The sequence below is a fragment of the Melospiza melodia genome, chromosome 1 (genome assembly GCF_035770615.1).
Source record: "Melospiza melodia melodia isolate bMelMel2 chromosome 1, bMelMel2.pri, whole genome shotgun sequence".
Taxonomy (NCBI): Eukaryota; Metazoa; Chordata; class Aves; order Passeriformes; family Passerellidae; genus Melospiza; species Melospiza melodia.
The window spans coordinates 113,456,842-113,528,345 of record NC_086194.1 but is presented as its reverse complement, the minus strand read 5'-3'; the positions used below and the strand labels follow the sequence as shown (position 1 = coordinate 113,528,345).

General features: G+C 41.1%; 3 protein-coding genes across 3 annotated transcripts; 1 reads left to right on the top strand and 2 right to left on the bottom strand.

Annotated features, from left to right (window-relative positions):
• Positions 1–16,066: 16,066 nt before the first annotated feature.
• On the bottom strand, positions 16,067–20,238 carry LOC134422566 (interferon alpha-inducible protein 27-like protein 2B). Its single transcript, XM_063164781.1, has 3 exons — positions 19,996–20,238; positions 17,125–17,271; positions 16,067–16,234 (listed from the first exon to the last, which is right to left on the bottom strand). Exons 1-3 carry the CDS (start codon positions 20,141–20,143, stop codon positions 16,206–16,208), a joined length of 324 nt encoding a protein of 107 aa, XP_063020851.1. The 5' UTR covers positions 20,144–20,238; the 3' UTR covers positions 16,067–16,205.
• An 18,262-nt stretch (positions 20,239–38,500) lies between these two features.
• On the bottom strand, positions 38,501–41,619 carry ALG2 (ALG2 alpha-1,3/1,6-mannosyltransferase). Its single transcript, XM_063164769.1, has 2 exons — positions 41,280–41,619; positions 38,501–39,431 (listed from the first exon to the last, which is right to left on the bottom strand). Exons 1-2 carry the CDS (start codon positions 41,610–41,612, stop codon positions 38,529–38,531), a joined length of 1,236 nt encoding a protein of 411 aa, XP_063020839.1. The 5' UTR covers positions 41,613–41,619; the 3' UTR covers positions 38,501–38,528.
• A 283-nt stretch (positions 41,620–41,902) lies between these two features.
• Positions 41,903–47,268, top strand: SEC61B (SEC61 translocon subunit beta). The gene is made up of 4 exons (XM_063164759.1): positions 41,903–42,005; positions 42,106–42,203; positions 42,845–42,946; positions 46,935–47,268. The coding sequence occupies exons 1-4, from the start codon at positions 42,003–42,005 to the stop codon at positions 47,020–47,022; spliced, it is 291 nt and encodes a 96-aa protein (XP_063020829.1). The 5' UTR covers positions 41,903–42,002; the 3' UTR covers positions 47,023–47,268.
• Positions 47,269–71,504: the final 24,236 nt, after the last annotated feature.

Sequence of the window (71,504 nt, the reverse complement as noted above, 5' to 3'; positions counted from 1 at the left end):
CAAGTAAAAACAGGGTCTGCTTGCTGGCACTGTACCTTTCACACAGCATCTCTGTCCCTCTCCTCCTTCAAATAATTTTTTTGATTTAATGGATTTAATGAGCAGAACTGAGTATTTGTGTTTATGTATAAAACCTCCCATGCATTTATCAAGGAGGTGTCCAAAAGCTTTGGAAAAACAAGAAAAAAAATCTTTTCTTTCTCTGTCTTGTAAACTTCTATAAAATTGAATTAAAGAACAACTCAGTGATTGTCTCTCCCTTGCTATAACTGGTTTCAGTGTGCTGCTGTACTCAGAAAAATGCATTATATATGTTAGCAATTGTTTCTCTATGCCCATCGCAATAGCTGAGGAGTTAAAATTGCTAATGATCTTTCCAGCAGCCCAGCTATTTTTCAGTTGCTCACTGAGGCCATTAATCAACATACCCAGGGCTGCTTGAGCAACATTTGCTAGCAATTAACCTATGGGTATGGAATGTTTTTTTTTGCTATTACATTTCTATTCTAGTCTGCATATCAAATAAAAGATGTATCCTAACACTGCTTTTGCTAATTGAAGAGTCTAGAAAAGAAAAGTTCTGAGGCCTACATGGACCAGCTTGGTAAAAGAAAAGAGGGCATCCAATATGCTGGGAAAGTGTTACATTAAATACTTTCTGAGGTTGCTGAACATTACCTCATCTCTTGCTTTCTATTTGTTCTCCCTATTATTATATAGATGATAGAATTGACATCTGAGATGTGTTGCTTTTAGTTACTATGGATTTAAAAATAGTACTGACTGGAATACTCCCTTGGGGAGAAAAGGAGACATGTGTGTGTTCCCCTGACCTTTACACCGCCTTTACACTCAGTGATGCCACTGAGTAGTGGTATTCCCTCCTTTTTCACTAGAGAGATGCAGCACCAAAATATTTCTAATATTACTTCCATGGTGCCAGCAAAGTTACATCTGCGGAAATCTCCCCCTGTAATATATTATACTCTGCAAAATGTATTTGACTGGAAGGTGTTACTGTGTGACTTTGAAGAGTTTCTTTATGTCACAGAAGAAAAGAAACAGGAAAGTTAGTGAGAAATTGAAGAAAGAGTTTGCCTCTGAAATTATTGCAGGGGACTTGTTCTGGTTTGCAGGACTTTGTGAGATGGCAAATTAGAGATGTCCAAAGGAACAAACACACCATAAGCAGAGCTGGTGCAGTATCCTACCTGTACTGACATGACTGCAGAGGACCAGTAGCTCCCATCCTAGCCTCCACTGGCAGTTCTGTATGGAGATGGTCTAGAGCCCTCAACGTTGCCTAAAGCTGGAGTAACATCAAGACCTGTAGCTGGGATCCAAAGCAGCTCAGCTAAAGCAGCACATGCACCAATCTGGTTGCACCAGCAGACCCACTTCTGTTAGCCTTGGTGAGCACTGAAGGGAGGCTTTTCTGCCTGGAAAGGAGCATTTTTCATGTGCACATCCTTCTGCTGGTGGCATTTCAGAAGTGCAAGAGGAAATAGTGCAGTCCTATAGCACAGCCAGCAGTAGCTCTGGATCCTGGCAGCAGAGGAAGGGCTAGTAAAAGAACTGATTTTCCTGCCATGCTTCAGAGCCTATTTGCATCACTAAGATATACTTTTTGGTTAATAATAAAGACAACAAGGTAGTAATAAGCTTATTACAAAAGAATCCACATCAGAATTGCTTAATTTTCTCATCAATGCAAAGTTTCATGTTTGCTGTTCATTTTCCTTCACTGCAAGGAATGTGTTCGTGCTCCATCTTAAGTTAGACTGAAATCCAGCATCACCAATTTTGGTAGCATTTGTCATCCAGCCATGCAATTCTAATACGCAGGACTGTAAGAGAAGCCTAAATACAGTGATTCTCTTGGCCCTTATTTATGTCACAGACAATGCCAGTTCTAGCCCACATCATTGTGGGGGAAGGAGGCATCAACATGTGACACAAAAGCAAACAAAAAAATGTCTCCCAACACATTTAACATAACGTTCTTGCTTTCTTTTGGAATATGACTCATGGGTTTTAAATGATTAGTAGAGCCCCAGCTTCAATCCCAACTCAAAATAGAGCCCTGTTACCTCTGATAAGAGAGAAGGATGTCACTTCTGAGTGTGGCAGCCCTTCTTATCTGCACTGGAATAAAAAAGCAGGAAAAAAGCAGGAAGGCCACATGCCTGAAAAAGAGAGTTTAGTTCCCCTGAGCTCATTTAATATCTTCAGCTCTAGCAAGTGTGAGATTTTGGGCTGAGGGACAGACCTTTCCAAGAGAGCAGTACAGGCTGAGTTAAAGAAACAGGACCTGACACCAGGTCTGAGTGTAATGCAACCTAATTAAAATTAAGAGTGGTTGGAAATGTGTTTGGTTATACTCTGCAGGCAATGTAAGGCCATTTTCCTAAAAATGCTATCTTAACGATTTGCCCAATTTATATTCTTGTCTTTTCATTTATTAGTTACCTAAACCTTATAAAGCAGAGCTTTCTCCATCCTCACCAGGCAGGTGTGTATACAAATGGCAGGTACTGATGAAATGTTTACTGAAAAGATTAGCTCGTCAATGAGGCAAAGGATGGATATTGATCCCCCTTCTATGTTTGTCAACCTGTAACCTGTTTAAGAAATGGCCTACAGCAATGAAATCCAATCAAGCACTCTCTGCAGCTCCAGTTTTCTTGTAATATAGGGAGGGGATTCAATCACAATAAAGGAAATGAACCACTTATCATATAAATGAGGGGAAGGCAATTAGCAGGTTACAGGTTCCAAGTGAGGAGAGTTCTGACTGCAAGAAAGGATTGAACAATGGCTGGTCTGCACACCTGAGCTTTCCCTTAGTCTTTCCACGGGGAAGGGTTGTTGTGTGGCAAAATATGTTGCAATGTTGAGTTTACAGGTTTAACAGAAGGGAGAACACTGTGTGCCCCCCCTACCTAAACCACTGCTTGATAACTTTGTAATGGGAATGTTCTTGGAGATGGCCAAAGCAGTAATTATTACCACTAAGTAATTCCACTTGTCAATCCATAAGGCCACCGTGAGCGTTTGCAGAACTTTTATTTCATTCAACATCAGCAGAAAATTTCCTGATATGATCCTCCTACCCTCACCTCCCCCCAGTAATATGTCCCAGGATCAAGTTGTGTTTAAGAGGAGTGTTGGAATCACCAGGCTGCAGGTACAGCCTTCGATAGCTTGTCTTTATTTATTTGCATGAATGAGTAAGAGTGCAGCATGATTTACAGATAGGGTGATGTGGACCCTCCCTTCCCTCCAGCAGAGTGGACACCCATGTTCAACACCTAATTTGTAGGTTCAGATGCCTGCCCTGAAACAGAAAACAGAAGCTGATGTTGAAGCAGTGCCATTTGAGACAAGCAATCAATCCTTTTGGGCTCTTAAGAGTTTCCTTCTCCAGAAACACAATCCCAGACCTTGTTGGGAAAAGGTGAGGTCAAGTAATTTTTCCATTAAAAGTTAAGATCTTGGTACTTGCACTGGATTGAGTTTGGGTGGGTATCAGGTGCCCACCAAGCTGCTCTCTCTCTCCCCCTCCTCAGCAAGACAAGGGGAGTGAGGGTAATATAGGACAAAAAGAGGGGAAAAAAGGACAAAAAGCTTATAGGTCAAGGTAAGGACAGGAAGAGATTATTCTATCCACAGCCTTGACATGTAAATCTGATACAGTGCTCCAGCCTTTTCCAGCCAAAAAATGTGTGTCACTGGAAGCATCTGATCAGTGCTCAACCTAGAGAAAGTTTTCTTTCTAATTTTCTATCTCCAGTGCGCTTCTTTTCTAAATATCTTTCCCAATGGGTACCTTTATTGCTTCAAATGTGCACTGAAACAGACTTCATTAGATAAGCAGCCTTCAGAGAGGAGATCAGTGAAAGATTATGCATAGCAGTCAGTGAAATGTGAGAATTGAGTGGACTCCTGGACATGGGAAAGGTGAGGAGGTACACAGTCCTCAGTCCTCGCTCCCTGTGTCAGACAGTCCAGTCTGACCCAACAGCCTCTATGTTCAACCAGCTCAGCTGAAAGTGCAGAGAAACCACAGCAGATCTAAAAGCCTTCCTGAAAAACTAGCTTGCATTGGCCTCCTGGTGTTACCCCCAGCCAGGAAGAAGAACAAGCTCTTGTCGCAGTCTGCCAGCAGGGGCAGCTTAGCTTAAATTTTCCAGCAATTCACCTTGTTGAAATAAATTGTGCTTTTATTAGGAGTTGTTGTAGGTGAACAGTTACTGCCTTAGACATATCCACCCTCCCAGTGATGACTACTGCCATGTTTAACCCCTTCCAGTTCCATCCTCAAAAATGCCTTTCAGTGGTGTAGAGGGTCCTTGAAAATTGTCTCTTCTTTTGTAGAATCATGGAATCACAGAATGGCTTGGGTTGGAAGGGACCTTAGGGATATCTTGTTCCAATCCCCCTGCTTTGGGCAGGGTCGTATTCAACTAGACCAGGTTGCTTGAAGCCCCATCCAGCCTGGACCTGAACATTTCCAGGGATGGGGCATCAACAACTTCTCTGAGCAACCTGGTTCCAGTATTTCACCACCCTAATATCTAATCTAAATCCACCCTCTTTTCATTTAAAGCCATTCCCCCATGTCTTATCACTAGATGTCCTTTTAAAAAGTCACTATTAAAAGCAAAATAATAATTTCCTATTAGAATTAGTAAAATCAATGACTCGAGCTTTTTCTTGTGAGCTTGAAACCTTAATTTTGTGACTTGCACTGACTCAGAAAGCAGGAAAAGGATCTCAATTAAAAGTAAATTTTAAAAGTTTGAAATAAAGGGCTAAATCTTTCATATGCAATGATACTAAATTTTTCGTAAGTAAGCAGTCTCATGTGAAATAAAATGCTGAAATGAAGCTGTGGCATTGTGGTTCATCTTCTTAAGTGCAATAACTATGCCCAAAAATTAGTGTAGATATTGGGATAATCAGGGTAGAGTCAAACCCTTTAAGGTTCTCATGGCATTATCTTGCCATGCAGACACCTTGCTGGTACCAGCACCATCTGGTGTGGCATTCCCAGGTGGAGGTGTCTGCCACTCATCTGCAGGAGAGCGGAGAATCCTACATCTGGTTCCCTCTCTTCTCCCGATACCGCGTCCCCCAGAGATTCACTGTCTGCTTTGTTAATGATTAAGAGCTAACTACAGAAGGGCACGTATCAAGTATGGACATATTATATTGTGCCAGGATTGAGGAGGAAGCCTCAGGCTTGTGCCCCATGTGCCTCTCTCCAGTATTAATCTTCTCGGTGCATGAAATATTTTTCACCAATACATAACCTCACTTATTACTTCCTGCCATTAAGTGCAGCAAATACTCAGACACTCTTCTGGAACATCTCCAAATGAAATCTCAGAGTCATTACATTAACCTTTTCCATTATAGAGCAGAAGGAAATTAGCTATTGGCACACACAGAAATACTTGGAAAGTGGTATGATATTTTGCATAATTGTATTTTTATGCTTTCCAACAATGCAAAGAGTTAAACAAAAGCGTTAACAATCCTGTATGCTTCATTAAAAACTCTCAATATCTCTATTTTCAGCAAAATAAGCCATCAGAGTTAGATTCTATAATTGACACCATTGCTTAGGGAACAAACCTATGAATCTTATTAGAGACAAATTCATTACTTTAAGTCCACCCTTAGGATGCAGAGCTCATAAAAGAAACCTCTGGAGGGTTCAGCTTAGGGGATGAGATGATTTCAGGCTGCAAATCTACAGATTTGCTGTAATTAACCTGAACTAATTATTGTCAGGCGATGGGTCAGACATCCTGGATAAAAGCCCCTGACTGGTTTTGTGGTCTACTGGGTTTTCAGCAAGAGAGCTGCTTGTTAAACAAAGAAAAAGTACTGAAAGCACAGCCCTATATATTCTTAAAGTAAAATAAATCTTTCCACTAGGAGAGAACACCAGAGTCTATTTAAAATGCACAGTCAATTGGCACACTGAAATGTATCAATGTTTAATACTTTCGTTAGCTATCTCACTGCAGGCAGCCACCACTAGCAGTGGTCAAAAACAACTCCTGGGTGGGCTGTGCTGCTCTCCCTCCGCATGAAGAGAATGCCTGCCTGCCTGCTTTTGCAAATATCATGAGAAGGGATCCATTAAACAATTCTTTGTACACTGCAGGTACATGTTCTAGTCCTGTAATGGATGCTGCCCTGTCACTACTCTGCTGCTGCTTTCAAGGGGTAAGAAAGATGCATGAGTGCACCTGCAGAAGATTGTATGCCTGGCATAGGGCAGAAGGAGCTGGGTGGCCTCTACAAGATACCTGTAATACAGATTTACCCTTATTTACTTATCACAGCTTCAAAAAACAGTGACTATTTTTACCAGTGGTGGAAAAACAGTTTAGTCTTATTGTTTCAAACACAGATTTTGTATGCATCTAAATTTCTAAATTCTGTCATAATCAGTGGCCATGACATGAAAATATTTCGAGGTCTCTATGTCCCTTGAAGTTTTCAAGACTTGGCTGGGCAAAGCTGACATGTTCAACTTCCACCTTGAGTGGGACATGGTCTTTGGAAGTCCCTTCTGGCCAGCATCTCTTATGACCCATTGTGTTTAAGACATGGTGACAAGGAGAACTCTGTGCTCAGGTGCTGTATTTTCTCAGAAGGAGATGCTTATTGACTGCCCCTTGGTGAGGAGTTCTTTTCCCTTCAGTCCAAAGGTCCAGTGCCATTGCTTTTTCACTCATAAGTACACATCCTACCTTCCTTCTCACCTCTGCTGGTGTTTCTTGGCAGATGGTCACACATTTTCACTGAATGTTTCACTCATATTGGGCAATTTGTTTTCCATTTCCTCTGGGTGTCTCTGATGCTGTGGGACTGAGTTTCTAACAAAGGACTCTGAACAAGGGAAGCCTGTGTATGAGTGCAGCACAGACAGAGCTGATTTTGGCAGTGATCACCTACAGACCCTGGGATACACCAGGGAGCACAGGGTCGAGTAGTGGGGATGGTCGGTGGCTCTTGACATGTGAACAGCTTAAAATATCTTGGTGACATGTTAACTCACTTGAATGTGACTTAAATGACTTTAAATTTTGAGCCTCTGTGAAAAAACTTCTGTGTCAGTGCCACCAGATAAATCCCAGGTCCCTCCTCTGCTGAAGGTCTGTGGAGTTTCTTCAGGTTCCTCATGCACTCAGGTACTCCAAAATAAAACTTTGTGCCTCACAGGACTATTGTGATGCAAAGGAGGCTCATATCTGCTAACCTAATGGGATCCATCAAGCTTCAGAGGTCTTGAAATTGAAAGAAATTGTGACTAGAGCTTTTTTTGTTTCTCTTCTCTGTATGACATTGATGGGTTTGTTATTGGTTTTCAGTATTTGTATTTCATTATCTTTTTTCCATTGTTAGCACTTTTTCTACAGGTATAAAGACATTTCCTAGCAAACAGAGGATTAAAAATTACTGGTAAAAATAACTGGAAATCTAAACAGTCGAACTGAAGGAAAGTATGGGAGGGATTGATACTGAGCATAACACTACTTTTATGTGGAGGCAGCAGCACATGACCTCCTCTGTAGAGCTGAATGTTCTAGGAGAATGGATCCTTGTTATCAAAGTCAGAAGTTATTCATTACCTGAAACAGATTCCAAAATGCACGAGTAGCAGCATTTAAACCCTACTAACATTCTGCAGGAGGCAGCTCTTGAGGCGCATAAAATTCTCAAGTTTTATGTTTTGTGAGGACATCCTGCAAATTGAGATCAGTAAAATATCCCCCCATCAAATGATTATGGGTTTGAGTTTTTGGGTTTTTTTTGCTAGCCTGTTTTACTAACTGAAATGTTTTCATTTTGCTGCCAAGTATACCAAGCTCTCCTAGATGTGGCTCACTGCACACAAGCAGGGAGATGCACACGTCCTCCAAGTGTGGGCAGAGGTGCCTCTGTGTGACCTGGAGGGTGAGCTCACGGCACTTCAGGGCTTGGCAGGGCCTGGCTGTCTTGAAGGGCTTTGTTGAATGGAGCTCCTAAGGATTAGTACTTAGTATAAGATAACCTTTTGCTTCTGAGCATTTCTTGTTTAACCCTCTGACCGTGTAAATATCAAACATTAGTTTACTATGCATTCTTTCTGTTTTCTGACTTGGGCATCCCTGTAATAACAATGCATCTTCCTGTTGGGAGAGCAGGGGCAGCAATACCAGGTAAAAAGTGTCTTTTTGCCATCTTTCCATTCAGGTCCTCAGCTGACCTAGCTGTAACTTCAGCCTTACTCCAGCATCAGACTTCTGATCTTGATGTGAACAACACCTTCCTCAGCATTAAGCAGCTTGCCCAGCGTTGACTGCTTTGTTTACATATAAAACCTGCTCCTCCAGCAACAGGAGGAAAGCCTCCAAACCCCTCACTTCACTGCCCTGGTCAGCCATCACTGGTGCTTCAGGTGTCATTTTTTGAGAACTGGTCTCTCCCTAATCAGTGACATCTTAGGGCAAAAGCATTTGCAAGCTTGCTCTGTGCCTGTTTATGAAGATATTGCAAATAAAAACTATTTGCCAGTGAATGGAAAATCCTAACTGTGGCAGGAAAAGCTGCAGTTATCAAGCATCACCACTGTATGCCACTACAGACTAATTACTCTAGTGGATCCCAGAGATGAGACACTGCTACAGCAGACCCTCAAGAAACACTTAGTTAATATTAAATTGTAATCCTATTACCTTTAGATGTTCTCAGTGCTATTAATCTCACAGTTTCCAAGTCAGTAGTTTAAAAATGTATTATCTGAAAATCACATGCAATTATCCTCTTTGTGTATATACTATTTTTAAGCACAGCAGCCAAGAGGAGTAAAAATAACAATACATTCATATTTTCAATATCTTTCTGCTTAAGAATATTCCACATATAATTTAAAATTCACCAAAAAAAGCACCAGCCATGGAAAACATTATTTTCATAATCTATTTATGCTAAAGATAAAATAAACATGAATAATCAGAACTGAATTATCTCATCCACTGTCTTTCATGAGTGCTCTATTGGACTGGTGCAAAATTATCCTCAGATTTATATCCTAGAACTAAAAAATGTAAATAAAATGCACTACAGAAGAATTATTCGTTAGATATCTTGAAACAGGTTTCTAGAGTTAATTTATTGACTAATAAAATTTTTGCTGAAAATTCACTAATGCTTTTGCAAAAAAGTCTTTGCAACACAGACTACTGTGGCAAAGTACAAATGAACTTCTTGCTGACAGAACATGAAGAACTTCTTAAGCATTTGTGTATAAATGCTTAAGTGAGATTGTAAGCGCATGAGTTAGCACTTACATGCTTTTTGAATCATATACTAAGTTTGATCTCTGTTTCTATTTCTTTATCCTACATGGTTGAAATCTTAAAAAATATTTTCCTTTTCGGTCTCTTCTGTTTTTTGATCATTATCATTCATCGTTACTATATCTGGTTATTAACAGACTTAAGCAACTGCTTGTTTCTGTCTCTATAAAATTCTATTCTTAAGCCTTCCTCAGTTTTTATTCTGTCTGCAGTTTAAGCTATTCTTTGCTGTAGAAAAATCCCTGTAAAATGAGTAGGAGGGGGAGAACCAGGGCAAGAAAATTTGAAATTATAGAAATTGTCACTTTGGCAAAATAAACTATTCCTAGAATTTTTAGTATTTCTTACGAAAAATGTGGGGAATGTCTCCTTCATCTTGAGCACAGAAGCCAAATAATGTGGAATAGTGGTATCACCTGGGATGTTTAAATTCTAAACTTCACAACAGATTCATCTGGTACAGGCTGTATGATCACTTATCCCAGGGAAATCACAGACCCTCTTGGACTGCATCCTTTCCATTCCCTGGTCGGTGAGGAAGGTGGGTGGTGCAAAGCTTGGAGGGCATTTCCTTTTATGGCTGGGATATTTGCTCACCTTTTTGCTGCTCAGAGATGTCTTTCTTTTGCCTGTGCAAAGGAGCTGTGCCACCTATTTACAAAACTGATTAATATGAAAAACTGCATTAAAGAGATTACATGGCAGGGAAAGAAATAAGGCAAGAAAATGAAATCTTCTCCTTTGTTAGTGTACTCTTAGAAAGCTGAGAGGTGCTCTTTGTCACTAAAGTAACATCCATGAATTGTTTCAGTGCTGAAGATCTTTTCAGCTGATTTTACAAGAGCTCCTGCTAGAGCCTGATGATGCTACTTCTGCAGCAATGCCACAGCAGTTTCATGGAGATGGTACAAACTGATGTATTATTTCTGAGAACCTTCTTTGCCCTCTGGGGTTTCTTTGGGCATTGCGACCCATGACTACAACCAGGAAACTGGATCCAATCCAAATATTTTAATCTAGATGTGACTTCAATCATCTACTGAGTTTTTTCTGTCCAGTAGTTAGTAACTACTTGTATGTTTGACATTGTTGTCTACAGTCCTGAAACTGCTCCCTTTTCTGGCTGCAGGATGATATTTGAGCTCTGAAAGGGGTTATTCCAATCCCAGAAGGGAATTAATCCCTTCCACAAGAGTTAGCCTCTTAAAATAATTATTGGGAAAAATGAAAGTGTAATCATTAGTCCAATAATGGCTCTAGTGGAAAGAAACATAAATTAAGTCATATTGGATCTGTGAAACACTAAATTAGGCAAATTAGGGGTCTGATTTTTCTTTAAAAGCCTTAATCTATAGTAATACTAAAGGAGGGCAGTGCTGGATGTGAGAGGAAAATAACTATCAGTTGTGAAATATCTTTGGACTGTTTAGCAACATTACCATTCACAGCCACGGAATACATTACATTTTATTGTAAACTTTGTTCCTCAGAGAAGTATAAATCTTGAAAGTGTGTCAATACTTGGCAAAGTAAGCAGTCTCTGGAGGCAAAAAATGTTTAAGACCATCTATCAAGTATAAGAAGTTGATAGCAATTAAAATCAGAGCTGTTTATGTATAACATAAATTGCAGAGGTAGCTGAAAACTGGCCAGTAAAAATCTTGGCTGGGTGGAAATTCCAATAGCAAAAGACTGCAAAAAGCAACATCTGAATTTTAAGAACTGTTTTTGTGGCATATGTAATTTCTTTACCAACAGTATTTTCTATGAAATTTTATTACATTGAGGAAAATGTATGTGTTTATTTATTTTCACATGCAGGTATTCCTTAAAAAACACCACAAACAACACCCACTGAACAATGGGTAAAAAGAAGATAGCTTGCATAAAATATTAGATAAGCACAAAACCAGGTTATATTTTAATGCTTGCTATTACCCCAAAGAGATACAGAGAAGGATGGGGAATGATTTAATGTTAATTACTATAATAGTAATGATGATTTTTTTTTAAATTATTGTGTATTAAAAGGGAATTATTAGCTGTGTCTCTTTAATATGGGGGGTTCTCAGGAAATAGACCATTGTGGGCAGTCAACATGATTTCATTGCTTTTCACAACAGTTACAACACCCAGAACTTCAGTGAAACGGGGGCCCACAGAAAGAGTTGGGGACTCTTCCTACCCTGAAGGGGAGAGGGACTGACCTGTGTAACCCAGCCACTGGACACCCAGTCGCTGGTTTGAAAGGAATGTGTTTGGCTTATTCCAGGTTTCTGGTCCTGTGGTCAGTCTTGGATCACTGTGTTTGGGTCAGCCCTTGAGGAGATGCAATAGAGCACCAGTTATTGCAGTGCTGGAGGGGATGTGTTGGGCTGTACGTGGACCCTGCCTCTTCTACCCAGGCTTCCGTGACTTCAGGGATAGTAAATAAAATCACTGTGGCCTCTCAGGCCATGCCATGGACATGGGGAAACTTGCTGGCAGCAGGAACAGTGCCAGGCTGCTGGGTGGAAGGGAGAGGCCATGGCTACAAAGAATGGGATTGAATGCTGTTAAACAGAGCATAATGTACAATGTTTATTTGAAATTAATGAGACTTGCATGTCTTCAAAATGCATTTTAATATTTAAATTGTGCAAAAGTAAATTATTAAAACAAAGTGTCCATGAATTATCACCCTTGATCACCCAAGCTGCAGTACTAGAAAATGAGAATCAGAGTGCCTAGGTCAGTGAGGTAAAGGAAAGGCTGTCCCCTTTCCATGCTGAATTTTTTACACTGTCAGATCACCTCTTTTCATTTCTGTTCAGCTGTGGGAAAGGTGCCTTAGGAAGGAAGTCTTAAAATGGGACCCAAATCAGGACCTAGTATGTAACTGAGAGATTTTAGTGTTCCAGCCACCGATATCCACCACTGAGGCAACAGAGCAAATCCATCCACATAAGTGGATTCATTCTGGCATTAGACAAAGAAGAAACAGCTGTGTCAGGACCTTCCTCTCATCTTCCTTAATTCCAGAGGAAGATCAGTCCAGCAACTATTTCTATATCTCCTCCCAAACAGTGCAAGAGAAGATTTTATTAAGTGCTCCCAGCTTTCTACGGGAAAAGAGTGTCTGAGCTCCCTGCCAGGTTTGCAGGGCTCCTGCTCTATGCACACACTGTGAGGAAAGCCAGAACAAGATGATGAGAGATCATTTCATTGCAGAGAGCTACTAGACCATGGATCTCTCCCCTCCTTTGTTGGAAGAATCCTTGGACAAGGGACTAGTCTTCTTCCTTCTGCTTGCAAGAGCAGGAGCTACTGATGGTTAACACAAGGAGTTAAGGGAAGCCTCAGGAAATAACAAAAGTATTTTGATATTTTTAAACTTAGGCTTTGTCTTACACCCTCTCCACCAATATTTGTGAGAATTTCATAGAACAAGACGTGAAGAAATCAATAGAGGAAACAGCATCTGAACCACAATACAGGCATTTAATGTCTCCTTGTGCATTAAATTACCCAGTTAATGTTTCCCGTTGCCTTAGCTTGTTCTAATAAGGCTTGACTGTCGCTTATCAGCCCCTAATCTTCTAAATGATGAGCAAGAACTGCAGCTGGATTTACAAGAGCCTTTGGGGCACAATACCAAACTCCCAGAGTGACAAAGATCCATCCTTGGAATTATGCTTATTAGGGTTTCTCATTCATTATAATTTACTTCACACAGATATCCACTAATAAGATCAGATTGACTTGATTATTTATTTTTTATTAAGTACTATTCAAATAGATCCACTGGACAATCAATTTCTATATATAAATAATTCCTCAATAAATAAACTTTTTTGTTGCATAAAAATGTCATTTCAGATACCAATACTTCTTTGAGTTAACTGTTTGCCTGCTATGTGGGCTTATTTTTCCTGAAAAGCTGCTATTTAGTTTAGAATGTTTTGGGATAAGAAAAATTTTTCCAGAGTAACTGAAAGTAATTTTTATGGGCTGTGTCCATGACTTAGCTAATTAGAATAAAGATGTTGAGAAAGAGTGGTAGGTAACAAGGAACTAACAGGGATAAATGATTTTTAATAGACAATGGCAGTGTCTTCAGAATGATAAATACTTTCCTGTTGTATTATAAAAAATAAATAAATCTATTTTACTAAGAGAGACTTCTTATGAACTGTGAGGCCAGTTGGGGGGAGGAATAGATTCATTTAGATAAAATGCTATTAAATTGCCTGCATAGTGTCCTGTCAGACAACTATTGATCTCATCCCATGGGAGAAATTGATTTCTGTACAGAGAGCTATGTGCTCTCTGCAGTGCCTTGCTCCAATGCTATTGCTCTGCTAATCACACGCTGCTGCCTCTTTTCCTTTCTCTCTCTTTCTGTCTTTTTGTTGTGCAAAGATTGATTGAGAGACATGAAGGATTCAAATTGCAATATTTGTTGTTTTTTGACCTTTCCAATTATATTCTGTTAAATATGTAAATAGTTAATTTGTAGTTCTGCACAGAGGAATTAGCTGAAGCAGTCTGCGAGAAAGGCTTCCAGGGAGATGCTTGTACCTTTGTTCTCCTGCAGACCTATTAGAGTTGACTCAGTGAAGGGATTTTGAATGCAGCTGAGAATTCCCCCTGCTTTGTCAAAGCTATCTAGGCTAGTTCTCAACACAAGATCTAAAGATGGCAAAATAATTCAAACTTTTAACACTAGAACTATGTAAAAGCTGAAAAGTGAAATGATAAGTGATTAAGCATCCTTGCTTTGGTTTCCTTCTTCTAGGCATAAGTACCTTTGTCAGCTCTCATTATTGTGAGTAATTTTTTAACAATACAAAAATACCTGAGGTCAACTAATGACAACATTAAAGTTGAAACCCATTTTTAAATCTCCCCCCTTTGAATAAGAAACAAGGTGTTTAATTGCCATGAAATGGTCTGACATTGTTTCTTGGACAATACAGCTTCAGTTTGTCAGATGAGTTATGTATGTACTTGACTTTTTCTACTATTTCTTGTCATTCTTACACTGGTTTCATTCTTATGACTCATTTATCATCATCATCACCATCAGTGCTAAGCAGTTGTTTGAATGTCAGCTTGTGGGGATCAAGGCCCTTGCTTTTCTCTGGGACCATAACTTGGCATTTGCACATGGAGAAAAACTTCTGAATGGGAAAAACCCAGGGTAGACCTTCTGGCTTCAAATCATGCCAGTGCTAAAGGCATAGAGGGGGAAAATATCTGTTGGTAGATCACAGCTGTATTTCAGTAGTCCCAGGCTGCTGCATTAGACCTAGGAAAGAAAGTGTAGGATGGATCCTCCTGGAAGGTTTTCAAACTCTGATGGACAAAGTCCTAAGTAAACAAGTCTAACATTAAGCTTAACCCTTCTTTAACAAAAGTTTGATTAGAGAACTGCCCTCATTCTCCTCACACTGAGGTCTCTTTGAAATTTAATCTTTCTATAATTTTATTAATTCAAGTCCTGGTTACATTTAAACATTTGTCCAAGATAGCTCCTGGTTAGGACATCAGGTCTAGCCTGTGAAAGAAGCCCTTGTTTTTCAGTTGCTTGTTAATGCTTTGGGCAGCCCAGCAAGTGAAGATACATTTCTTCCCCTCTTCATTAGTCTCTCCTCCATGCTAGCATTTCACCACTTGACATATAATTCAACTTTGCTTCAACATTGGCGGAGGCAAACGCTGACTTCTCATGTGCATTGGATATGGACTCCCTCCAGGCAGCAGGGAGAAGCTGTCACCATATCTGACAGCATAAGGTCCATGGGAGCAAACACATTTCCCAGCTGTGGAGAAATGCAGCTGAGATGGGAATGCTCAAGCAGAGTGACAGGAGTCATTGGACAAGATCACTGACTGCAGGTCCCCAAATCCAGCACCTCTGAACTTTTGACCTGAAGTTGTGACATTCTCTCCCTCCATCTTGGAGCGGAGAAGAAGGGAAGAAGAAGCTGTGCTGTGTGGTTTTGTTTGAAATACAGAGGGAGGGAGGTGATAAGGTAGGGAGGATGAGGAGCCAGAAAGACAGAAGGAAGATGAAAGTGTGGGGTCATTTGTACATGGGAATTTGCAGAACGTTACATGTATTTGGTGACACGCCATTGTAGAAGCATACATGAAGGAAATGAGTCGGGTGTGAGGAACAGCAAAAAGTCCCAACAGTGAGACCAGCATCAGAAAATGGGCTCTCTTCCTTACCTGTTCACACCTATCATAAATTTGCAGGGGCAGTTTCAGTCTGATTGGGACAACGCTGATGCCTTGCTGTAAGCAAACTGAGACTAGAAATTATTGTGAAAAGGATCTTAAAAACTCTAGAGGTATACAAAAATCAGTCCTGAGACCTGTTTTTGTTTGCTTATGTGTCTCTTTTGTTAAATAGAATTTAATTTGATAGCCTATTAGAAGTACATCTAGAAGGAACTGCCCCTTACTGAGTATTTCTATGTTTCTCTCTCACAACAGGATGGCTTTTACACTGTAATTACTTTTTGTAAAATAAACATAGCAAGCTACTTGCAATTGAAGAGCCTAGTGTTTCTAAACCCAGGATTTTCCTAAGGCAGCTGCACAGTCCAAGTACCCTAACTTCCATTGGCTTGTGTTTGTCTGTACTTCAGAGAATATTTAATCAAGGAAAGAACTGCACCTCATCTCTGTCCCCGTTAATTTAATGCAAGAATCCATCATTTTAACAGAAACTTTATTTGTGCACGTGGAAGGCTTTGACTTTCATAACAGAGAGATCATAGAAGGGGAGAAATTGTCAAAGCTGATGGTGAAGGATGGACTGCTTGCAGGTTTGGACGGATGTTTTTCTTCTATTCAGCGTCTGCCTCCTTTTCCACCCATGGCTAAGGAGAAATGCAGAGAAATTGTGAGGACAATAAAAAGCGAAGTTGCAGTACAGGAAAATATACAGACTATAAAAGCATTGGCTACAAACCATCCCAGGTCAGAAATCAAAGGTCTCTGTTACTATTTGGAAGACACTTTTTGAAATTAAGAACTTCAATCCTGCCTCCAAGGCTCTTCCTAATCCCACTGGATCCTAGTAACACAGTTAGCATCGTTACTGCTGCAGTCAGGCATAGACTAGGCTCTCTCATAACTTGGTTTGTTTTATCTGGTCTGGGTAGCATTAACCTGGCAGAGTGATGAGGGAGATTTCTGTTGTTCTCTGCTTGGAGCCGGTAAGTGCAGGCAGATTCCTGTGGTTTTGACTCAATGCATTTCCTTTAAAGGAAAGAAAACCAAGCTGTTCTGAAATGCTCCAAGAAGTAAACTAATGATTCCTGTCTGTCAGTCTGATGACTCTATTCTCAGGGTTCACTGTTTTTTCCCCCTATATCTGCTTTGCATGTTCAAGTGTGGAGCCCTTGGTTTAATACTAAATTTGTAATTGAAAAAGAACTATTGAACTGCCACTGTGGTGCTGATGAAAGCATAATCTAAAAGTCCATTGGGTTTTTTTTTCTGTCACCGTGTTTCAGATTTTTGACTCTGCTGTCCACTCATACCTTTGCAAGTTTGTGGCAAAGTTATTTTCACTAATTCCCCAGTTTCATCTTCCCACCAAGTTTAAAGAAACAAACCATAGTAATATTGTTTCAAATACAAAGCAGCCACTCCTGTTACTTGCATCCCTTCATCTAGTAAATGTACAGTAAATGAACTGAAGTATTGCTGAGTGCTCATTTGTTAATTTATCATTTGTTAATTTATCAAGACGGCTCTCACTTACAGATGGACTGGACAGTGGAAGTTGTGCCTCCCCTGGGAACTCCACCTCCATGAGCTGTGGCCTCCTTGGACATTGTGTCAGAGGCCCTGGATCCACCAGAGATCCCGCTGCTGGTGTAACCTGATGAGTGGGTTGTGCCCCTGGCACCTAGGACAGTCACAAAGGACATGTTACTGGCAAAAAATGAAGGAACCTTACAGGACAATTACAAACTACTGTGTTTTAAAACAATTCAAGGCTAGCTTATGTATCAATATGCGAGATGTCTGCTGATCACTTTGCTTGTTCTGTCAGTCTACTGCTTTTTAGCTGCCACTTTGGGGAAAGGATATTATCAGTACTGTTGAGGAACCCCCAGAACACCCCAGAACTCTCAGAAAATCTATGGCTCTTGCACAGACTGTTTTTGATAAACCTGGATCTCCAGAATAGTTTCAGCACAATTTGCCTCTGCTGAAATTGCACTTTTCTCCGGAGTTGCCTGAGGACTGTGGAACAAACTTCTGTAGAAACTAGGAATTGTTGCACTTTCTATTCCAGGTGATGAACATGTTCCTTTCACTTCACTTTCCCTCACATAAACCTGTAATAGATACCTGTAAAATTCAAGTACCACAAGTTGTGGTAGCCAGTGGCCAATTAATATGTATTTCTTCACCTCAGTCTAAATAAGCCCCAAGCAAAATATTCCTTTGCAAACTCTTCTTCTCCTGGGAGAGGAGCAAAGCATCAGTGATGACAAATGTTAGTGATAATGCTTAAAGCATTCCTGGAGGATGCTCAAATATTTTGGTGATGAGCTTGTTATAGCATCTTCTGTAAAGTGACACTGAACAATACTCATGCCCCACTGCAGAATCAGCGGCTCCTTGGAGCCTGTTTGTTCTGGGGGGAGGAAGGGTTACAGTCTGAATGAAAAGGTTAAGAAGATGTGTTTGGAGAGATTTCAGTGAGCACCTGCGGAAATGAAATCAGGCCCTTTTAGCTCTCAATCAGGCAAAGAATGTGTGGCAAGCTCTCCTGCTGCAGGGAGCCAAAGCTCACACCTGTCTTGGCAATGTTACAGAGCTAGCATTTTCCACATGGATAAAAGCTCTTTTGGAATATCTCCTGTCGGCATGGCTAAGGTTTCCTTGAGCCATGCAGACTTCTCTTCACCAAAATGGTCCTTTTCTTAAAAGACTATAGTAACACAGAGGTTACAAGAATAAAACTAAGCATAGTTAAATGCTTATTTTGCTTCTGTTTCTTATAAAAATTCCCAGCACACAGAGAGATAAAAATCTTCAGTGTTTTAGCTTAGAACTGACAGCTTCATGCTCTCTATAGGGCATCTCCATTGAAGAGTTTGCCACTGGTTATGAGTGTGCTGTACCACCCTGGTCTGTAACAGAAGGAGCTTGTGCATCTGACTAACTTATCACTAGAATGAGCCCCTGGCATCTCCTGCATATCAGGATTTCTGCTGCTGAGCCAGTGTGGTGCCTGAGAGCAGCTCTCCTGTCTGCTTTTCACTCTGTCCCCCTCCTCTCCTGACTTTCTCTCATCTTCTGTCCCTTGGCTGCTACTATTCCTTAAGCTCTTTCCTACTGAATATTCAATAATCACTGTATTCAGCAACCTATACTCAAATCATACAATGAGAAAATTAAAGAATGCCTCACAGGAGTCAGATGCAGTATGTCTCTGAATGACCCTTATGTCACCTAGTCACTCACTGCCTAGAGGGCCTCACTCTATTAATAATATTGGCATTGTAAATCATATCTTAAAAAAAAATCCAACTTATTTCCTTTCAATCAAGCTTAACACACTTTTGGCTATTAAAAGATGCCCTGAATCTGGACCCTGGCCAGTTCACCTGGTCAACCACCCATTTTATGGCTGGAGAAGTCACATTCAGCTCCAACTTTCGGATTTGTACCTGCTGATTCTGGCAGTAGTAGACCAGTGGTAGACCAATATGCCAGAGATGCCCACCTATAATCAGCCTGCTGGCTGGCAATCCTCTGACACATGGGACATGTGGGCCTGAGACCCTGAGCGCAGAAGGGGTTTGGAAGCATCTATCCAAGGTCAGAGAGCTAATACTGAGCTGCTGGGTAAAGCAGGATTGCAGGGGGCACTCTGTTCTGTGGAGGCATGCCTGCTGAGAGGATCCTGCTGAATCAGGTCACACAGGCAGCTCTGGCAGGGAGAATACCTTGTGCACAAATCCCATGGGATCTGGGGTTAAACAAGTGCCAAGAGTTGTCTGGGCAGGGACTGCTCCCAGGCAGCAGCAGAACAGCAGCCACCTGCAGGGTTAGCTCATGTGAAAGGCAGCTATGCCTTATTTTAGCACTTTGATAGGGGATGTCAGGGGTGTATATACATTCCCTTCATGAATTTGTCTCTTGGACTGCAAGAGACAAATTTCTCTCCTCTACAGAGTTTTAGGAGTTCCCCCTGTATGGATGTGAGTAAAGAGTAAGGGAAATATGATAATTAATATGAAATGTAGCTACACAAATCATGTTCTTGCATAAGTGCATCATTGCTTGTTGCTATCATGACTCTTCATATTTTTGATGGTTCCTGGCAGAATGGAGAGATAGCACAAACTTCAAATAAAGACTGTCCAAAACCTCATTAAGATCACATATGTATATGTTCATTCATGCATAGTATGTGCACACACAGGAAACACCCTTAATAACATCCTGCTAATAGCACACAGTTAAATGGAGGAATCTTCTTTCTCCAGTACCATTCAGAAATGTAGGAGAGAAGAGATTATTTGGCAAGCTTTTTTCAAGGAGGAACAGCTGCCTGATTCTATGCACCAAACTACAAAACCACACACAGGGTCACACACAGAATTGCTCATACCCATTTGCTGGAGAGTAGAAGTGGGGCCACCAGAAGGCACACCTCCCCCAGAGGCTCTGGCTTCGTGGGACATCAGTGATGAAGCAAGGGATCCTCCTGTGATCCCAGAGGAAGTGAAGCCAGCGTTGCGGACGTTCTGGTCAGACATGCTGCTTGCTGCTGGTGAGAATTCCAGGGAAGCACTCAGGGACTGCTCAGGGACTGCTCAGCCCACCTTTTTATACACTCTCCAGCTGATAGAGAAGAAATGAAACAGAGAAGAAATGAAACTGCTGCCATGGTAAGGGAGAATAGAAACTGAAACTTATTCTCAGCCAGGAAACGAAACTGAACTTTATCAATAGGTCTTTTTGTTGCTGTTGCCAAGATGGAATTCAGGCAAACCAACTAATTTCCTCTTGTGATACTAAAACAAATTACTGGTGCAGGAGTCATTGCTTGGCAACTGAAGCAGCTGAAAGCTCTGCTTCTTAACTCTTTTGCATTGCAACCTATTGCACTGAATTGCATCTGTAGAAGGTACTGCATTGTTTTAAGTATTCCTACAACTCTGAGTAAAGACAAGAGAAAAAGGCAGTAAAGTGGTGGCATGCAGAGACTTCAGGTGGGTTGGTTACCACACCCAGAGTTCAGCTGTGGTACAGCTACCCCTGAAAACACTGGCTCACACAGAGCTGGAAATCAGAACCTAGCTAACAATGGGTGGTTGGAATTAATTTCTATATGGAAGGAACCATGAGGGGACCTTGTGTCATATGAGCAGATTGACACAGATGCTTTGTTCTTCCCTCTTTAGAGGGACTTGTTCTGCAAGTCCCTCTAAAGCAGAGCCTCTGCCTTTAATGAACAGGCCTTTGCAAATGGCACACATGCCTTTATCACAGCCTTTCTTAGCCAGGAGTGTAAATAAGGCTCATTAAAAATCCATGGACCTCCCTTAGGTAAAGAGGAATATCTGATTAGCTCACAAACCACAGGAATGGTTCTCAAAGAGGGAATATACAGAACAAAACTATAGTGTTTTCACAATAGTGTGATATCTATATCTTGTACATGCTGGGTTATAGAACAAAGGCTATGAAGTCTGTTCCTCTCCTCTTATATGTGCTGTTTATCTGACCAGTGGGATATCTGGCCCACATACCTCTAAGGCAGCAGTGATCTTTTAACTCTTCTCTTTCATTCAACTTTTCTTTAATTCATGTATGTTAGTTTCCTTAATTCTAATGCAAGTTATTTTTGTTTTCTACTCTGCTTGCATTAAGTCTTCTGTAATTATGGTGTATCTTCAACCCATAATTTCTCAGGTTCCTCATGTATCATTTTAATTAATTAATGTTATAAAATATCTAAAGTTGAAGCTTAAATGCAGTTAAAAATTCCACATAAGAGTAAGACAGTGAATGCTACCGGCCTTCTTAAAAGTCACAATAAAACCAAAAATGTCAGTTTCTTTGTACATATTGCTGCAGAACCCTCCTTCAAAAATAGTAAAATCTTTCAGTGTTTTGTTAGTATAATTTATTTAATATTGCAAACAGCCCATTAGGAAATGATGGTAAAGTCTGGCAAAGCCAAGGAAAATGAAGGCTTTACAAGCTGCAGAGACTCTATATGAAGTGACAATTTACTCAGTCCTGAACCACAAATCATAATGGACACACACAAAGTTGTTTAACTAAAAATAATTAAAACTAGATATAATGAAAGTTTTATTAAAAAAAAAAAAAAAGTGTCTCAAGGCAATTCAGATTGGCAGAGACATAAGCAAGGAAAGAAGAAATTACTACAAGTCTCATAAAAATGAGATGAAGAAACTCGGTGTAATAAGGAAAGGAAAGCCACTGGAGGGATTCAAGGGAAGCCTTGGACTTCACCCTACAAACTTGCCCAATGATTTGGACTCTACGTTCTATCTGCCTTATCATCTCTGGATCTGCTGTGCTCAGCTCCCTTGGTGGGACAGCACCTTGCTGTGCCCTGGCAACGTGTGGCATTGACATCACAGTGTCACAGGCAGCCTCCAATTTAGAAAGACACAGTGGCACTGCTGAAGTGGGATTGGGAACAAGAACACAGTTCTTGAGCCTGCAGCTTCCAGAGGTCCTCTTTCTCCATTGATTCTTCCAGAAAGGTGTGCCTCTCCTTTGACTGAGCAGCTTTGTGTGAGACATTTTCCTAAATGGTTCCCTCCCTTCTTTTTTTTTTTTTTTGTGCTTTGTTTTACTGGCATTTATAGTTAGAAAAGGTGACTTCCAAGATATTAGGCAAGTGTAGTTAATGTGCAGCTGTGTTTTCAAGGAAGCTGGCACAGAAGCAGTCAGGCAGTTGTAAGTCTTTGTGGACTATTTGTCAAAATCCAAGCAGTGATACTTTAAGAGCTAAATGGTGCAACTTCTAGTTAAAGTATGGAAAGAAAAAAAAAAAAACACCAAAACAATTCAGTTTTATCACAGAGCTTGGCATCATAACAGCAAATTGTACCTGGGGAATATCTGGATAAGTTAACTTACCCATTCCAGAAACAAAAAAATTGTTGAGGGGGTGGGTGGTGTGAGCTGACCTGAAAAGCATCCAGTGGCACTTCTAAGCCTGAGAGACCAAGGAGTCAAAGCCATGAATACCAAGAGTATGACTGCTCTTATTTTCAGTGTCACTACAATTTCAGTAGCCTTAGGTGCTGCAACACTTAAATACAGAGCTAACATTTAACTCTCTGAGTTTCAAGTACAAATGAAACCCATAGGTGTCAAAAATCTAGACTATGTGCTCTTTGAAAGGAATTGGAAAGCCAGAGGCTGGATTGGAAGTACTCTGAAAATCTGAGTGGTGGGCATTCTTCTCTTCTTAAATTAAAAAGGGAAAAAAGAAATAAAAGAAGGGGAAATAGGCTAAGATGAAAACATCAAACAAGCCAATGCAATCAGATCTGCAGGCAACTCTTCTATATTTTGCTTGGAAGGACCTTAGTCTCTTGTGTTTGTGGATATAAACTGATGACTCTTTGGTATGTTTTCCTTGCAGTCCCCACTAGTGTGACACTTAGAAATATTTACCTCACAGTGAAGCTGGGCAGCTGATCAGAGACATTAATCTCTGCTTTTGGTACTCACCTTTTTTATTTCAATAACACGTTCATTGAAGTCACTTTTTCATAAACATTTTCCCATAAACCTCTGTTTCAAAAGAGATTATTCAAACAGCTTTTAAACAATTAATCTTTTGAAGGGTCTAATTGAAGGAAATAAACCTGTAGAGAATCTGACTGAACCAAAGATCTTCAGCATCCAAGATTATCTATCTGTCACCCTCTGACCTATTTCCTTTACACTACTTTTTAATTTTTGTAGCAATTATAGTGTATATGGATAATACCTATTAGCATATTTATGGTCATTGCTTCATATTTATTGTCTGCACAACTCATTAATCTTCATCTAGTGTGTGAGGCTGACAGCTCAATCTATTTTGCAATCTCTGGGCAGCAGCCATATCCAAAAAGCTTTTGTTTCCCTGTAAATAAACTGTGTTCAGGACCAGAGGACAATGGTACATCACGCAGTGATTGACACAAGCCATGGCTGCTAATCAAAAGTAGATTTTATTACCAGCTGAGTCAAGTGCATTATGGGGGCATTGTTCTAGCGCTGTCAGGGCAAGAGCATACGTAGTCAGTCACCTTCTCAAGATGGGCTGATTGTTCTCCAAGATTAGACAGAGTTGCCTTATTATCCATCCCAGACAACAAGGCATCTCACCCAAACAGACGCCTTTACAGAAACTGCCTGTACATTGAATTGATTTGAATTGCTAATGCATAATCTGTCCAGCACAGATGTGCAATGAATATTTGGATGTTGTTTTGCATGTCAGTTGAGAAGACTGAATGATGAGGTGATGATCGTTCAGTGATGGGTACTGGACATTTGCCAACAATTGAGTTTGAGCACTTTCCCTGACAGTAATCAGATCAGCTTCCAAAACGTCTTTTCTTCAATTCACTGACAATTTATGTTAGAAGATAATGCAACTCTCTCACAGTTAACACAGTTGGCAGCAATTTGCATTTTTTTCGTATAATTAAATTTTTCATTTCACCCAAGAAGAAATACGTGCAAGCTGCCTATAACTGATACAGATATTCCAAGACACTTCCAAACTATCTCCACCAGAATAAGAGGCCATCTACATAGGCCAAAAATGGTGAAACTTCACAATACAGGTAGCACTAGCTTTAGTAGTTATAAAGCCACATTTGCTGTGAAAAAATAGCAATCTTGCTATCAAGCCTTACTAGGTAAGGTGTCCCAAAAAAACAGTTAATTAAATCATATTTAATAACATATGACCATTGTCATGCTTAGGGTAGGTCAGCAAACACAATTATCTGACTTAAAAATTCTCAGTGTCTGTGAGGATTGACATAGTGTAAAATAAGAACAGAAAATAACTCCAAAAGACTGATATTATGATATCAAGGGGCTGATATGAGCTCACACAGTGACATCACATGATATGTGTGAATGTGAAAGAGATCTTCATGTAATCATAATCATCGAATCTTAGAGAAATTTAGGTTGGAAGGAAGCTCTGGAGATCATCCAGTCCAGCCAGGGAATTATCCAGTTATTTGCTCAGAGACACATTTGGTTGAGTTCTAAGTATCTCCATGGATGGTGATTCCACATCTTCTCTGTAGAACTTGGTCCATTATTTGACCACCCATACAGTGATTTTTTCCCCCTTGTGTATCTAGTCAGAATTCTGCAAATTATGTCTGTTGTTCTCCTTTATCTATGCACCTCCAAGGAGATGCTGCACCTTCTTCATATCCCTCATTGTTAAAACCCTACCATTAGGCTATAAGTAGCTAAAAAGGTGTTGTTAGCTTATAAAATCAGAGTATTGTAGGGACACTTCTCTGATATCCAAGGAATTTTACCTTCTAACTTTATTTAGGTATGTGTCTAGTGAATCTCTAATAACATAAGCAATCACTTTTCCTCAGAAATAAATACTAACACTTCTCAAGAACTTCTAGAGCTCTCTTTAGAATAGACATTAATTATTGCATGGTCTTTATCTGTCTTTCAGAGGTAGAGAAGAGTACTCATGAGTGTGTAACATAGGGAAGAATTGCTTCCTTTACCTTATCAATCTTCTACTACCCAAATTTACTATAGCTAGGAAAAGGCTGGGAAGTGATTGACCCAGAAGTTTTATAGCCCACATCAAAAAGAAGTTTACAGGTGAGTTATATAATATTTTCCATGTGTCATCCTTTTCCAGGATTAGGCTGCATGTGTCTCATTTGGATTTTTATTATCATTTTCGTCTACCAAAAGCAAGGTATCATCATCCCTGCACTATAGATGAAGCAAATCACAAAGTTGCACTGGTGGCTTTTTGGGGGCAGAAAATTATAGTTTTGGAAGTTTTAATTTTGTGTGCTATGAAAAAGAGAACTAAACACATTTAACATATATATGCACTGCATACTCATATCGGCTGAAATTCTACAGAATTTCCAGCTAGAAATCCAGATAAAAGCCTTTGAATAAGTAAGACTAAGTTTAGGCCTTAAATGGAGTTAGGTGGCAAATATCTTATTAATGTCCATTTTGCATATCCAAATTTCAGCCTATGCTCTGAGGAGTTCCCTCTGACTGGATCATACACAACAGGGGCACCTCTGCTTTTGACCTTAACATTATGTTGGAGAGCACAGTCACTCTTGACATTGTAGTTTATGGCAGGACTCTACTCCATAGTCCAAACATATAAAATGAGACCCTACTCAAAGCAGACTCTGCAAAAGAGGGAGTAGTCCTGTCTTGAATGCTCAAGCTGAGAGCCTTCACCCAGATCAGGACTCCGCCCTTCAAGAGCAGCACCATAGGAGCCAGGAGCAGAAATACCACTTAAACATGGAGTTATATCCAATTTGTTCTCTGCCTTCAAGGAAGTCTTCATTATTACATTGGGCTTCCCACTGATTCTTTTATTTCTTATCCTGACCTCCCACATGCCTTTGGCAGACTGAAATGGATGCTTAGGCATCATTCTCAAGGCTCTAAGAACAGTGGTACTTGAAAGATGTCCTGGGATAGCCAATGCTAATGTTCTGAGCAAAATAATAATTTTATTCCAAAAACATTTAATATAAGTCATCATTCCTGCACTGCAGATGCTTTCCTTTTGTGTAAATGTCTTACTTTACAAAACATGGAAAGTTACTTCAGCTAACAAATGTCAGCAGCAGGGTCTTTGATTTTTTTTGAGCCTTAAGATGGAGGTGAAGATGAATCGTTCCTTTATATATTATTCTTTAAAACAAAATGCATACGTAAGTGAAAAATCTGGGTCATCTGCCAAGTTAGAGTTCCATTTTACCTTGAGGTTGCAGTCTTCCAATGCACAGCTACACCAACAAAACCTCAGAGTACAGGAATACAGACTATTCTAGCCTCTGGGAAGGAAAAGAGTCTCAATCAGTTCATACAGTCTTCAAGATGTATAGATTCGAGGGAAAATTTTAAGTGTTTCTGAAATCTAGGAAGCAGGTCCACGAAAAAAACAGACCAAGTAGACAAAGCACTAATAGGTTATATCCCTCTCTTAAAGGACTATAAGATGATATGTTTTTCTGGAAGAAATTAGTTGAAAACAAAAATGAAATATGAAGCAATGGAATTCATGGTCAAAGTCCTATTATTAACAAAACCAAGTTCTCACTGCTATTCAAATATAATAACAATTGGTGCCTTAATAAAGCCATTTCAAGACACACAATCTGCAAACATGAAGTAAGTCTATGTAAGTATAGGCACCTTTTCCAGTCCACAGATCCCACATGAATAAGATCAGTATGTGCTCCAGGGAAAGTGCTGAGCAGTTCAGAAGGCTCAGGTCCCTTGGGGCAGCTGCTTCCTCAGTCAGGGAATATGATCCAACAGATCCTAGGGCAGGCTGGTGGGTCCAGTCCTCAGAGAAGCTGCTGGCAGAGGAAGGAGGAGGAGGAAGGAGAGTCTGTGGTGCCTACCATCTCTACTCCAAGCCAGAGGACATTAATTCCTTGATGGTATTGCTTATGTGACTTGCCAGATCTCTTCCTGATGTCCCAGACTACAGCTTCTGCATCCAGGGAGTGCACTCCAACGTTGTGTGTCTGTGGTCAGCATGGCAGGGTCCAAGGAACAGAAACAAAGTCCTGTTTTCAGATATGAAAGGGCAAGTCTTGTCAGAAGACAGAAGTTGAGCACAGAGAGCTTAAAATATTTGGATTTCTCCCTGCCTGTAAGTTGAAGGGAATATTATTTTCCTGTTTCCAGGAGATTTCTGAGGCCATGTAGTATGCTACTCAGGCATAATGTTAAGAAGTATAGTATAAGCATTTAATACAAAGAGGTTTCAAACACTAATACAAGTGAGTACCTATGTAAGCATGAGTGCTGGCAATGCTTTTAAGGTGCTTTGAAAAGCCATTAATGACAGAATGGTCAATCTATTACATACATGAGGGCTCTGAAGACCAGATGGCCTGATTTACTTCTCAGTTCCAGCTGCAAGATGCATGGACAGGTTTCAGACCACACTTAAAAGGACTGAGAGCCTTCCTTGGAAGAGCAATGAGTGGCTGCTTCTTTTAGATTCTTCTAGGCCTTAACAGTCTGCTTCGATTAAGAGAAACCTCTTATTTTTCTGTTTATTGAAAAGTTTTTGCATCTGGAGGATGTTTGGATCTGGCATTAATCTTCTGGTTTGAGAATGGAGGCTACAAATAAATGTAATACAGCATCTGAGATGTTGTAAAGGGTAAAGCAGCATGAGTAAGGATGAAGTGCAGTAAGAAAAGCACACAGTGAAAGTCCTCTCTGGAAAGATCACAGAGCACATTTTCTTGGCAGCCACACCTAAGGAGAAGTAGAAGAAGCAATCAGCACTACTCAACATGGATTTGCCAAGGGCATGCTGTCTGTGGCCAGCCTGACTGCTCCCTGTGTCAAAATGCCTGGTATCCCAAGTGCCAAGAATTTTTTGTAACAGAAAGAAAATAAAATCTGTCAAAAAACACCCAGCTGTTTGTAAAGAAGGTTGCGACTGTAAACAAAATAAAAAACTCCCTAATCTCTACAGTATTTATGGAAACATATATGTCCAGTGATAAATGCCTTGAAGAAACAGCGCCTTCAGCAATTAAGTAACTTTCCTCATAACAGAGTAACCTGAAATCTTCTGAGCATCACCATGTATGACAACATGATGCAAGCCTTCTGGAAAGGTTCATCAAACAGAGCTAAATCCTTGTGGCTACTTCTTAAATGGGAAAGAAAGTGCTTTCCTATTTATAATGTTAAAGCTTCTGGGCAAGACACAGTGAGAGACTTAAATTAAATGTCAAATCATGAGGTACTAACAATAAATAATGAAGAGATTTCTGTTGCTTGTGGTGGCTGCAGAGAAGACACTGGATAAACTATTTACTGCTGGTAAGTTGAACAGTCCTAGATGGATCATTCTGTCCTAGATGGATGAGTGAGCAGACTGGCGCAAGGCTGTGCTGCCCACATCTCAGGGCTTTTATGGTCCCAGGCCTTGTCTGTACTTTAAAGTAGCTGAAAGTGTGCCAGAATTTCAAGAGCAAATCTCTATTTTTTTCCCCTTTACATAATACAGACCCACCTGGTGCATTCACTGCCCCTACTTGTCTGCACTGTGTGATGATGAGAGGGGCTCCAAGTATGACACACTGTACTGTGGTTCATCTCTATCATTCAGGCAGACATTATTCTGGAAAAAACTAAAGGCCACAGGACTGCATTAGTTGAAAGAGGTCACAGTATCCTCCAGTGCAGTATGTGACTGTGAGGGGGAAAAAGCTGGAAATTTCCCTGTTTGCACTTGGACACCATGATCTAGTTGTACATACATCTGTCTCTTTCTTACCATTATTTTTCCTTTGTGCCAAGGTCCATGCTTGTTGGTTTGTTCTGTTAAGACACTGGTGTGCCAGTAGAACACTGAGGTTGCTTCTTGGGCTCCAGAATCTGCACAGAACCCCCAGTGCTGATGACAGAGCATTGAGTAACTCTTTTTCCCCCTAGCAGAGTCATATTTAGGAAGGTGTCTCTGTGAAAAAGCCAGGAAAGTTCAGGTTAAATATCAGCAGCTATTCTAAGTAAATGGGAGAATTGGACACGCCTTCAGAGTGCCAGTGAAGCTGCTGAGAGGAGTTGGTGCCATCGGAAAAAGCAGAATAAATGTATAGCATTTGCTGGCTCCTCTTTGGTACAGAGGAATAGGACTTGAAATCTTATTTGTTCCGCAAGATTTTGACACTTGTCAGTTCCTGCCATGGTTATGTCACAACTCATGTGAAAGTGAGTTTCATCAGCTTAAATGAGATGTCGTTTGAAAGTCTATGGATAACTTTCTGGCTGTAGGCCCACCCCCATCCATTTCTCCTGCTCTTTTCCTCTGTAGGGGTTGAAATATTCTTTGCAATTAGCAAAGGGAGTCTGTTAGGGAAGGAATACAAACATTTCAAAGTTGAAAAACCAGTTTTATCCTTCTTATGCCTGTCCACCAATACCAGCGCCAAGCACAGTAAAATGGCCAATTTGAGTATTATGGGGAGATGAGAGTTTGAAATGTAAACTCAGTTACTTTGCTCACCTTGTAAAGGCCTGGAGTGAGCGTGGTGTAGCCTGTCATTTTACAGGAGCATTGGGAATCAATTGCTTGGCCCTTTTATGCATCAGTGTTTAACAGCACAGTTCTAAGGCGGATTTTGAGGCCAGAATCACTATGGTGAAGAAAAGATGTAGAGTCCTGTGGAAAGGAAAAACATGAAACCTACTGTTGGAACTGATCAGACTTAGATCTTGCCTTAGTTTTGTTCATTTAATGCTCTTAAGGTTTTTTTTTTTAACTTGCTGACGCTACAGCCTTTGTTATTTGTTTTAATCAACTTTCTATTGCTGTTGTAAATGACCTTGATCTTTGCCTGAGTGAGAGAATCTGATATAAAAGGATTCTTAAAGGAGAAAGGCAAAAACTAGATGAATCCTGCAGGCGAGAGAGAGGAGAGTTGAATTAAGCTGTAAAAGGAGTTGATCTTCTTGCCTGTTTATCATCTGCTTATTATCCAGAGGAGTTTCCATCCAAGCAGCTGCAATATTGCAGTGACTGAATACAGGCATGTGAGCACCAGGGATCTTTTTTCCCAAATTCATATCATGGTCATTGGAAGAGGTGTCACAGAACACAGTGAATTGCAGATTTAATCTTTCTTTCACTCTTCTGTAGGGCTTTCACAGGCTCATAAGAGAACAGCATCTCAATGCCACAGACAATTACACAAAGCATTAATCACAACAGGCAGCAACTTCTGCTCCCTTCTTCTTGCACATGCTGACCACAAAGGCCATTCTAGGAAGAGACAGAGATGAGAACAGATTCCTGAGTATTTCATAATAGGAAGGTGTCTCTTGTATCACAATTAACAATCCAGAGGTGAAGGGATTGAGGAAACGAAACCCAGTAAAAGCAAACTTGCACTCCCTGTGCCCTTGTCCAAAGTACTGCACAAGGGGACAGGGAGTGGAGGACACAGCAAACACCAGGTATCAATGCAAATATAACCTTTCTGGACTTGAGGTGTGGCTGCTTTCAGCGCAGTAACAGCTTGGATTTACAGCAGTTTTTCCTCTCTTCTGAACAACTCTTCTGCAAGCCCAAAGCAATTACAGAATTTTAAGTGCCCCTACTCACTGCAGAGAATATTGCAAATTTAATTCTGATTGATATCTACTTCAGCCTCTAGAAATGTCTCACTAACAACCCCATAACCCCAAGTTCTAGGAACTGACTTCCCTTTAAGAATATATAGGCAGAAGCAATCTTACTGTGCCACAGTACCCTCCATTTTTATCCCCATGGAGAACAGCCTGGACTGGACCTCTCACTCTAAAGGTCAGCTCTCCACAGTGGGTTCATGTATACAGAAAGTACTTCAAGACTTGAGCATCCCAGATTATTTATGAAAGGTAACAGGAATGCAAGATGGGGAATTTTACCCTCCCACCTATCATGAACTTACATATAGATTTAGAGATTAAAAATTCATAGATGAAGATTTTATTCACAGTAAATCACAAATTGGTATCTTAAGTTAAAAGTGCCAAATTCTTGTCTTGAATTCCCACTAAAGTGTTAAAGAATACTTCTATGCAGAAAGCTAAATGCTGCTGGAAAAGGTGACAAAGCACCCTCTCCTTTAAGTATTATTAAATCAGACACTGGTACTGGATGAATAGAATATCCCTTCTTGGCAGAACTCTCTTAGTATATTGCTTTTTATGTCAATGCATACATTTTTCCTCAGACAGGAACTGTTTCAGAAAGAGAGTTGTCTCTTTTAATGTCTTTCAAGCACTCTGTGTGGTATATGGGTGGTCTCTTGGTTAATTTTTTCGTGGTTTGCTATTCTGCCAAAGAACAGAAGAGGTCCAAATATGGATCAAGAATCAGATTAATGTTCTGTTTTCAGCAGGATCTGTCTGAAAGCAAATGCTTATGTCTAGTATTATTTGTGTGCTAATATAGTTTCCAGCTCCTAATCACAAGTATTGATGGACTTTCTAAGCAATTACTGTATTTGGACCATCACTTTTGTTGTTTGCATGTTATAATCCACACTGAATTGTGCTGGTGTATATGCATTGTTTCTATTAAACCAACAAAACCAACAGCTCCACAGCCAGTGCATCCACCCAGGTGATAGCCATTTACCTAGAAAGGAGCAAAGGCTACTTTCTGGTCTCGTTTCTGCTAAGTTTCTGAGCTGGACAACAGCTGTGATCTGTAACTCCCACCTCTCCAGGTCTGCCCTGCTCACCTTGCCTGTGGGATGGCCACTTCATGGCACACAGCTCCGGGCTCCCTGCTCCTTAGTGACCAAATGGTCCTTCGTGCTCCCTGGGCACTCTATGCTGATTACTGCAACCAGACACGTGGGAGATGGGAGAGAAACGGAGACACCTGGGAATGGAGGTTGCCCTGGATTTCTCCCTGACCTATTTGAATGATTTTTGAATGATGTCCCTGACCTATTTGAATGATGTTTCCTTTATCAGCACCAACATGGTTTCCTTCTCCTTGACCACTGCTGAGCTCCCACTTCATTCAGTGGGGGTGCTTCATGTTCTGCACTGCTCTTGTAGGAACTCTGTTTGGACCTGTCTCACCTTGGTGGGGCATCAAATGACCTAGACTCATCACTAGGTCCCACCAAGATGTCCTTTGTCATGTTAGGCTTCTTGACTTTCATTTTTCAAGAAAACAGGTATTAAAAGGGGGATGAAGGAGGGAAATGCTCTGTCTCTTGCCAGGTGCTGAAAGAGGGGTGCCAGTGGGAGACAGGTTCCAGCTAGGTTTCCTGCTTCCACAGTTCTCTGTCCTCTTGTCCTGTGTTCCTACAGGAGGGGGTGGTCAGGATCTCTTCCTGCAGTCAATCCTTATGAGGTTTGTACTGCGCACAGCACCTCGTTCAGCTGTAGGTTTGTTTACAGGGCTAATCCCAGGCCAGGTTTTAAAAGAGTAAATCAGACAGGATTTTTATCTTTCCCAAAGCTGGCTATAAAGCACGGGAGTTCTGTGCATAATTGTGAGGGGGAAAGTTCATTAAGTCAAAATATGTGTGTGTGCCTGTAAAGTAGGTTGCTTGAAGAACAATTTCTCTAAGACTGATTATCTTACATATAGGTTTTTAAACTGAGCAACTTTTGCTCCCCTTCTCCATGTAAAACCACTCCAAATGATTTCTACTTTCATTTTGTCAGTCATTACACTTTTTCTCTCTTTCAGTGCAGAAAAATTTGAGTCATAAAGGTACTATACTGTTAATAGATCTGTCTCAGAGTTCATGAGGTGAAACTTGTTGGTTTCCTCGTATGACTAACAGTGCAAAAATGTGGGCCTAACTCAATTAATCTTGGGCATAGAATAATGGGCACTAAAGAACTGCACACCCATAAATCAATAGAGACCAGCCCCTAATTTATTTCTTTTTGGGTCACACATTCTACTTTCACCATAAAAGCAGATAAAGATAACTATAATTAAAATGCCTTTCCTTCTCTACTGTTTGTGTTAACATTCATGTTATTGAATATACCCCTTCCTTAATACTATATTTTTCAGTATTCTGCAGTTATTGTTTCATTATAAATACCCCTGTGATACTAACTGTATAATAAATTACAATTCAAAATAAAATATCAGCCATTTCATCCATGAGAGAGAATAAAGCCATAATAAAAAATAATAAAGTTTACCAATATGATAATGCAGCATGAGGTTTTTATAGACTCCATGCAAATGTTAAAATCTATAAATTTTTTATATTGTGTAAAATTGTAAAAAATAGCAATGAGTGGGGAGGGGGAAGGAAAAAAGCAGCAGTGTCAGGTTGGCTTAATCACAAAATTTTCAGATTTCTTTTTAGAGTCTGAAAAAGAGTGCATAAAAATATGCATAATAAATTATTTTTTGTGGCCTGATTGACTAGATTAAAGGTTATTGAAGAAGGACAACTCAGTCTGCACATTCCAACCCACAGCATTAAGAAGGTAAGTGAAGAAACTCTAAAGCCTAATCACCTCTCTCCTTGCCTCTCTTTGCTTACACCTCATACCCTGCACATACTCTGCCCTTATTTTTCCAATTATGCTTTAAACAACTTTATTTGGCTTCTTTTTATTTATTTGGGGTGTAAGAGAAGGTATCAGGATATGCAAATTTGGGGAGAGGGAGAGGGAGAGGGAGAGGGAGGAGATCCTCCTTGCTGCCATTTTCTTTTTGTTGCATCATCCTTCACACCACACTGCTGGGATATGAATTTAAAACTTTCATTTTCTTGTAGACTAATGATAACTTGTTTAATAATACTAGACCAATATTTAATATTTCTTGTGACAGCAGATTGCATAAGGTATATTTGATATAAGGCATAAGGTAATTTGATTTAAAGAAAATTCTCATAAATAATTTATTTATTTAAATAATGAAGAAGAGCGGAAAAAGTATGGATTTCTGAAACAGATTCAAAACAGGTACAAAAAATTACTGTTTAAAAACCTGTCTTTTTGGAAACTCAACACTGGTCAGCCTTGTTTTCTCATATTATGTTGGTCTACAGACAGCACAACAAAATGTACTTGATATACCCTAGAACACATTGACTTGTAAAATATGGGAGTACTTACTGTCCTCTCATGATGAAGCTGCTTCCATTTAATTGACAGGAAGTTTGTCACTGACAAAAAACATCCTGGATTCTATGTCCATAATCAAGATTCTTGTTGGATTTCCAAAAAGGAGGAGAGGAAGTAGAGAGGAAACAAAGCTATGCTGTGATAAAATAAGGAACTGAGTATGTGCACTTCTGAAATCATAAGTCTCTTTCTTTTGTAAACCTAAAACTTTGTTTTCATGTATGGGTCTTTAAAACAGTAGGGAAAGGCCAGGTTGGACGGAGCTTCAAACAACCAGCTTTGGTTTGGTGGTGGGTGACTCTGCCCATGGCAGAGTAGTTGGAGCAAGATGATATTTAATATCTCTTCCAACCCTAACCACTCCATGATTCCATGACCCTTTGAGATTAAATGAACAGATGCTCAAGAGAAAAGAAAAATACCCTCCCAGGATCACCGAATAGTCTGAGTTGGAAGGGATCCACACATATTGTTGAGTATGACTCCTCAGTGAATGGCCCATGCAGGGCTCAAACCCACCACCTTGGCATTGTTAGCACCCTGCTTTAGCCAACTGAGCCAGCCTCAGGGCTCACAAAACCATAAAAACACAAGTCACAGCAGAATCTGAAAACATTTAACAACAATCACAGATTTAATTTCTTGATCTGACACTCTACCTCCACTGCCAGTATTCCACATTTTTGGTCAAAAAAATGGATGGGTCTTTCTGACCCTTCAGAGGAGCCTGCCATTTTAAGGTGGCTTCAACCTATCTGGGATCAACATGCCAGTAGTCAGGGTCCACCAGGTATGCCAGGATCTCCACCCTGTGCTGTTGAAAAGAACTGATTCCCGGGGTTTGACATGGAGTCACCACTGCTGGAAGTGATTTAGGACATCCCTGTCCTAGCCTGTGTGCCGGTTGAGTGCTGGAAAACTTGAAGATGCTGAGAATATCACTACACAGTTATCAAGCAGACTACGCAGCACATGATGTGCAGAACCATGGAAGGTGGTCAGAGCACAGGAGAGACCAAACAGTACCACAAGATGCTCATAGTGTCTGTATCTGGTTCAGAAAGAACTTTTCTGCTCATTCCCTTATGCCGTTCATTCCCTAGCCTGCAGGAAGTGCAGCACTTCGTAGAGTTTGCCAGCTTCTTCTGATGAATCAAAACAGGCTTTTCCAGGGTCATGGCTCTTCTACTGGTACCTGCTTGGAAGGGATCTCACTTCCCATGGGCATGAGAAGCACACAAAGCTCCTGAGGAACAAAAAGTCAGTCACCACATCCTGCCTTACTGTCCTGCTGAAGTCTTGGCTGGCATTTCGCTATGGAAGCAGATGTCTGGGCCATAGGGGCTGTACTGTCCCACAATCAAACTCATGCCCCATGTCTTTTTCTTTAGACAGATCACTCCCACAAATAGGAATTTCACATCTGATACAAACAGGACCTGGCAATCCCAGCTGCCTCTGAGGAGTGGTAGCGCACTCTTGAGGCAACACAAGAACCAAGAGTGGTGCTTCTGTTCTGGCCTATCCCCAGAACACAACTGATAGACTGGCCCAAGCTCTGGGGTAGGCCAGCCCTAACCATCTCATTTTGAGGGTCACAGACAGATATAAACTTTAAAGGGGCTTGCTTTTCACACCCAGTTTCCAGAGTCAACTGATTTGTGTATTTGTTGTTTATTATTACTTCCCCTGTTGGAGCTCCAGTGCTCCAGTGCTTGGCCACTGAATTGCGCTCCCTCCAAAAACTGTTTAAATGAACTAAGTCACCTGATTTTGGACCCCATGGTCATTGCCTTCTACACAGTCACAATCCACATTGCTCTGGGATATTACTACTGCTGATCACCTGATGTCCCTTGGGATATATGCTACCTGGATAGCTGTAAAGATTAGCCATATCTAACTAATAAATCCTAATATTGTTGCACAGTCCCCACTGAATGGTTCTGGAAGACCATAAAACCACAGAAACATTTGGGTTGGAAGGGGCTTTTAAAGATCGTGTGATCCAATCCTCCTTCAATGGACAGGGATATCTCTTATCTCAGGTTTCTCAAGATGGAAAGCAAGAGATCTTGAAGCAGCCTGCAGTGCTTTGCCACACTCCTACACATTGACCACAGGCTCCTGCAGGAGTCTGAGCCTGATCTGCAGCTGATGAGGAGCCTGAAGGCCAGGCTCCATGCAGGCAGCCTCAAGACTGAGGTGGTCCAACCTACCTGCCGTGAAGCAGCAGGACTGGGGCTGCTCTGCAAGGCATGGCAGTGAAAAGTCAGGGGAGATCACACCACGGGGCAGTGACCTCACCAACCAGGGCACAGTACCCAAGGGGGGCAGCCTGGTGACAGTAGCAGCTGCTGACAGTCACAGCAATCACCAGGAAAATCTGAGATGGCAGATCAAGTCCAAGTGGAATCCATGAAATTCAGTGAACAGAAGCTGCAGGATATAGGACTAGGCACATGCCTGCCAGCAACACAGCTCAGGAAAGGGCTGGAGGCCAAGGCTGGAGCAGAAACAGAGCTGCCCCCGCAGCTATGCTGGCAAGCGTGCACCAGTGTGTCTCTTAAAGCTCCAGGTTAACCCCAGCACAGCTGAGAGAGGAGAATGTAACACAGACTAAGCAAGCACAGGAATTGGCCCCATCCACCTTGTACCTTTTAAATGCAACTTAAAATTGAGGGCAAACATGTCTCAAGGGTGTTTATCTGACTACAGATAGTCTTCACTGTCTCTTCTGGTCCTTCAGTCATCCATTGCCACACCCATGATGAAAAACTTGCATGAAGATTTAGGAAAGCTTTTAAAGGTGGAAATGGAGTAGAAATGAAGGAACAGGCTTGCAAGAATATAGACTTAGGCTTGCCTAAATTCTGACTGAATAGATATGTAGGAAACAGGGCCTGTGAGGCCATCCGCTCTCACTCCATAACAAACAAAATTTAGAGTATTCCAACTTCTTGATTAAAGACAAAGACAGACTTTGATTTTTGCTTGTTTTACTTCAAATAAAAGCCTTATAAGTATACTGAGACGTGGGTTTTGGTCCTAAGCAACAAAAAGAATGGTCTCTCTGCTGTGAAGTACTAATGTAGAAATGCCTGAAACTACATTAAGTAGAAATTGCAGAATTCAGACCACAAATTACATTTCACACCACGCTGCAAATTGTATTTTATAGGTAACACTGGATTTCACTGGATCTACTTTCACACTTAAAGTTCAATTGTATGAATTATTATAAGTGTTATAACAAATAGAACTATCAACTAATAAGGATGTGCTAAAAGAGAGGTAGATGAACAAAAAATATACTTCTTTCCCCACACCGGCTTGGGAAAAAAAAATCACAGTACTGTCCTGTGTACACTCACTGCATTAGGAAAACATAAAGTTGCCACTAAATTAGGCAAAATAAAATGTCTTTATTGCCTGGTCCAGATTAAGACCTTTTTTAAAAGTGTGCTGCCATTTAGAATGAAATGTTAAATATAGAGAAAAACATTTAATTATCTACAAACCCTACAAACCTACAGAAATTCCCACAGTAAAATTACCTCCTCAAGCATTGCAGGTGACGAACAAACATAGCTTTCAGCACTAACCTTTTTGCCTGAGGTAGTGTGATATCCTTGGTGTTATTCCAGCCTCACTTCCTCCTGCTCACACACCTGTATGCTTTTCTGACACCCAGTGTGACTACACAACGCAACTGGACAAGCACAGTTATGCTCAGTCATTTAAAAACCATACCATTCATACTCCTAACACTGCTGGGGTTTTCAAACATGCAGTTAGTTGGACTGCGCACTTCTCTCCATACTTCAGCTAAGACAGCCCTTTCTTATTTACAAATTACTGATGACCATTTTAAATACATAAAAATAAGGCTGCGTGTGTCTTATCTGGACAAATCCAAATTTTGTAAGTTGAATCAGCCATTCCATATAGTATTAAATAAAAATGCAGTCATTTTCCTGCAGTAACTTACTGCCATTCAACTTTGCATTTTGCCAAGGCACAGTACACAAACAAACTCCTGCAATGGCAGAGCAGTCTACCACATGAAAATTTAAACCTTCTAATGACACAGTGGGACATGTTTTGCTCCTTCTATGTGTCAAGTGACATAAGGCAGCACAAGAAGCAAAACAAGGACATTCAGATATCCCTAATTCTTCATTAGTCACAATGAATACTTGTCTCCTACACAAATGAGCGACACAACGTTGTAAACTATTAAATAGGAATAGAATTTTATTCTGTTAGTCTGCATATGTATTGGTACAGCTGTTCTGAGAAAGCTTCTGAAGAAAATTTTTCCATAACTCTCACTCTCCCAGCTGCTCCCATTGTGTCCTTTAAGAGGGGATCTCTCACAATTTTTTCCATGGCATCAGCGAATTGCATTGGCAGAGGATCACACAAAAATCCTGTAACATTATGTGAGATTGATTCTAAAGGACCACCTGAATTAACTGCTATAACTGGACATCTCATATACATTGCCTCCAAAGGGACAATGCCAAAATGTTCATTGCTTGGTGTATAAAGCACACACACAGAGTTACTAAAAAGAGAGATTTTCTGTTCATCTGAGAATGATCTCAGAAAAGTCACATGGTCATTAACATCAAGTTTGGCTGCGAGTCTCCTCAGCTCTTCATAGTGCTCCACGTTTTCCAGAACTCGCTTATCATAACCACCTGCCATAACCAGGTGAACTTCATCCCACTCATGGGAATCAAGTCTCCCTTGAAGTTCGTGCAAAGCTTCGAGAGCCAATGCCAGATTCTTTTTCCTCTCATACCTATTAATGGAAAGAAACAAGAACTTCTTCTTTTTCGGTATCAGATCAGCTATGTCTGCAGGAACAATTTCTTCAAAGCTCCTGATGTTGAGCGATGGGTAGAGGACATCTGGTTTTATGTGTGACAGGGACTTAAATGTGTCTTTGAAGACTCTGGCAGTGAACTTGCTGTTCACAACGATGCAGTCTGCCATGCCAGTGGTGTACTCCTCCAGCCAGTCGAGCGGCAGTCGGTAGAGGCGCTTCAGGAAGGATTCCCTCTTGGTCAGGAGCTGATCGGGAAAGTGGCAGTAAAACAAAACCTTCTTACGGGTTCTGGCCAGTCTAAGCACAGGAATGCAGGCAGACACCTAGTGCAACCAGAGAGATGAGACAAGAGGACAGGTTAATTGTTTGTGTCAGTGCCACCAGTGTGCACATGTGATTTCAAAGCCATGCTGAGAGCTGCTGCTTTGCAAGCCAAGTGCCTTCTCCCCCTCCCCCACACAAGCACATCAAGTTGTACTCCCTCATCCAGGACCTCTTGTGGCCCTATAATTTCTCCCAGCTCCCCATCAAGCCCCAGGACTTCTCCAAGCACCTCCTTCTGCCACTACCAGGGGTGCTGGGAGCAGAGTCCAAGCAGCAGTGGCATCCTCTTCCTCCAGCTGCCCCAGAATGTAAGACTTAAATTGCAAAATGTGGAATAGGTCAAGATTATCTAAAGTCAGGACATTCTTTGATGTAAGATCTTTGTACACTTCCAAGCCTAATCAGCAAGAAAGAAGATCTCATCAATGGAACTGTCAGCAGCCAGCATCCCTTAGTCAACGACATTGTGGAACTAACAAGCCTTAAAGATGTAGTAAATCAAGATGTTGATTTCTGTCTATGTATACATTGCTAACTTTGCAAAATACTCAAGGTCGATGTATCCTATAGCTAAACTATGTTCATTTTAACAATAAAAACCACACCCACAGGTCAGAAAGACCCCTGCTTAGGTGAAGACCATTTCTCCAAGCAAATGTAGAAGTTAACTGGGGACATGTAACTTGCATAGAATCACAGAATCAGTTAGGTTGGAAAAGAGATCACTGAGTCCCAACGATGACCCAACATCACTGTGTCAACTAGACCATGGCATAAAGGGCCACATCCAGTCTTTCCCTAAATATATCCAAGGCCAGTGACTCCATCACCTCCTTGGGCAGTCCATTTCAATGCATAATCACCCTCTCTGAAGAAATTGTTCCTAATGTCCAAGCTAAGTGTCCCCTGGTGCAGCTTAAGACTATGTTCTTTCACCTTGTCACTAGCTGTCAGGGAGACCAATCCCCCCCTGGCCAGAACATCCTTTCAGGCAGTTATAGAGGATGATATGGTCTTCCTGAGCCTCCTTTTCTCCCAGCTAAACATCCCAGCTCCCTCAGCCACCTGTCATAAGACTTGAGCTCCAGACCCACCTCCACTGCCCTTCTCTGGAAACTATTAACCAATCATAGTATTATGAGGGGCCGCACTTTGAATGTTACTAACTCTGAATTTCTGTGTATAAAAGATGGCACAGAAAGCCTGATGGGGTGTTCTTAATTTGTGGAACACCGTGGAGCAACCAGGCTTGCACAGCTCTGAAATGAACAATCGATGTCTCTCCCTTGAGTGTGCCATTACTGGCTTGTTGCACACCCGATAATTAATTCAATTTTGTCGGGATTTGATACTCCAGGGTTCTGGAGCATGTCTCTTATGAGAGACTGCAGGAACTGGGCTAGTTAAGTCTAAAGAAGAGAAGCCTATAAGACGATTAATTCATATAAATATCTCAAAGGTGGACCTCATTTTAAGAGGATGCTGCCCAGTGATGCCCACTGGCAGAACGAGGAGCAGTGGCTCCTCATTAAACTAAAACACAAGAACTTCTACCTCCACATGAAGAACTTCTTTACTTTGAGGGTGGCAGAGCACTGGAAAAGGCTGCCCAAGGAAGTCGTGGAGTCTTCCTCTCTGGAGACATTCCAAACCTGCCGTAGCTGACCCTGCTTTGGCAGGGGGTTTGGAGTAGATGATCACGAGACGCCCCTTCCAACCCTAACAATTCGGTGATTTTGTGAAGAGCAGCCCCGACTGGAGCATCCCTGCCTCCAGTCGGGCCAGCGGCAAGGGCGCTCCCGTCCCCATGCCCATGTCCATGCCCATGTCCGTGCCGATGCCCGCACCTGGTCGCACACGAAGGCGTCGAAGGTCTCTCCGCTGAGCAGCAGCACGTAGAGCGCCACGAAGGCCATGCGCAGGGCGGCGCACAGGGCGTGCCCGCGGCCGCACAGGCTGCGCGGGAGCCAGCCGCCCGCCCGCCGCACCGCCAGCCCGCGCGTCTCCGCGAAGCAGCGCCCGGGGTCGTAGTGCGCCGTCCAGATCTGCACCCGGCAGCCCCGCGCCCGCAGCGCCAGCGCCGCGTCCACCACCAGCCGCTCCGCGCCGCCCAGGCCCAGGTCTGGGTGCAGGAACAGCACGGACGGGCCCGCTCCTCCCGCCTCCTCCGCCTCCTCCATGGCCGCTGCCGCGGGTCGCATGCGCAGCCCGGCAGTCCCGGTGGGACACGTCAGCCTTGCTTCCCTTCCTCCCGGGCCTTCCCGCCCGCCCCGCCCGCCGGGCGGCTTCTCTGCTGCCCGACGCGCCGTTCTCCACGGTCCCACTCTGGCCCGGTCGCTGCGCAAGGAGCGGGCGCGACCGAGGCGTCACTGGGCGCAGCGGCCTCGGAACGTATCCCTGTATCCATGGGTACAGGGACAAGGCGCTGCTGCTGCTCAGGCATTATCCGGGGAAGCCGCGAGGCCCCGGGATGCGCGGCGCGGGGCGGAGCCTGATGCGGACGGGGACGTGGCCGGAGCGGCTGTAGCGGAGCGTGTGTGAGACCGCCGAGCCCCAGCAGCGCCGCCGCCATGGTGAGGGGCTGCCCCAGGCGGGGGGCGGCTGAGGCGCCCCTGCCCCGCCGGCAGTGCCCGCCGCCTCTCACCCCCTCCCGCTTCTCTCCTCTCTCCGCAGCCCGGGCCCAACCCCAGCGCCACCAGCGTCGGCTCCTCCGGCCGCTCCCCCAGCAAGGCTGTGGCTCCCCGCGCCGCGGGATCCACCGTCCGGCAGAGGTGGGTGCCCGCCGCCCCTGCGGGGACAGCTCCTGTCCCGGTGCGCTCTGCTCGCCGGGCTGGTGCCCTCTCCGGCGGCGCAGCACAGGCTGATGCCAGTCCGGAGAAGGGCAGCGCTGCTGGGGAAGGGTCTGCGGCACCAGTGCTATGGAGAGGGGCTGAGGGAGCTGGGGGTGTTTAGCCTGGAGAAAGGGAGGCTCAGGGGTGACGTTATGGTTCTGCAACCACCTGAAAGGAGGGTGTAGCCAGGTGAGGGGCTGTGTCTTCTCCCGGGCAACTAGTGACAGGATAGGAGAGCACAACTCTTAAGCTGCGCCAGGGGATGTTTAGCTTGGACATCAGGAGGAAGGGGCGATTAAACATTGCAATGGGCTGCCGAGGGAGGTGGTGTAAAATATAAATACCTACTGTGTCCCTGTAGGTATTTAAGGAAAGATTGGATGTGGCACTCAGTGCCATGATCTAGTTGACACGGTGGTGTTGGGTCATTGGTTGGACTTGATGGTCTTACAGGTCTTTCCCAACCTGATCGATTCTGTGAAGTGTATTGTTTCTGCAGTCTCCTGGGCTGCTTGGTCCTAGAAGCTGGTGGAGTACTAACGTGTTGTTTGGTCTTTGTTTTCTTCTGTCACCCCTTAAAGGAAAAATGCCAGCTGTGGGACAAGGAGTGCAGGCCGTGCCACGTCCACAGGGACTGGTGGGATGTGGCGGTTCTACACTGAGGACTCGCCGGGGCTCAAAGTGTAAGTTGGGTGAATGGTGATGGCAGGCTTGAGGGCTGCAGAGTTCCCCTGTGTACACTGTCTTGCACTCTTTGAATTAATAATAATCTGTCAGTGTTCTGGGGTGCACGGGAAAACTTGCTGAGTTGATGGTTGGAATGCCATATTTAATCTGTGACCCTGGAGAAGGAGTTTCTAAAGTTATAGTGGTTTTAAAAAGGTAGGTAGGAGTTGTATTTTGTAATTGCCAAAGCTTACCCTATGTAGTCTTTGAAGGCTGCGAGCAATCACTTTGAAGTTGAGAAAGATCACTTGTCTCAATGAGTTAAAGCATCTGTGTGTATGTTTTCATTCTCTTTTAAGTAAAAATTCTGAGTTTTGTCTTATAATAGCTATGTTATGGTCCTGTGCACCCCTTGAAAATACAGTATCACTGATAAACCATATGCTCGCATCAGGTGTTTGTCTTGAAAAGCTGTAGATAAATTACTTTAGCTGAACTTGCCTAGCAAATAGCATGCCAATACCTTGTATATCTCCATTTTCACAAGGTGAATGTTCCAAGATTAGGGTCAAATACCTAGTAATGTCCCTAACACTATAGAGAGAGCCTAAGTTTTTACTCTTTTGACCACTTTGAGCCATTCAGATGACTTTCCCAACAAAATTTGAAGCCTAATACTTGGGTAACAGAAGTGGAAGGCGTATTTGAGCTGATGAGTGCATGCCAAGATACATCCTGAGTGGAAATTTCTACTTATTGTAGAATTACAGTTCACGAGCTCTTGTCCTTACTGGGTTGAAAAGTCTTGAGATGCACAGGACTGACCCTGTTTTGCTTTTTTTTCTCAAATCCATTAATATTTTCTTTTGGAGTTCTTCAAGAGGGCTGCTGCTAGCTGCACATTTGGGGAAGGGCATGGTTATAGGCTACTAAGTGATAGTTCTGGGAGTAATCCTTCCTTTGAAGTTGTTTTACATGTTTTCATTTTCGTATGTACTTGAAACTTTAGAAAACAAACTGTATCCAGCAAACCACCAAAGTTGTGCTGTTCTGCCTTGCTTACTCCATTCTGAGTCCAGAAAGGGGACAAGGCAAAGAAAAGACAATGAGCAGCAATAGTGTTCAAGAGCAAATCTATGCAGATAGGCTGGGCGCCTGTTTTATCTGTTGTTTGATTGACTGAAGTTCAATTTAAAAAATGAATTTCACCAAACAAAACAAACAAACAAACAAAAAAAACCTAACAACAACCAAACAACCAGAAGGGCATTATGATTTTTTAGTAGACTTGTGATACACTTTAACATTTTTGCTAAGTTTCCTTGTGAATAATTTGATTTCACTTTTGATGCTGAATGGCCACTCAGTTGTTCTCATCTTCAGTGCAAGCAGATCAGTAAACAGATTTTCCCATCTACTTATGTTGTGACACATTGGTTCCTGATTTTAAGGTTTTGGAGCACTGGGAGTGGTTTTTTTGGAAGCTACTTTGGGTAACTGTATGGTCAGGTTTTTAATGAAAGAATCAAATCTATAAAAGTGAATTGGTTTTACAAAGCACCCCACACTAGATGTAACATTTTCTGAGCCATGGCATGGTAGCAACTTTCTTGCTTACAGCTTTTTAGGTATTTTTCTTCAATTTTTTTTCCATAGCAACCAATTGTTATTATCTCTGCCCTGTTTAGTAGGCTTTAAAGTGAGAATGGGCTATCAAGGATTTGTGATTGCCTTCAGTGAGTGCTTCAGCTGAAGTTGTTTTTAGAAATGGTTGTGATCACTACTGCACAAAGCAATGGGAAAGCTTAGCCTGGTAGTAGTGGTGGGTGGGCTTTTTTGGTGTTTTTTTTCCTACTGTTTAAAATGCAGTATCTCTAAATTACTATGAAAAAATACAGGAAACCATCTGAGAACAGGTTAATTCATACTAGCTGCAATGAAAGGAACTTCGCTCTAGATAAAAAAGTTTATATCTTTTATATTGGGCGGAATTAGACTGATGCTTTGGATATTTTTGTATCTATTCAATATCCAGAGTAATAAATCCATTGAATAGGCAAGTTGGTTTTCCTGAGGGAAAGATTCTTTGTTTGCATTACAAGATACTTCAAGATGTGTATGCCTTAAAAAACAGCTGTTAGTGAAAGGGAGTTGTGGAGGATTTGGCAGAGAGAGGATATGATATTTTTCTCCTTAAAGCTTGGAGATTACATGCTTTGAAAAAGAAAACTAAACCCGAACTTTTTCGTTTTTTTGGGTCACTTGGTACCTGTGGTTCCTGTATCTTGTCTTGGGCTTTCCTCCTTAAGGAGCTATAGGCAGCTTTCCTGTGGATAGAAAGTCAAATTGAGCTTGTGGTATGATATGCAGCCTTATGAAAGACATTCTGAGAATGCAGAGTACCAAATTTTTAGAGGTGTCTGAATCCATTTATTTATTTGTGGGGGCCTGAGAAGATGCAGGTGTGTGGAGGAGAATTGCTGGGTGTCAACAGGTTTTCTTTGGGACTGGAGGAGATGAGATATCTGTATCAGTATTGGAGAGTTGATTTTTCTCTAGGAGTCCAATGTCATCTTCATGTTAAAAAACACTGAACACACAATCAGTCCCCACTGTTAATTTCCATGTAATTCTGTTCTGATTAATGGGGCTACTTTCTTACTGTGTGCCTTTGGCAGAGCAGCTTCTGTTCCTACTGCTGAAGGCTCAAATCAATTAAATGATAATTCAGATACAGTGTAAGGACTATAAATTATGATTTATTTTATGTAGGCTATAAACTTACATGTATATATATATATATATAAGTAAATAAATAAAACTACAAAGTAAATATATTTATATATAAAATGATAGGGTTTGAGAATTACATTCTGTTGCTTAGTGAAAGATACCTCTTGAAGGGGTTGCTCATGTAGTCACCATGTATGTGGACTTTGTTTATTTTGTTATTAGTTTATTTGCTAAATGCTTTATGTCTGTGTTCAGGATTCTCCATACCCAAATAAGTCTGAGTATGATAGATAATAACTGAGTTTTAAAACTCAGTGTAAGATTACGGTTGTGATCATTTCAAGTATGTGGATCATGATCTCATAGAAAAATATGTCAGTAAGCTCTTTGAATCCCTTTTCAGTTTCCTTTTTTTAAAATTTGTATTCTGGTAGCATTTACATGCTTATAAACAGTACCCTGGAGGGAAACACAGGCTGGATAAGAGATTTCCCAATAGCATGTTGAAAATCAAAAATGAGATTGTGTGAAGTGAGTGGTATGAAGGAGTGTTGAGTGTGTGTATTCATGTAACTGTTGTTGCATCTTAGAACAGCATGAAACAGCTGATTGAAGCTATCAATGTGCACCCTAAGATTAAATTGTTTTTTTAAAAACATTACTATGCAATTTCTAAACAATATATGGAAGTAAGAAGGGAAAAAAATAATCATTTTAGGTAAAGATTTAATGGTGTAGCTTTGCCAGTTTGTCTGTGTTTTTCAAGAAAGCAGAAGTCTCTGTCTCTCACCCACTGCTGCCATTGTTTTCAAATGAAACAAAACCTCTAAAATAAAACAGCTAATTAGAATTTTTTGCCAAAATTTTAGTAGCCGCTAGAGGACTCTGTTGTTTTTTTTATATAGGACTGCATCTTTGCTCAGTTGGCTATCTGAGTTGTAAGCACAGAGGATACTTTTCCAGAGACTGTGGAAGCAGTGATGAATAATAATGAACATTTAATGGCTTTTTTTACAAGGGGGGGGGAGGGAGGGTTTGTTGTACTTTTTTATGTAGCATTTAGGGTGTATAGAACTGTCTTTTAAAACAGTGGCAGCAGCAGCAGATTTTGATAGAGGTGGCTATCTCATTTCTATGTGCCTTAAGGTATTTCTGTGGGAAGGGAAGAAGAGTTTTCTTGTACAATTTCATATGAACTGATGAGCTCACTTGGCTGATAATGGGCAAGACAGACTTCTTTTTTATGTTAATGCATTTTCTCTTTATTTTTAGTGGACCTGTTCCAGTTTTGGTCATGAGTCTTCTTTTTATTGCTTCTGTGTTTATGCTGCACATCTGGGGTAAATACACTCGTTCCTAGACTCAGCTGCCAACATAAAGCATACATCTTGGACCAAAACTATGGTGGATCCTGGTTGTTCTTGGAGAGAGACTGGGGAAGCTTCCTATCACCTGTTGAAGTCCTGTCAACTTTGGCTATAATACTTAATTAATTTCTCAGTTTGCTACTTGGGCAGCTTTAAAGCCTGTCATGGGTCATTTTATATTTGTATCTGTACACTTAGAATACAGGTATTGCAATAAAAGTTGTATATGGAAATAGAAACAGTCTTAACTGTATTTTTTCCTCTTCCAGTGTGCCACCACTAACACATTTTACTAGTGGTTTTCATAAATAATCATATTTCTGAGTAAATGCTCTGTAACAGTTCAAACCAGATTCTTCCAAACCATAGATTGCTATTTAATTTTATGCTAGAAGATCTTTTTTTGTGGATGAAAGAGACAAAATTGGGTTGACAAATGTGAGAAGGTAACCAAGGTCCTTGTTGAAATAAAACTGAGGTACCAGTGCTGAATGGACATGTTCTTCTTTTAACTCCAGAAGAATAGCTGGAGTTATTTAATTTATTTTCTAAATGCAAGTTAAACTTAGTGCTCATTATACATAAAAGTTATATGTTTGTTTTTTTTGGAGCTGCACTTCAGGAACAACATGAACTGGTACCTAACTGATTTTAAAAAGAATGATTGCATGGCTGTCAAAGACATTTTTCACCCTCAGTCACATGGTGTGGTACTTGGGGCTGTCCTGGGCAGGGCCAGGAGTTGGACTTCCGTGGTCCTTGTGGGTCCTTTCCAACTTAGGACATTCTGTGATTGAGTGACTGCAGGTTCAGACTCTTTCGAGGAGAATTAAATTGAATGTGAGGCTGGAAAAGCAATGACTGCATTTCAAATAACAGGACATGCAAATAGGTTGAGATACAACTAACTGTTTCTTCAGATAATTATTCCAGTTTACTTCTGGATGTTCAGTAGTTTCCTTTTGAACAGTCCCACAGCTCTTCCTTCTCTTTTTAAAGTTATCTGCATATTTGTGCATTAGCATTTCTCACTGCTAATATGATCTTGAAGTTGGATAGAATTATTTTAGCCTGCTGTTCATGTTGAGTCCTGGTTGAATATCAGCTTGTTATGGGAAAACAATAGTTAATGCAGCCTTGACAGAAGTTCTAACTGCATGTTGTGGAAGCAGCCTCTCATCACCTTCCTTAAAGCAATTCTTAAATCAGTATATTACTTCAGAAAAGACCAAACTGTTCAGAATAAAACAAGAATGAGGAATGTGGTCTCAGGGCTATAGAGGTAATTGTTTTGAGCTGTGCTAATGCCATAGCACCTAACGTAAATGTGGAGGGGAAGATAGAAAACTTGGAGCAGAAACTGAAAGTTATAGAAAATGTAATAGTAGGAAGGTGTTTTTAGAGGTTTGGAAGTTGAGGAGCAGGGAATTTTGGGGACTCAAAGGCAGTGGTGTAGCAGAAGACTAAATTGGTGGAAACTGATACAAGTAAATCATGTATCAAAGGGAAGAGGATCCATAAATCATTTACCTCTATGCATATGGAAGGGAAGTTAAAACACAAGGGAAAGTAAGTAGAGGTGGTAGTTCACCACTTCAGAACGTGATCCCTCACTTAAATGCTTTGCTTAGCAAGAAAATAAATTCTGTACAGTCAGCAGTTTCATTTTAAGGCAAGCAAATGTAAGGAGAAGACCAAATGCAGGTCAGTTGTTCTGCTCACCATGTGAACAGACTCTGCTGAGCTAATTTGTAGTGCTCAAAGGAAAAGGAATGGAATACTCTAGTGTAAAGATAATAACAGTAATAACAAAGTAAGTAACCTCTTTTTTAATAAGTTTTCTAATATACTGTTTGACAGTTTTCTAATACAGCAGGAAACAATTTTCTTTTAAACCCTTCCAGTCCCTAGAAGCTGTTTTCTTACATCAAATATTTCCATTTAAAGCCTTCCATATTTTTGCTCTTTTGGTGTCCTTCTGCTTCTAAAGACCAGAATTGATGATGACCTTGTAAAAGTGATGGGGGGAAGACCTTTTGCTGTACAACCTTTTGATAAATTTTTAATACATTTTAATACATTTAGTTCAACTGAGTATAAAAATGCTGACTATTTTGACAGTAATGTCCATATTTAAATATTTTAAATAATTTTTTTCTAGAATGGCCTTTATAATGGATTTTTGCATACAGTGTCAAAAGAGGCTAATGTCTCTCATTTTGCACAAATTACTTTGTACTCTTGCTCGGCTTTATATTTTGTGTCAGCATACCAATGGTGAAACAAGTTGGATTCAGCTAGCTGAAACATCTGTAGTTTTATTTTCCTTTACTTAATTAAAACCCAGATTTCTCTATTGTATGCTTCCAAGTTGTGATTATTTAAATTATTAGTATGATTGTGTTGGATATTCATGCTCATATTCTTAGTGTTTCATGTACATGAGTTGCAGTGGAGTCTTGCAACTGATGTTTATCAAACTTCAGCTCCAGAGAGGTACAGATAAAGAAATGCAGGTTACAAAGACTTATCAGAATTTTGGCTAATAATGAATGAAATTCTGTTTGGCCTGGGTGAATAAATTATAGCCATACTGATAAACAGTGGCTAATCTGTGATACAGAAAACTAGTCTTTCAGTAATAGTTAGAAAAGAAGAAAGGACAGTCATTTTAAAAGCTTTGTATCAGGTGACTAGGAATTAGTAAGACTTTGGATTTTAATGCCTACTGGTATGTGATTGAAATACGAGCTTGACTGAGCTGACTGTTGTAAATATCTTTACTTAGGTGCTGTAGAAGGCTCTTAAATCTTCAAAGATCTTTACTTTGCCTTCTTTACAATAAAGATTCAAGATATCTGGAAGAACTTGTGTTTCCATAGAAGAGATGGTAAAGTACTAGAACCTTTTATCCTGGACTTAAAGTAGTTGCAACCTCAGACTCCATTATCCCTCAGCTGAAGAAGGGGTTTTATAAGGAGATGATTCTTTTGTGCATGAGTTCATCTTTCTTAAGGTTTTCTTCTCTCCCCACCCCACCCCAACAATAAATCTGAGTATGTGAGCAGGTTCAGTCTAATTTAACAGTGACTTAGAAGCTAAAAACAATGTTCTTTGGGGTTGGATGGAATAGGTAACTGATAGAAGAAGGAGATGGTCAAAGCGCCTGCTGTGCAAAAGCCTTGTGCTTTTAACTTGTTACCCAGGAATAAAAGGGGAAGAGAGACTTCTTTAATGCCTTTATGATAGGAAAACTTTAACCTTTGCTCTCGCACATATTTGCACACTGAAGTTCGATACCCACGAGCTATTGATCTGTAGGTATATGGGCTTCATTAGTTCTGGTGTTTCAGATTTGTCTTTTGCTTTTGCCATCTGCTTAGAAGCCAGCTCTACTGCTCAACACATGCACACACATGCTCTTTCTGGTGGTTTTTGGTTTTGTTTTTTTTCTGGAGAAAGAGATTACTTCAAGGTCTAACTGGTTGTATACTTCCTGCTTTGGTGATAAGGCTGCATTGACATTTTCATATTAGCTGTTTATATAAGTGTGTTTCATGGAAAACTTTTCTAGGCTTGGAGTTGGTAATAATATACTAAGAATAGTAATGATTCTCAGCTTAAGATTCCTGAGGGGGGGGCTCTACCTTATAGGTTTTTTTTATTGAGAGGAAACAACATTTGTGATTTCTGCTATGATTTCAGAAGTTGCTGAAAGGAAAGGCAAGCTAAGCAAGAGCAGGTGTGAAGTTACTGAGTATACCCCACCCCTGACATGTATTGTTATCTTCTCTTCTTCCTTCTGTGGTCTATTTATCTCTTTTTCTCTGGAGACCTCCAAAGGTACTGAATTGTGCCATGTAGTAGGATAATGCTCTGCAGAAACATGCCAGGCAGTAACAATAATGAGCAGGACAAACCCATTTTACTTAAGTCAAAAATTCAAGTTCAGATGTGTATCACCAGAGATTTGATACTGCTATCACACATGTGGCAGCAGGTTGCAAATAATTATCCTTTTTTCTTATTTTGAGTGATTTTTCATATGGCTGCCTCTCCAAATAGTATCTGTGACTTTTTGACCAAACCAAAATTCAGAAATTCTTTGAAGTTACACTATTATTTCATAAAATAGAACTAAGCGAAACTTCCCATGCACTGCTTTCTTGAAAGAGCTTCTTGTCTTAAAAGGTGATAAAAGAGAAATTCCAGCTAGTTTTGTGTGATTTTTTTTTTTTGTTCATACATTTATCACTGAATAAGTACACTGACATGGTTTTCTTCTCAGATACCACAGAGAGATAGAAAATAGGCTTATACATTCTGCAGAGGTTAGACATTAAGTGAAATGCTTCCAAAATCAGAAATAAATTTGTGGTTACTATGCTCTGGTTTTAGAGGGGCTGCATTCCCAACATTGCTTAATTATCAAACACTATTGTGTGAGACCTTCCAGTTTATTAGCTACTGTCTTGGTTGTTTTTCTGGTAAGGTAATACGAACAGAACCCAAAGCAATGTTGCCTTAAATTCCCAAGATTGGCTGGTAAGTAATGTTACTCCCGACTTACATGAAAGCGCCATGCAGTTGGAGTGTGGCATTTGTTGTAAGCAGTGAAGGAGAACATATGTGTTCCTCACCTCAGGGAGACATCTGTGAGGGAGGAAACATAACTGTGTGATACAACTGCACAGAAATTTGTAAAGGACCAAACTATTGTAATTCAGTGTGAATCTGAACTTGGTGCAGTTGTGGGGTTTGGTAGACCTTGCTTTCTAATTTTGTTCCATTTTTGTTTCCATATTCCTCTTTTTACTTCAAAAAGTAATCAATGGATAAAATTAATTAAATGTAATATTAAATATCTTTTAAAAATTAGCAGTCTTAACTTGCTTTAATATCAAAGCAAATTTTTTTTGTTTGATTGAAACTACAATGAAAAGTAGTTGCAAATCCCAACCTTTTCTATGAAATTGAAATTCACACTGAAACCAGCTCTTAACACTAGACAGCCACGACAGTGTGAAATAGTATTGGAAATATGGGTATAGGTGATAGCAAAATGTACTTTAGTAAGAACTTGTGGATGTCTTTAATCCAGCTCCCTGCTTAGAGCAGAGTAATCATCAAGGCTTGATCAGGTTGCTGAGGGCCTTCTGCAATTGCATTTTGAGAATCTCCAAGGAAAGGGTTTCTCTGGGTACCCATTTCTGTGCTTAACCACTCTGGTGAAGATGTTGTTTGTAATATCCAATCAAAATTCCTTTGTTGGAGACCTTGCAGTGATTGCCTCTTGTCCTTTTGCTCTGCATTGCTGGGAGGGCTCTAGCTTCATCTACTTTCTCACCTTTGCTGGGGACAGCAGTTTGTGTTTTACCCTCAGCCTCTTGAGCTAAACAAACCTGGTTGTCTCTGTCCCTGTGTGTCATGTGCACCAGCCTCCAACCGTCTAAATACCCCTCTCCTGGATTCTCCAGTTTGTTAGTGCTTCTTTTGCACTGGGGGCACAAAACTCAATTTTTCAAATGAGTGTGTAATAAGAGAGTATCTTTACAAGTGCTTTGCTGACATGCCTGTTGTACATCTTGTTCCATGGTTAGGCTTTGTTGCTGCAAGCGTGTGCTGCTGGCTCATGTTCAGTGTGGCCACTGGGACATTTTGTGCAGAGCTGATCTCTGGAGAGTCAGGCCGTGTCTCTCTGCATGGAGTTGCTCCATCCAAGATACAGGACTTAAAGTTTGCCTGTCCTGAACTTCAGAAGGTTTTCTTGTCTCGTTTTTCCACATTGCTAAGGTCCCTGGGATTGCAGGGCTCTTCTCCACCGGCTACCACTTTATGAAATTTGGTGTCCTCATAAACTTGCTGAAGATGCAGATAATGAGACCAATTGCCTTCCTGCCAGCAGCACGGCAGTGAGTTTGCATCACAGCAGGATTACTTCAAGCTTCTGTCCCTGTTTATGGCCTTCCTCAAAAAACCTGATATGTCTGGGCTTGAGCGTAATCCTGGCACTGAGATACTGAATTTCACATAAGGACAGGCTCTAGCCTCATGCATGGAGGATGCAAGTGAAAACTCAGACGTGCTTGAGAGTGCCTTCCCAAAATTCACTAGGCACTGTTCCCAGGCCTTCTGCTTATTCATTTCTCACTCACCACCTGTGCATTCAGATCTATCTGCTGGCTCATAAAGTGATTTATATAAAGTTCTAACTTCTCAATAGCCTACACCATTTCTGTTATGTGTAGATCTCACACAGACTGTACTAGAAGATGCCTACAACATGCACTAGGTGGCCAGAGCAACACATAAAAGTTAATTTCTAGTATGATTTCAGTTGAAAAGTATGTTTTTCTGAATTTCCTCTTAGCATTCCCAGTGAATCCAGAAGAAGGAAGAAAACTTCCAAGTATATACTCACCCTGTATTCTTTCTCCCCTTGAACTGACTAGCCTCTGAAAGGAAAAGGGGCTCTCAGAATGTAACTGTAACAATTTTTCTAGGCGTTTCTTTGCCAATAAAAAAGAATTGTTAAGATATTTTCCTAAAATGAGTTAAACCCCTGCATACCTGTGTGATTCCTGTGTATCCAAATGATGAGATACCCGTGTGTCCAAACCAGAATGAGAATCCAGGTTCTTTCTTCTGGAACATTTGTCTGTCCAGAGTCTCAAGGCTGGGTGGCTTTCACCTCGTTTTCAAGTAGACAAGAGGCTAAAAGTGTTGAGGAAGAATTGTCTACATATAATTCCAGATAATTGCCAGTGCTGACCAGACAGGTCCCATGTAGTGGCTGAAGTGTGGATGTTTTCCAGGGAGTTTGGATACAGATATTTGAATGTTTACAATGGCTTTTCTTTGCCATATAGATGTCAAGTTTAGTGGGAGAAAATAATACCAATGTCTCAAAATTCACTTTCCCTGCTCTTGCAGGCAACACAGTGTTAAAGCATTTTACAGATTGATCAAACCCCTTAATTTATGTGAACTTCCCATGTCTTGTCTGAGAAGGTACACTGGGATATGTACAGCAGTTAGCCCCCTCCCTGTATAAAAAGACACCTCTTGGCAGTGAAGTTGTAGGTGTAGTTGTGCCAGATTTAGTAAAATTCTGTAGCTGATTCAAAGGCAATGTAATATGCCTGTACTTTAGGAAGATGGTGTTGGTGGAAGTCAGTCTCTGCCTTACCCCTACAATGCATGAGCATCAGGTAATGAAAAGAGATATCTTAAAAAGCCACCTAATCACCATGTTTTATAAAAAAGTTCTGTCAGACAATTGTATTCATGCTCCAGACCCTGTTCTTCCACCATCTACTGTAAAACAGTGGCTTTCAGATAATGCTGAAGTTGGCAACAATACTTCTACTGATAATTCATGTATCAGATTACAGGAAACTTTGTCATAAAAACTGGCATACATTCCAAACACAGCATCCCATCTTACTCTAAGTGTCTTTGTGAAGTACCCAACTGTGAAAAACCTGCAAAGGCAGATTAAAGTGGGAGAATGATGGCACCATGGCTTCTGGCATTCCGGTGCAAATCCATTGTGCAGTTGTAAACCAGCAAATGTATGGAGTCAAAGCGGTACTTTCGCATATAAAGTCTCATTTTTTCACTGTGCATTTAACACCATCAGGTCCCAGATTTGAAAGTGTAACTGCAGTGCTTAATTAGCACACCCATGCTAAATATTTCCAGTACCTTCTGTGAGAGAAGAACTTTCATGCAGTGCTTCCCATCCTACATTTCCTTTCTCACCCTCACTTGATGCTGCTGGGTAAAACCCCTATAGCACTAAGAACCACTGCTACTCACTAGCTATTAGTAATAAGCTATACCACCATCATTTCACTATTCTCCCAGTTTTTTGCCTTCAAACTTTGGCCAGGCTAACCCCTTAAGTTCTTTTCTTAAGTTTTAAGCACTCATAACACTTGTGCTCATCTCCTGATAACCTCCTGATAAAGTAGCAGCTTCTACTTTGAAGGAGGACATAACTCATGTCAGTGGTGAGGTGGGTGGATCTAGATGTTCTTTAAGGTTCCTTCTACAACTCTGTGATTCCATGTAGCTCAAGTTTGGATGTAGTTCACTGAAGAACTGACTTGGTCTTGGTTGGTCTTGCACAGGCAATTTCCCTCTGCTTGCTGAAAAAGGCAGTAATCACAGGTCATGTTCTTTGTTGCTGTGTGTGAAATAAAGCTGTTTCTATCAAAGCAATGCTAGTGCTTTCCTCCTGCTTTCATTTCCACACTGCATCAGTGCCACTCCCAATTTCTTTATGTTTGTGCCCACCTTTGTTCCTTGACAGAAAGCACTGCTTGGATTTCTGCTGAAGGGATCTAGAGTCATCCTGCCTTTTCCAGGAAAAGACAAATTGATATGAAAGCATTGGGTTAGTCCCACCTTATCATATCTGCTTCTAAAACTGATCTCTGTGCATTAGGGGGTGTGTTCTATTGTCATGTGAATGAAGGAATAATAGTGTTTGTCTCAGGCCAGACTTGCTAAGATGGGCTGAACCTTGAATATATATTTTATGTGAGATGTATGCTGTCCTTACATGGAAGCAGTGTAGAAATTTTTTTGTATAGCAATTTAGTGACACAAGTCAGGCTGGAATTCAGGATTTCTGAGGTCCTTAAGTTACAGATATTCCTCTATGTAATGCTTGGCATAAAAGTATGAAGTCCATCTGAGTTAGCCTGTGCACGAGCTGTGAGCATGAGGAAATACAGGAGGAGAGTGGCACAATGTGTCAGTTTACAGCAGATTGGCTGTGTCCACCTCTGACCTTATGTGATCACCCTCTGTGATAGGAAAGAGAGTGATAAATTGGGGCTTAATAATGTCCTTCCTAGAGCTACACAGAGGCCCTGAAGAAGATGAAGGCAGTCTTTTCATGGCAGTTCATGGCAGGAGGACAAGAAACAATGGGGTTAAGTTGAAATGAGATCTATTGGCTATAAAGAGACAGCTTTTCACCATGAGGATGGTTGAGCTAAGGTTGCCCCTAGAAGTTGTGTAGGCTCCTTTTTCCATTGGATGTTTTCAAGATCTGATGGATAAAGCCCTGGGAAGCCTGGTCTGATCTCATGAGTGATCTGCCTTTGAGGTGTAGCTAACAGAGGGTTGCACTAGATGACTTTTCAAGGTCTCTTCCAAGCTGAATTATCCTATGACCATATGATTCTTGTGGAGCCTTTTTGATGCCTAGATGGATGTCTGCATCCTCTGAAACTTGTTATGTTTCTGCTGCTGTGCTGCACAGCAGGTGATGCAAAGCGCTGAAGATAAAGCAGAACCTCAACAAAAGTTATGTCAGATTTTCAAAAGTCTCAGAGAGTTATGGAGAGAAAGAAGATTCTTAGTTTTATCAGCTGTATTATTCAGTCTTTGGAGCTTGATTTTTTTTTAATAGACTGAACCAAGTAGAATTCCATGATATTTGATAAAAACGTAGTATGCTTTGCAAATAAATAAGTCCCATAAATAAGTCGTCAGGAATCGTCAAAACTGTACATGCTACTCCATCTGCTGGGGAAATCAATAACAACTTCCAGTATTTAAGAGGTGGAGACATTCTTCAATCACAAAGGCAGGGTTTTTCCAATCTGTTTTGTATCTGCAGGCAAGTGTCTTCGCTTTTGCAATACTTACACTAAACAGAATAGACAGGAAATCTTGTTTGGGGAAATTATGATTCTTGAAAAATTCTGCTGTATAATTACTGTTTTTTCACCTGTTCTCTTTATTTTGAGATTAGTCATTCAAATCAATGTGGTTGAGAGGTTGCAAATGAAAGACAAAGCCCTGAAAAGTTTGGCCTTCTCTTTTCTATGCATTGTAGATTCAGAACATGAGAATGTTTGCTAAACTACCCAGAGCAGACCTCGGAAGTCAGTCTGTGTGGTCCAGGATTGCATTCTGTTTGTTTGTGAAGGGCTTAGCTCAGTGGTCCCTGATTAACAGCTCTCTCAGCAACATCATCTGCTGGAATTTTCTTCACCAAGTTCTGTAATGACTCTGCTTCGAGATAAATGAGAATGATGGTGTTGAAGTTGCCTGAAAATAACAGAAGCATGTTAGCAAGAAATTACAATCTCATATTTTTGGAAGGTAATAGGTGTAAAGGTCACAGGGCCTCTTCATGAACTATGAAACTCCATGTCTGATAGTAACTTCTCTCTTGAAAAAAGAGAACCTCACAGGAAAAAAAACCATGAAAGAGTAAAGGCTGAGCTAAGAATTGTGTGGATTTCATAGGTGTCTTTTTCTTTCATTACATAATCAGTAACAATCACTTTTTTCAAAGTAACACACTTTTCAAAGTAATACATTGAAATGGAACTGGAGAGGTCAGAGACAGTGAGATTAAGTCTAAATCTGCATTTATGTTTTGGTATGCAAGCAGAGACAGGATTATGTTTACTGTCCTGAAGACTCACATCTACTATTTATTTCCATATTTTGAGCTAGAGAAAGAGCAATCCTCCTTTATCAGGAGTACAATCGCTTCATTCTGGTGAGAAGTAAGCTTTCATTTGGACCAAAGAGAGTGTTAAAGTGCTCTTCACAGCCATGAAGTCTTCAGTTTTGCTCTTCTTTTGCAATGAATAAAAATGTGTGTTTGTTTCCTGTATGATGGCAAATTTGTAATTCAGACATTTGTCATGGAGACTGACTGATGAGTAATGAAGTCTAGTCCCTTCTAATCTAGTCTGAATTGAATATTTGATCTTGAAGAGAGCATTTGCATCACAGTCCATGTCACTTCTCAGAGGTTGACTTGATTTAAAGACATGAATTCTTGAGAGGTTTTTTCAAGCTCAGATTTTACTAGAAACTCTTCTGTTCTATACTTTCTGATCTCCATCATAAGGCCAGGGTTCAAGGAACAGCTGTAACCTTGCAGCCAAGTAGATAAGGTGGTTCCATTTATTGTAAGAGGCCACAGGCTTTGTCTCAAGTTAACAGTGAAGACTTCTGAACCTGTTGGGTTTCCTATGGACTTGTCTTGGGTTAGTTGTAGATTTATTTTAGCTTATTTACCTTTATTAGTGATTGTCTAATGACCATGTAACTATTACTTTGTTTTAGCTTTTGATCACTTTGTACAACTGTGTGGTATACACCTAATCTTATATATTTTTGTAACTAGAAAATATTAATAACAAACACTTATTCTCTGTAGAATGAACTGTGTATGACTAATCCTGGAATAAAGCAGCTTGTGGGTTACAGGGACAGGATGATACCAGAGGCCCCAGGGCTGTGAGAAGTTCATCAGCAGTCCCTTGCAAGCAATTAAAGAAAGGCAACCTTTAAATGGGTAAAACCAGGTAGGGATTACAAAGGAACTAATACTAAGTGTCTGACATACGTACAACACACCGTATGTAACAGTGTTACACATGTGTAACATAGAGTTGGAGAAAAGTGAAGAAAGAGCAAGGTGCAGAGCATGTTAGAAAACATGTGAAAACGATTCCAAGCAGATTCCAAGTTGAGAAGGAGGAAACCATCAATATCATACTGGCAAAAGATTTGAACACTAGGAGCTCACTGCTCTCCTCCTCCTGTTCTGAAGCTGTCTTTGTTAAGACCCAGAGTGAAGTGGAAAGGAAGGCATACCATTGAAAAACGGGTTGGTATTTCCTGGGCATAGTGACCACAAAATGATAGTTTCAATTCTGAGTGAAGGGTGGAGGGGTGCCAGCAGAACTGCCACCTTGGACTTCTGACAGGCAGACTTTGGCCTGTTTAGGAGATTGAAAGGCAGGTCCTGCTTGACCAACCTGATCTCCTATGACAAAGTGACACACTTAGGGAAAGGCTCATCTATCCAGACTTCAGTGGAGCATTTGACACCAGCTCCCACAGCATTCTACTGCAGAAACTGGCTGCTCTTGGCCTGTATAGGTGTAGCCTTTGCTGGCTAAAACTGCCTGGATGGCTGGGCCCAGAGAGTTATGATGGATGGAATTACATCCAGCTGGTAGCTGACCACAAGTGATATTCCCTAGAGCTCAGTATTGGGATCAGTCCTGCTTAATATCTTTATTAATAACCTGGATGAGGCGATCGAGTACACCTCAGTAAATTTGCAGACGTTACCAAGTTAGGTGGGAGTTGATCTGCTGAAGGGCAGGAAGGATCTGCAGAGGGGCCTGGACAGGCTGGATTGATGGGCTGAAGATAACTCCATGAGGTTCAACAATGGGAATGCAACAACCCCAGGCAGTGCTACAGGCTGGGAGCAGAGTGGCTGGAAAGCTGCTCAACAGGAAGGGTCTTGGGGGTGCTGTTTGACAGTGACTGAGCATGATCCAGTGTGTGCCCAGGTGGCCAAGAAGGCCGATGGCGTCCTGGCTTGTATCAGAAATAGTGTGGCCAGTGTAGGACAAAGGATGTGATTATCCAGCTCTGCTCAGCACTGTTGAGGCTGCATCTCAAATCCTGTGTTCGGTTGTGGGCCCTTCCCTTCAAAAAGGACATTGAGGTGCTGCAGGTGTCCAGACAAGGGTGACAAAACTGGCGAAGGGTCTGGAGCACAAACACAAGTCTTAGGAGGGTCAGCTGAGGGAGCTGTTGTTGTTTAGCCTGATGAAGAGGAGGATCAGGGAGGATCTCATCTCTGTCTACGACTCCCTGGAAGGAGATTGTAGTGAGGTGGGGATTGATCTGTTCTGTCATGTTTCAAGTGCAAGGATGAGAGGAAAGGACCTTAAGTTGTGCTAGGAGAGATTCAGATTAGATATTAGGAACAAACCTTGTACTGAAGGTGTGGTTAGGCACTGGAATAAATTATCCAGGGAGATGTTAGGATTGCTGGTAGGTAGGAAGTGTTCAAGTATCTGCATATGGCTCTTGAAGCTGTGGGTTTGGGGTGATACAGTGGTGCTGGGTTGATGATTGGATGAGATGATCTTTAAGGTCTCTTCCAATCTTAATGATTCTGTAATGCTAAAATGTTTGTATATATACAATTTTAAGTAATGTAATTTGAGCAGTGAAGCATTAGTGTCATTGTAACTGGATAGGTAATTCTTTATTTAGACTGTTAAGACTTCAGCTAGACTCACAGTAAGACCATGGCTTTGTATATATGGTGTGTTCCCTTTGCCCTTAACCTTCCAAGTTTATCAGACTGATAGGAATTAAAGCAGTCTATAATATAACCTAAATGCAATTATTTGGTAGAAAAGGCAAGGGAACAGTCATGAACTGTGTATCCCTGACTGATGTAGCAAGAGTATCTTGGAGTGGCCTGTCATGAAGGGGTACATGCCTGCTTTTTGTTATGCTTAGCTAGAGCAAATAAAACAGTGAAACTTTTCCAGAGATTTTTTTTCCAGATGAGGGTAAAGGTGAAAGCTGTACTCAAGGAAAGAGTGTGGTTATGTCATGAGTAGCATTAATCCTAGAGAGGCAAGCTATATGACTTTTTTGAGTCTTTAGGAAAATACACTTCTCTGGGTGACACTGCTGGACTTGGCCTTCATGGACTTGACCCAAATACACTGAATATGTGGTTTAATTTAGGAGATGTTATTTGGGGATGTTTCAAGCAGTCATCATCCTCTGATGCCAGTATTTGCCGCCTTTCAAGATAACCTTTAAGTGCTGCTGGAGTCAATCTGGTTAGGTCTGGTGAAGTCTTCTGCTGTGGAGGCTTCTAAGGAAGAAGGAAACTCACTAGATTTAGAGCTTATTTACTTTGTCTAGCACTTCATACAGTGATTTAGGTAGAATAATCATCACATTTCAGAAACTGTAGCAAAAGAGCTTAGCTTGGGAGCAGGTCTGTGAAGGAGTCTGTGATGGTATTTAAAGGAGAGCGTCAAAGACAGGAAATTAAGCTGCTACTGTGTTGTTTTAAAAGATTGGAGAACAAGCCACAGGGATATTAAGAGGAAATATTGTAAGCCATGGGCTGTTTCCTGTGAGGCCAAAATGCAACCCCTACAACTCAAACTGCTCTTCATATGTGTGAAGGACAGATTTAGACCCACGAGAGAAAGAAAAGCTGTGAAGAAGAGGAGGAGGGCTAACAGCTTACTTCTTGGCTGTTAACATTGAATAATTAAGCACTAACAGCCAAAAGGAAAGCTGTTGTTTTCCTAGTCCAAATACCCAGCCAGGAATAAAACATTAAGCAGCTATAGAAATTATGTCTTTAATTTACTTTTCATAAAACAAATGACTAAGTTAAACAACATATACTTTGGATAGATGGAATATAAGTGTATTTCATATAGTCAGAACTTTAATTTCTGGAATTTAGGCTTTGCATTTCATGGGTAAGCTGAACATGATGTACTGACTTTTTCCTTTAAAATTCATTGTGCATCTGTGGAAATAAAGACTACTATCTAGAATATTAAAGCTTTAAACCATGACCACTTTATGGTAAAGAATCCCTTAAAGTTCTTGTGTATGCCAAATTTTACCTGTTTTGTTTTTCCCAGCTGTATTATTTGGTTCAAAAATTTTCTTTTTACTAACCTTGTCCTGCTCCTGGAAAGCCAGTCATTAGTCCACGCTTTTATTGATGGAGAGTCTGAAGGTGTGGCGTTAGGCTCTGGCCCCTGCCACTTTTGTAGTCTTTTTACAAAGGGTGATCTTTCTAGAAGTTCTTAACCTGCAGCTTAAGCTTACCAGAGAGGAGCATAAAACAAGTTTTTTACTGGTAGATTTTACTGGGTCTAAAGTGAGGATTGTAAAAATTTGAGTGAAACAGAGACACCACATTCATGATTTAAGAGTACAACCCATACCCATTCACACGTTTTATACTGTAAGAAAACTCAGAAGGGAAAAAAAAAGCCTAAGAAAAAAAGACATATGAAATGAAGGAGATATGGCATTCAGCATGTCTGACAGAAGAAATAGCCCCCAGAGCCAGAAAATTGTCATCAGGTAGCAGTGATATCAGTCTAGAGCTCCTTCCAGCTTTGGATCACAGGGCCCATCAGCAGAGCTCCCTGTATACAGCACCCCTCACAGTCACTCGTCAATCAAACAACTCTGAAAATAAAGACCACATGTCATCAAATTTGTGGAATTCTTCTCTTCCTGTTTATGCAAGAACTGCCAGATCACTTATGTTGCTGCACCAGCTTTCTGTCCTCAGAGAGGTGGGTGATTTTCTTTTCCTAATGTCAGCGTAGATAAGTCCTTTCATTTCTGGTGTGAAAATTAAATATTGTTGTAAGACAATTTCATGCTGCACAGGAACACAGAGGACCTTTGTAGGAATGCAAAGGCAGTAGCTTTGAAATGCTGTTTATTCACCTCTGTAAAGACCCTCTGCCACCGTGGATAGGCAGGAATAAAAGGATGGATCCAGAATACCACGTTTGCCTGTGGAAAAGCCTTCATACTTGTTTGTATTGGTTGGATTCAAGCACTGGAAGTGGCAAATTGCCCCAGAGATGCAGTGTGTGCTTGTGTGAAGGCCATAGAAGGACAGTAGAGAGGCTGTTGACCTGCATTAAGTCTTGAAGTGTTGCTAGAGATCAGGATGTCATTTGGCCTGGACCAAAGATGTGCAAGAAACAGTGCTCATGCTTTTGTGGGAAGGCTGATTGCTTGCCAGTGCTCAGTTTACTTGGATAGGTGCAGCAGAAATGGGATAGAACTGTCCTATTTCAGTGAATTGTCACCTGTATGTAGCTCACTCCTGCTCAACTTAACATTGACAGAGGCACCGTAAAAGGTAGAGATTGCTCCTTGTAGTAACCATCACTCCTTTCTCTAATAAAGCTGCACACATAAGGAAAAGGTTGAAAATTGTATTAAAACCATACAAAAATAGCAGTAGTTTTGCTGGCGGATTTCCCAGCAGACCATATGTCGACCTTTTCTGGTCAATGTAAAATCCACAATCAGCCTGGATGAGTGCCTAACCTCAGATGTATCACCCCATGTCTTGCTGTCTCGCTGATGCCACCTTGCCACCCTTTCCAAGTGACTTTAGGCTCCCTTTGTGTGACCTTTTTCTCACAATGTGTGTTCTCAGAGAAGCCATCACGGGCTCACAAAGCATAGTCTGAATGTTCCCCACAGCCAGGATATCATTTGTTCCTCTGCATTGCCTGGGCCGGGGCCCTGTTTTTTTGGTGTTACTTGGCCAATCTTAAATTTTTTTTTTATAAAGCCTTCTTTTGATGAATGTGAGGTTTCTTTCTTTGATTATCAGAGGAACATTCCCTTCCTCTTCCACATTTGTCTGTCTTTTCATTCTCTTTAACATACAAGACAAATTTCAGAGGGTTTTTCACCCTCCTGGCCCAGGAAGACAACCTGGTGCCTCTTCTTTGCTGGTCTTTGCTCCATATGCTGAAGAGGAAAGCTTTGTATATTTTTCAATGTTCTCCCATAGCATTAATTCTTTATATCCAATATGAATTATTGGCAGATTAACAGCAATCTGGAAAAACAGATGGTGCTTTCCAGACCTCCCTCCTCCTTCCCTGTCATGGTTGAAAGGAAACTAACATTAATTCAGCCCCAGCCTTCAGTGAGAGCGCAGGCCTACTCAGTGTGCCAGGCTGCCAGATATTTACGTATAGCTTTGTCTCATGTACGTATGTCCTATTTCTTCTGGATATAGAAAGAATCCTCTAATATATATCAGTGTTTTTATAATATGCTAAAATTTTATCTATAGTTACAGATGCAAATATAAAACCACCCCTTAACTACGTCCATGTCTAATGACATAACTATATATTAGTGGCTCTGCATTTGTGCTCCTAAATATTTGGAAGTGTATTCACAGAAATAGATATGTATGTATGTGCATACATGAAACATCAGGTGTGTGTTTCCTAAATCCATTTGGCATCAATATTGATGTTTCTCTGTGGAAACTCTAAACTGAGTCTGATTGAAAGTTGTTATTATGGCTTGAAATGGCAAATGTCCACCAGCTATTGGTTAATCACAAATGCCTTCCCTGGCTAGAAACAGATCCTTGTATCACTTTCTCTGCACAGTTGCACTATGTCCTGGCTTAATGTGTCATGTTTGGCACTATTTCAGTCTTTCTCTGCTGGACGACACTCTTCAAAGATTTCTTGTCAAGAAAATTCATCGTGCCAGTTGTATGTATGACTTTTCCCTGTACCACTTGGGGAATTTGTCACTGATTGCACTCTTTAACAAGAACTAATACACCACACTCAAGATCTTCAAACTTCTTCCAGGAAAACCTTAATTTTTTAACAATTTTTTCATTTCATAGGAGTAAGATTAGTAAGAAATGCACTGAAGCCAACATTAGCAAATAATATGTACACATGTATATACACAGCGATGCACAGAGGTTTCAGTCTGACATGTAATCTCCTTTTGGCAGATGCCTTCCCTTTGTTTTCAGTAGTTTATATTTTGACTATCTTTTCTCTCAGCCTACAATTAATAAAGCCAGTCACCACAGACTGTGAAATTTTTTCTTCTTTATTCTTTTGTATACTAATAATCTGTGCTGTTCCTTACTGTGCTATCTGTAAGAAGGGTTTTGATGGAAACCTTTTCAGGACAGAAAGGATCCCACAGCTCTGGTTACTGAAGCCTGTGGCACCCTCTTAAATTCTGCACTTCTGCGCCACTTACAATATTTATTTTTCAGGTTTTTATGAAGAGTAGTGTTTACTCACTTGATCACAGCTCCCTTACATTGAATGGCAAGAGGCCACCTTGCCAATGAATGAGTGTAGCATCTTTGATGGAAAGCACTGCAGGGAGAGAATGTCAACTGGGATGTGATGGAATTTTGGGAGGTTTTGCTGTGGTTTACTTTGGTTTTGTTTTTCTGTTTCATTTGTCGCATTTTGGATGTCTGGAAGTATCGAGTGTACTTGAAAAGCAATAGTGTTTTCCTCCATCCATGTCCAAGGGCCATCTCACTTAAGGTCAAACATATCAGCAAAAAGTTTACCAAGAGAATCTGGAGGCCTGTGACGAAAAGCAGAATTTATTTATTACTAGTGGCTTCTGGTGTCATTTCAGACTGTTTCATGCTCATCATATAAACAACCCCTTGCATTTACTCAGCTATATACTTATATTCCAAAAGGAGTAGCATATGGTGCGAGAACCAGATGCCCCTGCCCACATAAAAGCTCTATACATTTGTTTCAATGTAGTCAGGAAACAGTCACGATCTTCTTCCCACTCTGGAGGAGTCAGCTGGATGCAGCCAAGACCCTGTTTAGCTCTCAGTGACTACTGGTGTTGCCTAAGCTGTCCTGCGGGATAATGGGATGGACTGTCTGGTCTCATGGGAACGTTTCACCATGAGAACCGAACTTCCCATGCTCTGTGAATTAATTGTCTCTACTGAGATAGTTTTTCTCTTCCCCTAAAAGGCTGTCTGGATTCCTCCACAGAAACTTTTAACTCCATCCTTCTCCTGCTTCTGTCTCTGTATTTCATTCTTGGCTTCTGTGGAGTAGTTAACATCATTAGGACTTCCTTCCCAGTTGCATTTTATATACAGGTATGGTCTCTGCTTCCAGAAGCCAAGTTTGAATCCTGTCTAAAACCTGTCTTTAATACCCGATATTTTAAAATCAGTACTCCAAATGAGAACCTGTCACAAAGCCTGTAATAAGTCACAGATTTCAGTTCTCTTGGATTTTCCCTTCTGACCATTCTTTGTTTGGAGGTTGGTATTTATGTCAGCCATTAATTTTTTATGGGCTCCTTTCAGCTGCCTCGCTCCTACAATTTTCTGGCATGTGCAGCTGTAACAGAACACGATGCACTGAACACGAACACGGGTCCCTTCCATGTGGCACAGACTCTTTGGCATGCTTTGCCATGAGAGGATGGGTTTGTCAGCGTGCAGCGGTCTGGCTCCGTGCTCTGCCAGTGACCTGCCATGCGGGGGCAGAGCAGCTCCACCTTGGAACAGTACAGGAGCTCTCCCAAAGAGGGCTGGTGGCTCTGCGGCGCTTCTCTCCACAGAGGCAGACACTCCACTGAAGAAACCTGCAGGATTAACTGAGTTCCCTAGAAGACCCTTAGGTTCAGAAGGTTCCCATCAGTCTTGTGTTGTTCTTCTTCACCTTTGCTATAGCTGGTCTGACTGCCCCTGCTATTGTCCCAACTCATAGGAAGCTCACAGTCTGGAGACTGAATTTCACATCTTCTGCTGCACCTGAGTTGTCAGACAAGCCAAATTCAGCTCCAAATATTTAGAGAAGATCAGAATAAGGTAACAGTACACATGACTACTGTGTGCTGGCAGCATCCTTGTGTAGACTTGGTCAAGTGTGGTGCCAGTGGGAATTGCATATGCAGAGGAACTGCATGGCATGCAGCAGTGGTCTCCAGTGGATGGACCTCTGCATCTCCTATGCAGACTCCAGTTATAAGATATGCAGAGGCATGACTTCCTGTTATGATCTATATTATTTTAATATTCTACTTTTTTCAAGATTTCTGGGCATGGACAGTAAATCTTTAAAGGCATTGATTCTATTTTTAGTGGTGCTATTCTGAAAGTCTTCCCTGCAGAAACTGCAAATACTATTTTAAAAAGTCTTTACAGCTCTAAGTCATATGAGTCACAAAAAATGGGTTTATATCTTCTTTTTGATATTTAAAAAGAGTTTTTTCCTCCAGTAGATACTTTGCTCTGCCAGGAAAATGGATGGGTTCTTTCTTTCAGTCAGACTAGAAGGTGGTGTTGAAGGCCCTATGATATGTTTTTCTCATGTACATCAGATGATGCAGCTAATGAATGGACAGCACTATGCCAGATGTTTGACTTCAAAATACTATTTAATGCTGGGCTTGGCCTGCCATTTCTGTCCTGTTGGTGCACTTACTGCATGCCACTTGATTCTTCTTTGTTGCATATGTCATGCCATTAAAGGCCAGAATTCAAGCAAAAAATATTTTTGGTTTTGATATTTTATAAAAAAAAATTATCATGTAAGCAAAAAGGTTTACATGGGCATGGAGGCAAGGACCTCTGCTCTCTCCTCCACTTCCACCTATAAAGGAAGTTTCCTTCTGAACTGAGTTTAGCCTGGAGAAAAGGAGACTCAGAGGTGACCTTATCACTCCCTACACTTCCTGAAGAGTGGTGGTAGTCAGGTGGGGGTTGGTCTCTTTTTCCAGGCAGCAGATGACAGAACCAGAGGACACAGTCTCAAGCTGCGTCAAGGGAAATATGGGTTGAGTATTAGGAAAAAGTTTTTACAGAAAGGGTGATAAAGTTCTGAATGGTCTGCCTGGGAAGGTGATGGAGTCACCACCCCTGGATGTGTTTAAAAAAAGACTGGATGTGGCACTCGGTGCCATGGTTTAGTTGAGGTGTTAGGGCATGGGTTGGGCTCAATGATCTTTAAGGTCTGTTCCAACCTAGTCATTCTGTGAATTCTGTGAATTGTATTTCAGATAACACCTGAGTTTCTCTCCTCTCTATCCTCCTGTGGAAAAAACTTCCCACTGAAATTGGTGAAAACTTCTAAAGAACTACTTTTTTCAAAACCTGCAGGAAATAGTGCTAAGCCTTTAAAAAAATCTGAGTAAAATCCAATTCCTTAAATCCCCGATGGAAGAAATCGTATTACCTTCAATGCTATTATATACAGGACAAAGCCTGTAAGGCTTTGCTGAGAGATTGAAAAAGGCAAATTAATGACAGCACTTGAAATTACCTGTAATTATCAGTGACACCGGGTCAGCATCATTGCAATGAGAGTCTCACAGAGTGATCATTCTGACTGGTTCGGGATTTATGCAAAACTGCCAAACAAAACGTGACCTCCACAATCACTATTAACGTATCTCTGGAGCATTTAAGCATCTGAATTCACAATCTACTGTGTAGCTGCTTTCATCTTTTGAAGAACAGTTAAATTCTGAAGGGTCCCAAGCGTTTTCCTGGTCAAAATCACCTCTCCTTTCCCATTCATATTTACTCAGGTCTCTCTCTTCACTATCACCATCACACAATGTCTCTTCAGCAGCTATAACAACTGCTTATATGGAAAAGTAATAATAGGAAGGCATTTAATGAATTTTAAGCTGACTTTAATGTAATTTAGCAGCTGGAAACAAGGAGAAGAGCCAGCACAGTGTGACCTGCCAGCTCTCTATGGATTGTCAGTGGTCAATGTAGCACATATTTCAGCACTGCTCTCCGGGGTACGCTGGCAATGTTTCTTTTCTCCAGCTACATTCCTGATTTCAATTAAATCAGCATCTGAAGTACTCTTTCTGATATAGTTAGTGCTTTCCAGTAAATGCTCCTGGCTTTGTTTCTCCCCAGATGCTGTCCTTCCTAACACTTCTGTTCTCAACAAGTGAAGCAGACATCACCTGAAAAGCAAAGATGTTTTTAGAGAGACTAAACACAAAACTTTCTCTTAAGAAAGCAGGGAAGAAAAAGTAGCCATTTGGTTACAGAGCCGTAATTCCTTCCTTCCTGGGGAACATCTCCAGATTGTTCTTTTGTTCACTCTCTGTTACTTTTCAATATTAGAACGGGACTGATGTTGGGTTTTTTGCTCTTCCTATAACCATAAAGGAATTTCCAACATAAAACCACTCATCAAACTATACAGCTGAAGTTTTAAGTTTGCAGTGACCAAGCATACCTTGAAGTTCTTTTCTCTTTATTTTCCACTAAGTATAAGAACCAAATTGTTAACACATTGACCCAATGCCTTTGAGGCATTATAAGAGATTTTATGACAGCCTGCAATTAGTATTATATAGTTTCTTTTGAAGGAGGTGTGCAACAGGTGTCTTAACTTTCTGCTCTTTGCTTCCATGCCCTCCAGTTCAATGAAAAATATGCACTTTAACATCATTTATTAAGATTACCCTTGCTTCTGGTTCAGATGTGTCTGTGCTAGGACAAGGGAGGAAACTACATTTATGTACTCAGCTGGACAAAGGACTGTATTTGTCTTCAATTTTGCAAAACTTTATTTTGATACAAATTCATTTTTGCAGTTTTCAGCTGTTTTGACCTTTAAAAAAAAAAGCAAAACACAAAACCAACCAACCACAAAACCTCTCTGTGACATTATTGTGATGAGCTGATGAGCTCCACAAGCAGCTCTTTGTGGTGGCCCCACTACTGAGATTCAGAACAGGACAGAGTGTTGTGCTGGTGGCATCTGGAGCCACTCAGCTTCAGAGCTTTTCAGAAACCATCCCAAAGAAGACAGCGGCTTTTGGCTAGTTTCCTTTGCTTGCTGTGGAAGGGTCTTCTAGATCTCTTCAGGCTTATCTGGCCAGGTGACAGCATACTCCCACATTGCTCGTTGTCACTCTCATTTTCCCTGTTTGGGTTGATCACCTGCAGTGACAACCTGAGGCTGCTGAACCACAGTAACCAGCCTGTCCATGGCAGTGTGCAGCAGAAGGCTGCAGCTCTAGGGATCCCACTGCTCATGGCCACCGTGTCTCCAAAGGCATTCAGCCAACTGCACATTGCACTAGCTGGACATTTAAGGTAGGATGAGGATGCCTCCAGCTCCCAGCCTTTACAGGTTTGTGCATTGTAGGACTCCCAAATACTGGCAGCTGTTCTGCTCACAGCTGCACAGTTGGGCTCCTCACAGCCAAATAGCAGAGGTTGTTTGGGGCTTCTTGGCATGGCCACTTCCAAAGTGAGATGCTGTGGTGGGACCCACGGTGTGGGAGGGGAGAAAGGAGGGGAAGGAGCTGGCTCAGAGAGAGAGGGGGAAAGCCTGGGGAATTCAACTTGTCATTTGAGTGGATGAGTGAAGACCTCAATTGAAACATCTGACTCCATCCTCTTAGTGGAGTCAGCAGCTGTGTTGGCGTGGCTCTCAGCAGCTCCAGGGTACAGAGCAGGCATCAGGGCTGTGGTTGGTTCTCAGCCTGCTACCCAAGACAGCTGGGTCCTCCGTGCTTAAGATTGGCCCTGCTGTGCATGGAAGTTGAAGGCAAACAGGCAGAGATTCCTCAGTCCCCAAAGACAAGATACACAGAAGCCATTGAGCACTGACCTCTCACTTCTATCCCTTCACTGCACTTTCCTGAATAATTTCACCAACTGCAGACTCAGGCTGAAGATAAGCAACATTTAAGTTGGGACCACTGCTGACTATTCCTCCCCAGTTCTTGTCACTTCTGTTGTGATGTCTCTGGCACCCTGACACGCAGTCAGGAGATCAGAAAACTAACCAGGATATGGAGGTGAAGCCAAGAGCAATGGTATGACACTTGTCTGAAAAAAACCCAAACAAAAAACCCAAACCCCAAACCATAATATTTCCATTCCCTCTGTCCTTTTCAAATTGGCCCTGTCTCCTCTGACATTTCCCTTAAGCATCAGTGGCATGTTGACAAATTCAGTGATTGTTATAATTAGTACCTGTAGCCAGAAAAGAGCTTGATGCTTACAAAACATCCTTGTGATTCTGATAGTTATACATGCATATACAAGTTCCATGGGAGACTAAAAATTTCACATGCAAATTTTTAGGAAAATTTATTTTGAAATCTGTAAATGCATATGTACTTATGCTGTCTTGTACTATTACCTCAGTCCTGAAATATTCAGTTAATAGATGGGTTATTTTCTTAATTATATTCTAAATTGTGAGCATCGTGTTCTAAAAGTAGTTCTTATTAGTATGAAAAAAAGAGAATGTTTGACTAAGCCTGAGGGTTCCTAAGGAATGGTGTCTAATTGTCAGGGCTATAAGAGCCTGAAAACAGTGCTCAGAGCCAGCCCAGACCTGAGGTGTGAAAATACCACTAAGTGCTGGGGGATTCATAGTTACTTGCAGACCACAATGTGAGTGGGCAGACTTAGGAGCCTTTCTGAAGGGAGGCATGATGCTTTGATGTGCCCAGTAATGACATTATGAGTTCTAATTGATGTAAGCAGTAAAGACAGAGTGCCTCATGGCATGGAAAAAAGAGACTGGCAGATACCACTAGTTAGTTGCTGAGCTTTGGTAAGAGATTGTCCAAGTGAACATCTCTCCGTTCAATCACATTTTCCACTGGAAATTCCTCTTTCCTTTTAACATACAAGACTCTCTGTGGGCTCATTTGAATGGGTTGCCACACAGGTACCTCAGATGAAACCACAGACTGTAGCCTCAAAAGGAGCGGAAATACTATTTTAAAGATCTTGTCTCTCTGTGCAAGTCAGGCTGGCACTGACTGTTGCTTTCCTGCTTTTACATGTACTTGCCTAAAAGAAACTCTACTCCTTAAGGACTTAAAAACCCCAAGTAAATAAAAATAAAAAATCACTTTCAAGGCCAAAAAGTGTGCCAGCAAGAATTTGCCATGGTTGTGTTGCACCCTTGGAAAATCCAAGGTTGTTTCAGAAATTCCTGCATGCAAGAAGATTGGAGCAGTATTTAAAGCCTGAGGTGTGACACATGTCTAATTACTGTATCTGTCTGTGCAGAAGGCTGCTAGCTCTGTGTGAGTAATTGGGGCAGGAGAT

What these genes read in the sequence shown, in the direction of transcription:
- LOC134422566 (XM_063164781.1), bottom strand. Translation starts at nt 20,143, where the DNA reads ATGTCTGACCAGAACGTCCGCAACGCTGGCTTCACTTCCTCTGGGATC. An exon ending in TTCTACTCTCCAGCAAATGG is followed by an intron (nt 17,272 to 19,995) that starts GTATGAGCAATT and finishes TGACTGTCCTAG; the next exon opens with GTGCCAGGGGCACAACCCAC. An exon ending in TTCCACTGTCCAGTCCATCT is followed by an intron (nt 16,235 to 17,124) that starts GTAAGTGAGAGC and finishes ATTTCTCCTTAG; the next exon opens with CCATGGGTGGAAAAGGAGGC.
- ALG2 (XM_063164769.1), bottom strand. Translation starts at nt 41,612, where the DNA reads ATGGAGGAGGCGGAGGAGGCGGGAGGAGCGGGCCCGTCCGTGCTGTTC. An exon ending in ACGCCTTCGTGTGCGACCAG is followed by an intron (nt 39,432 to 41,279) that starts GTGCGGGCATCG and finishes TGGTTGCACTAG; the next exon opens with GTGTCTGCCTGCATTCCTGT.
- SEC61B (XM_063164759.1), top strand. An exon ending in GGATCCACCGTCCGGCAGAG is followed by an intron (nt 42,204 to 42,844) that starts GTGGGTGCCCGC and finishes CACCCCTTAAAG; the next exon opens with GAAAAATGCCAGCTGTGGGA. An exon ending in GACTCGCCGGGGCTCAAAGT is followed by an intron (nt 42,947 to 46,934) that starts GTAAGTTGGGTG and finishes CTTTATTTTTAG; the next exon opens with TGGACCTGTTCCAGTTTTGG.